General features: G+C 51.7%; 2 protein-coding genes across 2 annotated transcripts; both read right to left on the reverse strand.

Annotated features, from left to right (window-relative positions):
- Positions 1-1594: 1594 nt before the first annotated feature.
- On the reverse strand, positions 1595-20847 carry Avil (advillin). The gene is made up of 20 exons (XM_021658261.2): positions 20572-20847; positions 17969-18053; positions 16594-16668; positions 15586-15782; positions 14590-14698; positions 14397-14507; positions 13980-14182; positions 13475-13553; positions 13255-13353; positions 12466-12619; positions 12270-12370; positions 11711-11848; positions 11465-11623; positions 10730-10909; positions 9129-9274; positions 8547-8691; positions 6864-7052; positions 6363-6431; positions 4840-4965; positions 1595-2122 (listed from the first exon to the last, which is right to left on the reverse strand). The coding sequence occupies exons 2-20, from the start codon at positions 18032-18034 to the stop codon at positions 2009-2011; spliced, it is 2460 nt and encodes an 819-aa protein (XP_021513936.2). The 5' UTR covers positions 18035-18053; positions 20572-20847; the 3' UTR covers positions 1595-2008.
- Positions 20848-21406: 559 nt separating this feature from the next.
- On the reverse strand, positions 21407-42285 carry Ctdsp2 (CTD small phosphatase 2). Its single transcript, XM_021657549.2, has 8 exons — positions 41716-42285; positions 30006-30151; positions 28482-28520; positions 28035-28136; positions 27351-27407; positions 25448-25540; positions 25171-25356; positions 21407-25006 (listed from the first exon to the last, which is right to left on the reverse strand). Exons 1-8 carry the CDS (start codon positions 41777-41779, stop codon positions 24881-24883), a joined length of 813 nt encoding a protein of 270 aa, XP_021513224.1. The 5' UTR covers positions 41780-42285; the 3' UTR covers positions 21407-24880.
- Between the last annotated feature and the right edge of the window lie 27563 nt (positions 42286-69848).

The following is a 69848-nucleotide window of genomic DNA, read 5'->3' on the forward strand; positions in this document are numbered from 1 at the left end:
TTTGGATTTCATATTTGCCGACCTGTGCTAATGTTGTCTAGGGTCACAGTGGTCCTGTTAGCTACAGCTCTCAGTGCCGCCATTTGTTTGTTTGCCTTGATGCTGGTGATTGAACCCAGGACCTCAGGCACACTGCCGAGGAAACTGTTCTTTGTTAGGTTCTGTTTTATTATTTTGAGTCAGGTTTCCTTTTATTATTATTATTATTATTATAATTTATTCACTTTGTATCCCAGCTATAGCCCCCTTCCTCATCCCCTCCCAATCCTACCCTCCCTCCCTCTTCTCCCTTGCCCCTTCCCTAGTCCACTGATAGGAGAGTTCCTCCTCCCCTTCTCTCTGACCCTAGTCTATCAGGTATCATCAAGAGTGGCTGCATTGTCTTCCTCTGTGGCCTGGTAAGGCTGTTCCCCCCTCAGGAGTTCATGTCTGAGACAGCCCCTATTCCCACTAGGGAACCCTGGTGGATACTGAGCTACCATGGGCTACATCTGAGCAGGGGTTCTAGGTTATATCCACGAATGGTCCTTGGTTGTAGTATCAATCTCAGAACAGACCCCTATGCCCAGATTTTTTTGATTCCTTTGCTCTCCTTCTGGAGCTCCTGTCCCCTCCAGGTCTTTCATCTCCCCCTTCTTTCATAAGATTCCCTGCATTCTGCCCAAAGTTTGGCTATGAGAGACAGGGTTTCTTTATGTAGCCCTGGCTGTCCTAGAACCAGCTCTGTAGACCAGGCTGTCCTCAGACTCAGAGATCCACCTGCCTCTGCCACCTGAGTGCTGGGATTAAAGGTGTGCACCAGCCACTACCTGACCATTTTTTTTTCTTATTAAAAAAAATTATGTATTTATTTATTTGGTTTTTTGAGATAGAGTTTTTCTGTGTAGCCTTGTCTGTCCTGGAACTCACTTGTAGGCCATGCTGGCCTCAACCTCACAGAGCTCTGCCTGCCTCTGCCTCCTGAGTGCAGGGATTAAATCATGCTTTACCACTACCTGGCCACTTTTCTTCTTTTCCTCTTCTTCTTCTTCTTTTTCTTTCTTTTCCTCTTCTTTCTTCCTCCTCCTCCTCCTCATTCTTCTTCTTCTTTTTTTTTCCAAGACAGGGTTTCTCTGTTTAGCCTTGGCTGTCCTGGACTCACTTTGTAGACCAGGTTGGCCTTGAACTCACAGAGATGCACCTGCCTCACTTTTCTTTTTTTTAAGATTTTTTTAAAAACGTGTGTGAGTGTTTTCCCTGCATGTATTCACGTGTACCGTGTGCATGCCTGGTATAGAAGAAGACTTTAGATGTCCTGGAACTGGATTTAGAGACGGTTTGTGAGCCACCGTGTAGGGACTGGGAACTGAACCTGGGGCCTCTCAAGAGTGTCATCTGCTATTAGCCCTTGAGCCATCTCTCCTGCCCCACATTGCACTCTAAAAAAGAAAGCCAAGACAGGGTCTTCTCAGTTCCTCAGCTTGGCCTTGAACTCACTGTGTTCCTACCCCAGCTGAGATGGTCACAGGCTTAGCTTCAACAGTGCCTCTTACTTTCTCAGCACTGAAGTAGTAACTACAGTCGCCATAAGAAGGAGCCCTGAACACTGAAGAGCGTCTGTGCTCACGTGGCCTCTTTATTTGAAAGGCTGAACATGCAGTGGCACATGGTAGGCCTTCAGTGAGTGTACAAATAAGTCCAGCGCTCTGGGGCCAACGGCGCAGTCTAAGCAGATGTGGCTCCTGATGCATTAGTGCTTTAAGCTTAGCTTCTGGTTCTCTCTCCGCCTTTCTGCGTTCGTGCTTTCTGCTAAGGCTTTAGCTAAAGGGCCACAAAAGCTAAAAAAGCAGGTGGTCAGCATCTAATGTAGAACAGCCAAGAAAAGCAAGGATGAATGAGAAAGAATGCTGTGGTTGTCAGATCTGTTGTCTAAAGTAGCCAAATGTCGGGTTCAGACGGCAGGGGTCTTCTTTGCTGATGGTGGCACTGTGCTTTGCTGTCCTGCCATCTGATAGACTGAGTCCTTGCTTTAGAAAAAGCCCTTTTCTTTCTTCAGCTGGAGCTGTTTCCAGCCAGGCAGAGCAGTAAATTGCCCTCTGGTGATGCCAAACACAGATACGAAGTCTTGTTCTGAGAGGTAATTCTAAGAGAAAACAGAATTTGTGATAAGAAGGAAAGCAGGGCATTTCCTTACTGCAAACAGGTGAGGTGAGCAGGCAGGAGGGAAGCCCAGGGGGGAGGAGTGACATGGCTGTGTGCTTGCCTAGTATGCAAGGGGTTCTGGCTTAGAGCTCTAGAACCACAAACAGTTGGGCGATAGGTAGGCCCTGAGAGAGGGGTGTCAAATGAGTTTTCAGGAACACTTTAACAGACTTAACCTGCTGATTGGTCATAGAGTCCCATTTGGGCCAGTGGATGAAGCTGACTGGAGTTTTCCACTCAGTCCTGGTTCCTTGCCTGATAGGCAGTGAATGGATTATATATTATGAATGAATTATAAACATTTGATTTTGGAAGGGCGGAGAATTGAATGGAGTGTTTTTCCTTGCCTCATGCCTTTAACTACCATTCTTTTTTTTTTTTCTGATAGTGTCAAAATTTATTTATTTTTTAAAAATAATTTATTTAATTTTATTTTATGTGCATTAATGTGAAAGTTACAGACCGTTGTGAGCTGCCATGTGGGTGCTGGGAATTGAACCCCGGTCCTTTGGAAGAGCAGATGGTGCTCTTAACCACTGAGCCATCTCTCCAGCCCCCTCAAAATTTATTGTTAAATTTAAAAATTCCTTTTATACCAAAAATCTAACATACATTTTATAAACTGTGGAGACAGAAACTACACAATATATTACTAATATAAGGGGAAGATAGTGGTCTGATTTCTTATTTTAATAATGATAATATTATATGTTTATTCAGTTTATATCCAAGTTGTAGCCCTTCTCGCATCTCCTCAATCCCACTCTGCTCCCTCTTCCTTCCCTACCAATTTCCCCTAGTTCACTGATATGGGAAGTCTTCCCCTACTATCTGACCCTAGCCTATCAGGTCCCATCAGGACTGTCTGGATCCTCTTCATCTGTGGGCTGGCTATGGCGCCCACCAAGGAGAAGTTATCAAGGAGCAGGCAACAGAGTTCTTGTCTGAGACTGTTTCTGTTCCCCTTACTAGGGAACCCACATGGAGACTGAGCTGTCCTATGGGCTATATCTGGGCAGGGGGTCTAGACTCTCACTATGCATGGTCTTTGGTTGATGCATCAGTCTTTTCAGTCTGCCCTGGGCCATGCTTTGTTTGGTCCCCTTGTGTGGCTCCTGTTCCCTCCTGTCCTTCTATCTCTACTATCTTAGATAAGACTCCATGTGCCCTGTCCAGAGTATGGTTGTGAGTCTGCATCTGCTTGCATCCCCTGTTGGGTGGAGTCTCTTAGAAAACATCTAGGAAATCATCCTAAGTGAGGTAACCCAGAAGCAGAAAGACACACATGGTATATTCTCACTTATAAGTAGATATTAGCCATATAAGATAAACATAATAAAATCAACAGACCTAAGGAAGTTAAATAACAAGGAGGACTGTTGTATTTAGTAATTAATATTTTTAGCTACCATACTTATTGAGTGCTTGTTTTTTTGCTAGGGAGTGAGCCCAGGACTACTGTCTGAGGAGCCCGAGAATGTGCTGTGCCACCACACTGTACCCAGCGCTCCAGGGTTCTTAAAATGCAAGATTGAGTAGGCCATACCAGCTCGGTGTCCATGCTGAGATCACTATGCTGTGGCCTTTACTGTTATTTTCTGAAGTAGCATCTCACCATAGCCAAGCCTGACCTCACTCTGTAGCCCAGGCTGGCTTGGAGCCTGTGGTGACCCACCTGCCTTGGTCCCTGTCGGGATTAGTCGTGAGCCACCAAGCCCAACTAACCTGTGGCCTCTGCTTCTAAGAACATTGTAGTCTGAGTGCCTGACGCTTGGTTAGGGAAGATGTTACGGAAAATTCAGAGCCCTTTAACCAACTCCCTCAAGGGGAAAATCCTTCCATTCATCTCTCCATTCAACATGAATATATTAACTCATTTAACTAAAACGTAAGACATGACAATGAATGATTCCAAACGGTGGAGGAAGAGAGAGGTCAGGGGGATAGAGTTAGGTAACTGGTAGTCAGGGAACCAGCCAGACCTGAACTCCAAATGGCAAGGAGATCGGAGGTATTTTACTAGTGGAGTACCACACAGCAAAGCCAGCAAGCATAGAGTGTCAGTGGCTAGGGAGAGCATGTCCAAGGGATAGAAAACCGAGAGCTGGCCGAAGGATGATAAGGAGGTATGTAAGGTCCCCAAGGGCAGGGCCAGACTGCAGAGGAAGCCATTTGAGGTGTTTTAAAGTTTTCTGCTGCACTTACTGAGCGTGTGTATGTGTGCAGACATGCATATGGGGGTCAGAGGACAATTTGTGGGAATCAGTTATCTCCTCGCACTGTGTGGGTCCTGGGTGCCGAACTTAGGTCATTACATTTGATGGCAAATGCCTTCAGCCTCTGAGCCACCTTGCCAGCCCACATGATGTTTTAAATAGAGTGGTCTCATTCCTGGATTTTAATTACAATCACGCTAGGGAAGGATTTGGGGAACCGTGGGCGAAATAGTTCACAGCAGTGCGTGGTGGCTGGGCTAGACTAGCAGCAGAGAGGCGAAGGGTAAACAGAGGCTGCCAGATGCATTCCTTTGGGAGTAGGAGGAGCCCTTGAACTGACTGATAGCTGAGATGCCCCTTGAGGTCCTGCTATGTGCACCTGAGCTTGGTGCTTTAACCTATGTGGGCTCCATCCCCAACACTCAGCTCCACAACCACACACCTCCTTTTTGGCAGGGTTCACGTCCTCGGGCAGCTCCTGGCTCTGGCTCTTCAGCAGGACTTCTATGGGGTAATACTTTGGCTCACTTTCATTAGAATTCATGGAGAGGGTGGCATTCTTCATGTCCTAAATAAGAGGAGGTACAGACGCAGGTGAAGGCCAATGCTTGAGGTTGGCCGCAGCGCCCTGTGTGCACAAGGTTTACATTCTGGCTTAGACTGCTCTGCTCTCTGTAGTCATCTTTCAGAATGGCGGTCCCCAAACATGGATGCATGTCAGGACGACTTTGGGAGGCTGAGTCAGCAGGCTAACATGAATCTTTAGAGCCAGACCGCATACATATTGCACTTAAGTATTTCTATATTTATTTATTTATTTATTTATGTAGTGCCTTATGTGTGCTAGGCAGGTACTCTGACACTGAACAGTATACCTCCAGCCAAAAGTCTTTTCTAAATACTATGATTATGTCCCTTCTCTTGGCGTATTTATTTAGGCCCTATGTTTCCAGTTGTTAAATGCCTTTTGGCTGAAGCCACACTTAAGCACTCTTTAGAGACACTAAGTTCACCCTGCTAGCTTTGGGAGCTGATTTTCCCATGCAAATGTTGGAACACCCTTTGCGTCCTATGCTGATGTCCAGGGCTGCTGGCTTGGAGCTGCAAGCTACGCTTCTTTTAGCTGTTAAAATAGGGGCCAGTGGCCTAAGCTGCTGTGGATTTCACTGTCAGAAACTAATAAGGTATCATTTGGGCTTCTCTCCAGGAAGTACTACCGAAAACCCCAATCTTTCCAGAAAAGGCAGAAAAGGTTGAGTAATGAAGTTAGGCTTTGTTCTTATTGTTCTCTCTTATTTGTTGAGGCAGGGTCTCATGGATCCCAGGCTAGCCCTCCACCCAATATGTAGCCATGCATGACCTTAAACTCTTTAATTTATTTTGTAAATTATGTATATGGGGATATGTGTACACACATACAGGTGCTCTTGGAGTCCAGAGGAGCACACACTTCTGGAGCTGTACTTACAGCTGCTTGGGAGCCACCCAGACAGGTGCTTGGTCTCTGGAAGCACTTCACGCATGCGCTCTTACCTGCAGAGCCAGCTCTCTAGCCCCGGCTACCCCTCATGTTCTGGTGCACAGTAAATGAGGCACTTGGCTCTGAGATCTGTTTTCTCCCCAACTTGTTTATTTTGGGGGTTTTATCTTGTTTTGTGGTTTTTTTGAGGCAGAGGTCTTGCTGTGTAGACTAGGCTGGCCTAGAACTCATGATTCTCCTGAATTTGCTTAAGTGCTTGAGACCTGCATTTCTGTTGACTTAAAATAACCTCTAAGAGTGACTGTAATTCAGTGGTAAGGTACTTTACTAGTTTACACCTCAAACAAAACAGAACAAAATAGCCCTTTGCATCCAGGTAGACTAGAGAAGTGCTTGGGACAAGGGAGGGGTTTGCCCCTGCAGCATCTGCTCCTCTCTCTATCCCCTTGGGGTCTGGGGCATCTGTAAGTGTAAGCCCAACTCACAGCGGTGATTCGCAAGATGGCGGCAGCATCTCCCAGCTCTTTCTTTAACTGCTCGTATGATTTTCCTGCCTGGGGAGACAGGGAAAACGGGATGAGGTGTTGATTCACAGGGAAGAGGTGTTGTAGGCCTGGTATGTATTTCAGGATGCTTTTCAGGAAAAGCAAGACGTGGTAGAATCCTAAAGCGCTTCGGTGTGACTGAGGTCCCCGTGGGTCTGCACACGTGGTGTCAGAAGCCCATCCCACTGTGAGTTTGCACTGGTCGCCGGGGTTGGGAACGTGTGTGCAGACAGTGGGCAGGCACTTGCGTAGTTGCCCCCTGCCTCCTGCCGATGGAGCTGTTCGGAACTGTCTAGTGAGACTTCCTGCCGTGGGACAAAGCTGAGGAGGAGGAAAGCAAGGCACGTGTACGGTGGGAGGGAGCCTGGGCTTACTTGGCCCTTGAGTCAGCACCCCACCTCCCTGGCAGTCAGAACAGCACCCCAGTTTCTTTTTTCTTACACTCCAGATGTGAGGGTCCCATGCCAGGAACCAGCCTGTGAAGGTGGGAGGCTCGAAGCCCTGTTTGATGATCAGGATCGGTGTATCAGGATCTCGGCCACTGGGGTGTGTTACCAGGTACTCCTGGGCAGCTGAGAGAGCCCCCTCCTTCTCTGTGGCGTTGGCCTCAGCGCCTATCCACAGGAACACCTGTCGCACCAATTTCACGATGTTAGTGCACCCACGCTGCTCAGCCCCTCGGCCAGGCGGAGCCTCGGAAAGTGCTCTCAGCCTCGAGTGTGCTCCAAAGAGGAAGAGTCCAAAAGCAGCTTGGGGTTGTGATCTTAACTGCCATGTGTATCTTCCAAGTTTTTACCTCTGAACCTTGACTTCCTGAAATAGCCCACAAAACACCCCTCAGGCTGCCTCAGTACATCAGACCTCAGCGTAGCCAAACGTAGCCATTCCTATCTAAGTGCTTATCGGAATGGCTGTCTAGTCCCCGAGGACAGAGCTGAAAGTCAGGTCCATAGCTCCTTATTGAGCCACTGGACTCACCAGCTTGACGAAGGCAGTCGCCCAAGCTGCCACCATCTCTCTCTTCCTGCTTCACAGCTGCTCTTGGCTCCTTCTTGGCTCCTATCCTGCTCTCCCATGCGATAGTCAGGCCCACACAGCCCACAACTACTTCTCAGCTATATCTCTTGGGTATATCTTAGCACTGTCTTACATTTTTGTTTGTTTGTTTATGTGTTTCGTTTTGAGACAGGATCTCATTGTGTGGCCCAGGCTGGAATCAGGAATTTTCCCGCCTTGGCCTCCCAAGTGCTGGGGCTGCAGGCCTGAGCCACTATGCCAGGCTTATTTTATTCTGATAGGATTTCCTGCCTGGCTTTCCAGGTACCTGTCCTTTGCCCAGAGCCCTGCTTGTCCTTTTCCACCGAGCCATCTCCTTTAGGAGGGCTTCCGAGAGGTTCCCAACTGCATTGACCTCCTCTATACCTCATCACAGGGCACTGACATTCTCTTGTCTGGCTCCTCCCACCACACGGTGGCACTCATTGGCCTGAAGGAAGCCTGCTCCGCTGATCTGAAGAAAACAGCACATATAGCATCTCACTCATATGCTGCCCGCTAGTCCTTGGCTTAGGAATCTGTTCTCATCACTCCTCAAGTAAGGGCAGGACATAGGTTACGCCTTATTTTTTCAAGGTGAGAAAATTCCCAGGGAGGTGAGAATCGGAATGCTTTGTTTTTGTCTGGCTTTTTCTATTGTATTTACTTAGTTCACACAGGTGGGAAATATGTGTGTGTGTGACACAGTGCAGGTCAGAGGGCGACTTGTAGGAATCCGTTCTCCGCTCACACTCTTGGAGATGGAACCCTGGTTGTCAGCTTCGGTGGCAAACCTCTACTCACTGGGCCATCTTGCTGGCCCATTTTTTAGCTTTTTGAGAGAGGGGCCCTGGCTGGTCTTAAACTTTGCTTCTTCCTGCCTCTGCCTGCCAGCTTTGGCCTGTCCTGGTGTGCTGGCTGAAGGCTGGGGAATGTTAGACCTCATTCTATGCTGTGGCGTAAGCAGTCTCTGGTTACCACTGAAGCCCTAGAGAGCTGGTCCAGCACCAGCCTACGTTCATCCTGGATGTGGATGCCCAAACTGTGGAGATCTTTGGCAGCTGTCCTAACTGCATGGCTGTGTCGTACCTGGTCCCAGGTGTCCAGGAGCATCACGTCCCCTGGGTTCAGGTCATCCTGGGTGAAGTCCGTGACCTCAGTCACAGAGAACCGGCCAGTCTTATTGGAACATTCAAAGAGCCGGACTTGGATGTCCAGGATTTCTTGCTGTAGCCTGCAGGACAGTCAGGTAGAAAGACAGAGCTGTGTAGGAATCATGTGTATTGCATGGGTGCCTGTGAGTGTTTGCTCATGTGTGTACATATGAGGATAGAGAGTCCACCTTAGTTTTTGAGATGGGGTCTCTCACAGAGAGACAGAGTGTCAATTTAAGTAGATTAGCCAGTCAGCAAGTCTGAAGGATCCTGTTGTCTGCATCTCCCCAGTGCAGGGAGTACAGGCCTGCGTTGCTGTAGCTGGCTTTGTCTGTTTTGTTATATGCCTCGTCAGGATGGAGCTCAGGTCCTTGTGCCCACACAAGGGACTTTGCTGACTGAATGTGTCCCCAGCCTGGAAATCATGTCTAAAAGTGTGAGGGATCTTAGGTTATGTACAGGCCACAAGCCTAGAGGACAGGGGAGCCAAGAAGATGGGGCTGACGTGTTCACGAACCTTTTGTTATTAGCATAGGGTGTTTTTCCTCCCAGAAGGTCCCAGAACTCAGGCGGCTCCTGGCCCTCAGCCACAGTGTCAGCATTGCCATCACAGAGAAGCTCAACCAGCTCCTTAGCCATCGCCCGCTCATCCCCACTAGACCCCTGAGTCGGGAGAGAACACAGGTGTTAGAAACCCAGGGCACAGGGGACAACAGCTCCGACAGGCTTCACCTGAGAACTGGGAGAGGTTTGCGGCAGTGCTGGGGCCAGGGAGGGAGATGGCGTGCAGGTGACCCACAGCGTTCACAGGCAGAAGTCACCCGTGTTTTAGCGCACGGGGTTCCCCCATCAGTGTCAATGCTGGGTATTTAGTCTGGGTCTTCCATTTGCATATGCTTAGCAAATGCTCTGCCTCTAGCAAGCACTCTGTCCTCCAGGCCTAGCAAATAGTCTTCATTCAAAAAGAATGAAAGAGTTTTCATTCAAAAAGTTGTTTTTTTTAGACACGGTTTCTCTGTATAGCCTTGGCTGTCCTGGACTCACTTTGTAGACCAGGCTGGCCTCAAACTCATAGAGATCTGCCTGCCTCTGCTCCCAAGCGCTGGGTTTAAGAGTGTGTGCCACCACGCCCAGATTATTATTATTTTTTTTTAATTGACTCTTGTTGGGCACCACACGGCTTAATCCCAGAACTCTGTCCCAAGGTGCAGTTACCACCCTTCTGGAGTCAAGCCCTGAGTCCTGAACTCTTGACAACTGCTTAGCTGCTCTCCACTAGAATAATCTTGCCATTTCTAGACTGTCTTAAGGGGAAGCATGTAACATTCAGCCTCGGAGACTGGCTGCTTTCATGTAGCATGAACTGGAGACTCTTCCATGTTGGCACATGCATGGCTCTTTCAGTCTTATTGCTGAGCAGTATTCTATCGAATGAATACATCCGTGTTTATCTATTTCCAGATTTCTTCTCATTTGAGGGAATTGTGAGCAAATGTGCTTTACACATGTACAATTCTTCACGTAAGGAGGTTGTTGTTTGTTGGTTTGTTCTTTTTAAGATTTATTTTACCTGTATGAGTAAAATACAAGTGAAATACTTGCATTATTTTTTACTTGTATTTTTATGTACTTGTTTTGTCCATGTATATGTATGTGCCCTGAATGTGTGCCATGCCTGTGGAGGTCAAAGAGGGCGTTGGATCCCCTGGAACGGGAGTTACCGATGGTTGTGAGCTACAGTGTGGGAACAGAACCCAGGTCCTCTGCAAGAGACCTCTCTGCTGAGCCATCCCTCCAGCCCCTTAAGAGGTGTTTGATTGTTTGTATGTTTATGTGTGTATGTATGTGTTTGTACATACATGTGTATGTGTGTACACATGTGTGTGTATGCATATGTGTGTGCACACGTATGAGTGTGTGTGTGTGTGTGTGTGTGTGTGCGCGCACGCACGCCAGTGCTGGGGTTACAGGTAGGAGTTCCCCCTCAGTTGTTGTGTGGCTGGGACTGGAACTTGGTGCAGCAATCTACTCCTTAACCATTGGCCTTGCTGAGGGCTGAGGGTGGCGTAGGGCGCACGTGAGTTCCAAGGGGCTCTGAGGACCCAGCAGTCGCCTCACCTTGCCGTACCACAGGTAGTGCTCTGCCTGCGTCTCCACCAGGAAGACATCATTGGAGTTGAGCGAGGAGGCGAAGGCGGAGACTTCCATTGCTTTGGTATTGGATTTGTGGTTCCCTTGGATCTGGAAGAGTCTCACTGGAGGGGCAGGCTCCACTTTCCCCTTCCTGGAAGTCCCGCCCTAGAGAGAAGGAAAGTGGAGCCCAGACCTACAGAGCACACGTGGGCTGGCTGTCTCGGACCTGAGCTGCCCTGGGCACCGTTTTTACCCTTCACCATCCCCTCACTACCCGGAAGGGTCAGGGTGAGGACTGTGCCAGCGGCGTCCCTCAGCACTCACTGACCTCAGAGTAATCCTGTGAAGCAGATGGTATCCCCCCATGCACCCTGAGGTTGGGAAACCGGCTTACAAGTGGCAAGAGAGGGACTGGGCATCAGTGATAGCTGACACCACAGTGCCTGCCCCGCCCTCCGCCGGGCCCTGTCGGTGGGCTTAGGCACAGCTGGGCAGTGAGTGAGTGGGCTGTGCAGTGCTGGAAGGGAGCTGGCTGTGTAACCGCCCCTCCACACAGCTCACATTGCCACAGGCCTGAGCACCAGCCAGACAGCCGCCGGACGCTAAACTCCTCCTTTGTCCCTCCCACCATACCCCCAGCTCCCCCAACCCCCCAGACCCACCTCACTCCGCAACCTGAGCAACCTTGCGCAGGGTGGAGTTTTCCCGGCAGGCCCTCACCTCGTAGATGACCAGCTTCCCTTTGAAGATGGCCATGAAGTGGCGTGGCTCCTTCCCCATGCTCACCCGGACCTGCACGGGAGCCCCATCAAACTGCTGATCCACCTCCACCGCCAGGTAGGCCGAGGCTGCCAGCTCATCCTGGGAAGCGTGGCGGCCCTGCAGTTGGTGAGAGGAGTGAGAGGCCTCTGCCCAGTGGCCGGGGAGGCACCGGGAGCCAACACGGAGAGCTTGTGCCTGGCCTACCTGCCAGATGTACAAGATGTAATGGGGCTTTCCGTTCACATGGTAGGTGTAAAGAACCAGATAGCAGTCTCCTCCGTAGAAGAAGCCATACCACTGACGCTCCACGGGGACCAACTCCAGGTTCTCAATCCTCCAGACCTGGCCAAGAGGAGACACGGTTCCTCAGAGGGGCACCCTGTTCGCCCTGAAGACGCAAGTGGGGACCAAGTGCTGGCCACCATCTCAAGTACCCCTACCCCGCTGGGTCCTCTCTTGCCTGGAAGGCCCATCACACTGCATGATTGGAATCCTGAGAGGTCACTGGTCACCACGGGGCATGCTGGTCCAGTGCTTCCTATCATGCAACCGAGGCCTTCACAGATGACTTGAATATAACTCCCAGGGCTAGCCCACTGGGGGGATGCGCATCTCTCACTTTCCCGAAGCATTGCAGGGAAACGGCCAACGCCAAGCCTCTCCAAGGACACAGAACGTGGAGTGGGGAAAGAGCAGTGTCCAGAGTGGGCTGCCCTCTGCAGCAGGGCACCCCAGAGGCCCAGTGTTGCCTCACTGGGCTCACCTCAACTTTGCCATTGCCATCATCCACCATCCTTTCCTGAGCAGCCACTTCTGGCTGGGTGTGTAGCAGAGCCACGTCAAACTTGTCCTGGGAAATCTTAGCTGCAGAGAAAGGGATGGGATAAGCCACGTGAGCAAGACACTCATGCCTCTTTCTAGGGCCCTGGTGGAAGAACACACACTTAGGGAAATCTCACCCATTTTACCAGTGCTGAACGGTTTCCCTAGGCCTGCGGTCTGATCCTTCACCGACCATTTCTGGAACAACTGTTTGAACATGGCCGACTCAGCGCCATCATTGACTGTCTCCACGTTGGTGCTGCTGGGATAACCCTTCATCTTGATGAAATCCTGCAGTCCCCACCCACCACACAAAAGCATGTCAGCCAGGGAATGTACTAAGTGCTTGCTTATCTGGGAATTCACCATCTGAGGTCAGGTGGTGGGGATCCCCCTCACCCTTCATGCCCCTGGGAATCATGGTCAGCTTCTACCTCACTTGTGGAGTTCCAAAAGATTCAAACACTTTGTTGTCTCTTCATTAGGCCACCATGCTTATGGCCATTATGGACCGATTTCACAAGACCTACTATGTAACTCTACTGACTGTGTCATAGTTATTTGCTCATTTATTGCTTTTAAGCAATCACACTTCAGTCATATGCTAGGTCTGCATAATTTAGTAAATTCCCCTTGAGGACTGCTTTAACAATAGCACCAAGTTTGGTTCTGAGGACTTCACGGGCGGGTCTGGGAGACAGGGATGGCCCCTGCTAGATACTGGAAAAAGGAGACACAGAGACACTCGGTCTTGTTCGGGACGCTCAGCTGGAAAAGGTGAAGCCTACATGTGCATCCCAGTTGGGATACACTCTGAAGTTCACACATGTTGCTCTTCTGTGCTCAGGTGCCTGGTATGCTTGGGCACATGGCTATAGTGGTACTGGCAGAATATGCAGGAGGTGTAGCACCGATGCAGCTCTTACCAGGGCTTTGGACATGGCCGCCTGTTTCTCCACCTTTGTGGCTCCTTTGCCTTTCCACATGTAGATCTTGGCTCCACTCTGGTCCAGGATGTAACAGTCCTGAGTCAGCCGGGATAAGTGTGGTTACTGACACTGGAGACAGAGGGAGGACTTTGCCCAGGGTCTGCCTTTGAAGTTACTTCTTGCTTCCGCAAGCGAAGCCCCTTCCAGTTCAACTTACATCGTGCTTCAGTAGGTCCTGGACCAGAGGCCTTGTTGCCACCTCTGTGACTGACAGCTGCCCAGCTGCGTCGGAGACGCTGGTGGAGGAGAGAGGTTGGCCCGCGCCTGCTCTCTGCAAAGCACCCTAAAGCTAAAGTCACGCTTTGGCGCAGCGCTTCTGGGCAGAGTTTGACCTCTTGAGATAGACACGGCTTGACCACAGAGAGCGAAACACTCCACTCTCTGGAGGAGACTGTGTCTCTCTCTCAAACTATCCCATCTACATCCCCAGGCATGGATACACCAGAGGACAAGAGAGGTCCCACCCACAGGCTGGGAGACTTTCTAGCAGGAACAGAGGACAGCCACCTCCTCCAGAGAACTGTTCCTGAGCTCCTTGTAGGAGATACAAACAAAAAGCATGAACCAAGAGCAAAGGCAGATACCTCTACCCAAGCTGAGTACCTGGCTTTCTAGAGGACCCCACCCCCAGCCTCCAGCCCACAGGCAGTTTAAACACTCACTGATACAGCATGATATTTGATTTCTGCTGCTGATCCATGGCCTCATCAGGGACCGCAGGCTTGATGATGGAGCGTCGGCCCAGGGTGTCTTGGAGGACTGTCATCAGCTCTGGGCTGGCTGCCTCTTTGTCTCCCTCAATCACCCCGATTTTGGCACGGCCCCCTCGCTCCCTGTCCCGGATGTCCTTTGCGAGAAGCATAGCCTGCCAGAGGAGCCAAAGAGGCAAGCAGCTCAGCCTGCACCCTCAGATTACCCTGGTGCTGAGGAGTGAGGCCTGCCTTGCCAGACAGGGTCTACTCTAAGGCAGGAGTCCCTCTGGGCTCCTGGGGGTCAGCCAGCATAGAAAGGAGAGGGAGAAGGCACCCAAGAGAGCCCAGCTTGACACCAGGCCTGGAGGAGAGGAGAGGGAGCCAGACCTTGAGGCGTTCTCCGCTGTTGCTCTCTGGGCCATTCCACTGGATAATGACCATCCCAAGGTCCAGCAAGAAGACGTCACCTCGGTTAAAACTGTCCCAGCTCACTTCCACCTGAATGTGAGGAGCCAGTGCCGCTTAGGGGGGTGGTTAGGTGCCAGGCAGGAGCACAGGAACAGTCACGTGTGGGGCTTACCTCAGCCGCCCTGATGCTTCTCTTCCCCTTTACATGCAGCAGCCGCTTCACATCATAGGAGTTGGTCTCCACGTGCGTCATGCCAGAGGCCACACCCCCCTTTTTGTAACTGAGGGAACATTGCTCCAGTTATTTGCTGTGTGCCTGCTTCATGCTAGGTTCTGGGGAGACTACTGGAAATTAAATACAGACATCGGTCTCTACCCACATGGGTTATCATAACCCAAATGAGCAAAGAAAGTACAGATACTGCACCTGCTGCCCCTGGGGTAGAGGCCAGCGCAGCCTTTTCTGAGGGGACCACTGAGCCTGAATGTTGTAATGAGAAGTCCCAGTGAGGACTGCTGGCAGCGGGAAGCTTGCCTGCTAGGTTTACAGGCCTGTGCCTCACCCATCCTGTTAAGCGTTTATGCTTCCCTGCACCAGGGTGCGGCCTCCCAAGCCCCTCCCTGTCACAGCGTCCATTCTGGCAGTCCAGTGTTCCCTCTTCAGCCCAGTAAAACGTGTCCTATTGCCTGTGAGCATGACTTTCATACACAGGCGTTGTCTCTGTTGTGTATCTGTCTGTGCCTGTGTCCCGTGCCCTGGGTTTAATCGGCAGTTGCCGCAGAAACGCCTGCTGTCTTTCTGGAACAGACAGCTACCCACATTGCTCACGGCCTCCCCTCACCACTACTGCATCATCATAAACACTGGATCAGCCCGGGGTTTTGAGTTATGAGAAATGGGGTTCACAACAAGCAGTTCCAGTTATGTTCCGGAAGGCGGCGCGGATCCTCACTCCCTCCAGAGATGGGAGGTTCCATTGGTTCCGAGCTGCCCAGCTCTCTGCCCCGCCCACCCGACTGGCATTACCTTGATGGGTACAAGTGACAGCTTTGCTTTGCTTTGCTTTGCATCAGTCCCTTGGGTTGCTTCTCTGAGGGCACCCTGCCCGCTGAGCTCCCTCTCCTGGAAAATGCCGTATCTGTGTCTGCCCTGAGCACGGCTACTCACATGATGCCCTGCTTGAAGTAGCCTCGGAAGGTGTCGGACTCGTGGTACTGGACCTCGCGGTGCTGCACGGGGCTCCCTCCCAGGTAGTCGTCCAGCTGTGTGGTATAGACGGCCGCACAGCTCTGCTCATCCTGGGAGGAGTCCTTCCCGATCCAAAAGTGGATGTCCTGGGAAAGGCGACTGCCCACTCGCCGGGTCTAGGATGTGGCCAGAGAGGCAAGGTCAGGCCCCAGCTCACCCTGCTCTTCTGCTGGCTTCTTAGGTGTGGGAAGGCCCCAGGATGCCAGGCCCTACCGTCACACAGCAGCCCTTCTTTATCTGTACGTGGGTACAAGAGCCGGCATACCCATTTCCAGGCCTGTGGAAGCAAGGTCCTCCCCACAGTGGCGAGTTTAACCCCTCCTTCCTAAATTGGGGAATCCTCCCCGGTTGGATGTCAGGCTCAGGCTGCAGGTCCCTACACTCAGAGCTGTCCAGCTAACACTGTCCATGCAATGTTAATTCCTCCAGTAGAATGAGCACTTTTTGAAAAGTTGTTTTTTTGTTTTTTAAACAGTTAGCCCAAGCTAGCTCTAACTTTCCGAGGTTGGCTCTGAACTCCTGATCTTTCTGGTTTCACCTCCCAAGTGCTGGGATTATAGGTGTGTGCCACTGTGCTCCACAATTTGGGTTTTTGGAGACAGAATGTTTGCCTGTAGCCCAGGCTAGTCAAGAACTCACTGTGTGGCCCAGGCTGAGTAATTTAGTGTGTGGCTTGGACCCTACGAGGGGAAGGTGCTGTGTGTGTGTGTGTGGCTATAGAGGTTCAGGCCGAGGGCCCCATGTCTACTATCTGAAGCACAATCCTAACCCAGTGCCCGATGGTGGCCATTCTTAGTCAACTTGAGGCCAGCCCTGCCCAGTGTGAGGAAGAGTCTAGACAGACCCTGGGAGCCCCACTTCTCCCACCGTAGAGCCTGGGAACTGCCTGCGGAGGAGGGAATGCTGGCTGTGGGGGACATTGCTCACCGAGAGGATGATGTAGCAGTCTCCCTCATAGAAGGTGCCATGAGCACTCAGGGGCAGCAGCGCCAGCTCCATTTTCTAGAAGGATGAGCAGAACACGCAGCAGTGGGCCTCCTCCTGCCCTCCCCACGGCCTCTCTCCCCGGTTGCAGGCCCGGGTGGGAGAGGAGCTGCCTGCCTGCCTACAGGGAAGGTGGGAATGCAGGAGGGCACCACCACCCTGGTTCAGGGAGCTCTGCCAGCCACTCTGTGTCTGAGTGTTCTGGTGTCTTTCCTGTGGCCTCCCCAGGTCCTACTTGGTTTGATCACCAGTACTCTGGGAAGGCCCTGAAGCCCATGGCAGGGGGAAGAGGTGGCTATGACTGTCAGGTAAAAACATAAAAACCCTCCCCTGAGCTCTGTGGACACTGTCCAGTGTCCTGACAATGCATCCCTCTTGCTCCCCACTGACCACCTAGAGCCACCAGGCTGCTCCAAAGGAAGTTTGGGAAACAGCAGGGACAGCCGAAAGAATGCCAGCAGCAGGTGGCACTCCAGGCTGAGGAGCCAACATTCAGAGTCTGGGCTGGGAGACCTGACCTGCTCACCCCAGAAGGGCCAATTCACATAGTCCCAGATGGAAATGACTTTTTGTTTCCAAGTGAGGCAAACCTGGAGCCATATTTGTGTATTCTAGTGTAAAGGATTAGAACATTTTATGACTTCAGGTTAGTGCCCATCCCTTACATGTTTTGCATTTATTTCTTGTATGCCACCCTGTACATGTGAAGCTCAGACTCGAGGGGGTCAGTTGGTTCTCTTCTTCCACCTTGTGGGTCTCAGGCATGCACTCAGGCCTTAGGCGTGGCTGTACATAGCTATATCCACTGAGCATCTGGCCAGCCCTTCCTAGGCATTTTGAAGTATGCGGGGAGCCTTCAACAGTGGCAGTGGACTGGCATTCTCACAAGCCCTGAGGTTTGACAGAAAGCTGTGACTCATGTTTGAAATTGAGGGGTGAAGTGTTACTTGCAGGGTTCAGGCTGCAGCAACTGACTAGGTAGAAGTGGGTATGTCCTGCTATCTGGTAGGTGCACCCAAACCAGAGCTCAGAGCCACCTGGAGGCTAAGCCCAGCTGGTGAATGGATGAGCAGCATGCCCCACCCCAGAGCTAGGAGGAACCGGACATGTTCCGTTTCTCCGACCAGTAAGGGACCCGTCTTTCTGAGCTGTTTACTGGAAGTGTCGACTCACCAAGGACAAGCGTGGTTCTGCCTGGGGACCTGCCCTGAACCTGGGAGGCTCAAGGCTGGGAAGACCTGCTCTCAGATGCTGACCCTCAGTAACCACAGGCTCAGACTCCAGCTGTCATGGCGGGTGTGACTCCCCCTCAGCTCACCTCAATTCTCCAGGTGATGATCCCAGGATCATTGCCCACAGCCCTGAAGGCACTGCTCAGGGACATGACGTCTGTCTTTCTGAAACTGAAATATCACAATGCTGGAGGTGCCACCCCTCACAGTGGACAGGGGACCACCCCTTCTCCGAAGACACGTCCCTGTCTCGCCAGCCATCACACTGCCCTCCTGGCATAGCCCCTCCACACCACTACCATTTCACCATGGTCGTCCCAATTCACAGTCACCTGGCTGGGCTGTCCCTACTCCAAAGGTTTGTTTCCTACCTGCGGCTGTCTTGGTTAAGAGCTCTGGTTAATAGCAATACATGTTCCCTTTAAAAAAAATTATGCTGGGCACGGTGGCCCACACCTGTGATCTCAGCACTCAGGGACGCAGAGGCAGGCCAATCTCTGTGTGTTGAGGCCAGCCTGGTCTACAATGCAAGTCCAGGACAGCCAAGTCTACACAGAGAAACCCTGTCTTGAAAAGCAAAACAAAATTGTGAGTTGCTGTGTTAAATTCCTTGAAGCTGAGTCACCTAAGTGCATGCCGGGAATGAAAGTCAGGTTCTCTGGAAGAGCAGCCTGTGTCATCTGTCCAGTGGGGCAGGGTAACACGTCAAGCCTGTGTTGAGCCATTGTGTTCATGCTTTCATTCTTAGGCGGTGGCCCTGTTTTCGTCCTGTCAACCTCACAGTGCAGGTGAGGCTCAGAGAGGCAGTAAATAACTCACCTATGGGCACACACTGGAACAGGCTCCACATCTGAGCTTTTTTTGGTTTCATTTTGTTTTACTTATTTACTCTCTGAGACTGATTGTCCTGGAACTCAAAGAGATCCACCTGCCTCTGGAGTGCTGGGATTAAAGGCATGCGCCACCACTAGTGGGCACATCTTATTTCATGAACTTAGGGTCTATCCACATAGCCTAGGCTAGTTACAAACTCCTCCTCAGCCTCCTGAGTGCTGAGACTACAGGCTTCTCCAACCAGGCCCAGCTCCATACCTTTTGTTTTCATATCTGACCTTAAGAGCCTGTGTTTTAGCCACCTTTTCATGCTGCTACCTTCCCCAAACTACTTTTAGTGGCTCATAGAGAGAAAGTCCAGTCAGAAAAGGTATTTCCAAATGAAGCCCCATTCTCCTAATTTCTTGAACTCATCTTCCCAGATCCCTGGCAAGGCCTTGTCACCACCCCCCTGCCGTCGGCTTTTATTTTTAATTTTATAAATTGTTTTAGAACAGTAACAACCCTTTATCATGACTAATAAAGGTCTTGCAGAAGAAAATAAAGTAGAATGGCAGGGCCTGGACAAAGGGTTTCAGAGCGCCAACAGGGAAGGTGCCAACAGGGAAGGCGTGGCCTCCTTGCCTGTACCACAAGGACACTAGCTTCTCTGGAAGGACCGTCCAGGCAACTTAAGCGGTTTCCAGCACCGTAGAGCCGAACATGGCTGGGGAGAGGAAAGAAGAGGTGAGAAGAGAGCTCTCATCCTCTCTACAGTCAGGACTTGGCTGGGGTCACTAACAGGCTGGTCCCACCGTGATTGTGTGACCTCACACTCAGGAGACTGAGCTGACAGCAGGCCAAATGAAAGAAACCTAAGACTCAATGCAAGGCTGCAATGGACGCATTTATGAGATAGTAACAAAAGAAATCGCCTGGGGGATCGTGTGGCTGTTGGATATTTGGTGATGTCCGGGCTTGCTGAGGGTGTTTGGTATGGGGTGACTTCAAATGGTCGACTGCCTATCCCCTCCAGCACTGCTCCATCTGAAAACAGTCTGACCTGACCATTCCTTTCTTGAGCCTTAGCGGATAAGCCCAGGTCCCTTTGTCTCTTGCTGCACTGGCAGCAGACTAAAGCCGAGCCTTGATGCGGAACTGCCAGTGTTTGAGTATTTAATTTGATAACTGGTGCTGCCCCACCCTGCGCACCCCGCCCTGGGACGCTCAGAATCAGATCCCTCAGATCCATCTTCTGACTTTTATGTCTAACGAATGACCCTCTCAGGAAAGGGGACCAGAGCCAATGTATTCCTGATTAACGTGGTAAAGCCTAACCTTCCGGCATTAGCACAGTAAGTCTGAGCCCCTAGTGCAGTCCCATGTCCCCCACAACCTCAGAATCCAGGTGTTGACTAGGGAGCCAGAATTCAGGAACTGCCACACCCGGAAAGCCCCATTCTATCCCACCACATCAAAGCCCCGGAAGCTGGGTCTGTCTTCCTAGGTCTGCAGCAACAGCACTTCAGGATCCTGAGGGGCTGCGAAGATCACAAGCACAGGGCATGATTTGGGGGGTTCCAGATTAAAAGCCAGTGGCTTGTAACCAACTGGGGTTTAAATTCTCTCTGGCCCCATGGAGAACAATGAGTGGGGTCGTGTCCCCCAATGCCTGAACCTTGAGAACGTGCCCAGCTCACTGAGTGGGCTGTACAGGTTCTTCTATTTCAGTGTTAAGTTTGCAAAACTGTTTACAAATGCCTGGCTCAATCTTTTAAAAACTTCACCCGGAGGACACAAAGTAAGGTCTTTGTCCCTTCACTTTCTGCCTCATCAGCATCCAACTGACACACACACACACACACAGTCGACCTACCTCTCTCTGCCCTCCGTTTTCTAGCAAAGCAGCAGGTGAAGTAAAGCAGGCGACTTCAGGTCCTTCAGCCTCCGCACAGCAATGGCCGCAGACACCCGGTTCTATTTGCCTGTGTTTGCATCATAACCACATTTTCCTAGCTCTGGCCAATCACGGCCAACCTAGCTCTGGGCTTGACTTATTCAAACCAGAGGGGAAAGCTTTATCTGCTCCTATTCAAAACAGCAAAAACAAGAAGAGCAGACTTTTAAAGGCTTCTTTTAACTACAGCTCCACGCCCTGGCCCTATTGATTTTTTAAAAAGTGCACGGCCCATCAATAATTCACCACGAGGGAGGGAGGATGTGAATCGGCCATACAGTAGATATGAACATATGCTGACGACAGCCCACTCTGTGCCAGCATATTAGCTGGCAGGGCTCCGAGATGAGGCCGGGTGTTTTTCAGGGAACTCTGCAGTGCCAAGAAGGCTGTTTGAGAGTTTTTACTAGTCCTACTAGGTGCCAGGAAACTATGCTGCGCTCTTGAATCTCAGGGCTCCTGGTCCAGCAGCATCAAGAGCAGGCACGGGACCCTCCAATTCCCCCAGGGCTGCTGTCTGCCCAGCAGTCAACAGGACACTAAGCATATGCTTGTTAAGCACCTGGGAGCCATGGAGTTTGTCCCAAGCTGAGCCAGAGAGGAGTTAATGGAGTGTAACCTCAGCAACCTTGACCAGAAACCATGTCTGTGCTGCTGGGTGCTACGGCTTCATAACCAAAGGGTCAGACGAGAAGGCCAGTACCCGCCTAGTGACAGAACGGTGGCAGAGAAGGAAGGCAGTGTCCACTCCTGGTTAGGTTTCAAAAACAGCCTTTATTAGCTATTTGTAATACAAATATTCCAAAAATATAAACAGACTCTTAACAGCATCCTACAGTTCAAGTTTTTGAATACGACAAATGTATCAAATTGTGAAGCCAGGTGGTCAGGGATCCCACAGCCCAGTCACAGTGGGAGCAGACTCCTTCCCTCCAAATGGCCTCTTGAAGGGAGAAATAGGCAAATCTTGGGCAGTTACAGGCAAAGAACATCACCAGCCTAAGGAAAGGGCTGTTCCAGGAGCTGACCCTGCATTAAAGGAGTGGGGCAGCTGGCTAGACTTGGGACCTCTTCTCCCCTGAATATGAATTTACTAATGATGTTTTCTAAGAAGAGAAAGAGGGGAACTAGGGATTGTGACTCGGCTGGACGTGCTTGTCCATCATGAAGAAGCCCTGGGTTGCCCCAGCACCTCATAAACCAACAGCGGTCACACCGGTAACCCCAGCACTCAGGAGGTGGAGGCAGGCCATCAGAAGCTCAAGATCATCCTTGGCTACACAGTGAGTTCACGCCCCTGCCTGGGATTCATGAAACCCTGTCTGGAAGTGGTGGCGAAGGAACTGAGGAGGAGCCATGGCTAAGTAGGAAGCCAGGCTGAAATAGCGGGATGCAGACAGCACAGCAGGCTGCACTGTAGCAGGCCTCTGAACAGGGCAGGGCACGGACCTGCACAGGCCCCCTTCCTGGGAACGGCTGCCTGGAGGCTGCCATGCTTTAGTACAAAGCTGTTCTGAGCACTGTTAACAGAGGGCTAGACATTTACACAAAAAAATCTTTGGGAGGCAGGAGGGAGTGAAACATGTCCCTGGTTAAATGAAGGCAAATTCACTCCACCTCTAACTGGGGACCGGAGGGCCTGCAGTGTCCCCCTACAATGTGCAGAGTGGAACACTTACCTGGCCCTTTATCAAACTGGTCCTGTGTCCAAAGCTCCCCCTATAAGAGGGACACGAACATCAGGCTTTTGATTTAGAAGCCCAATCAGAGAGACACACTGTGTCCCTGAAGAGGCACCTTAAGAGCTGAACCTGGCAGGCAGGCAGAGTCCTGGCATGGCTTGTGAGGGTGCTGACACCCAGCCCGGTGGTGAACTGATTCCTGACTAGTCTGCCCCGCAGAAGGCTGGTGGCAAGCCAGGAGCCAGAACGAGCTTCAGAATGAGCGGGCTCTCTCTCTCCCAGTTATGCCCTTCTCCCAGTGTGGGCCTGTGTCCTCTCGCAGCACCTCTCAAGCACCACATGCCCCAAGACACACAAGGAGCAAGGGGACAGGACAGCAAGGAACAGCCTGTGGCTGGCTCTGGTCCACTAGGACAGGTCCTGTTAAGTTTGGAAAGAGGGGACTTGGGATGGCCTCTCTGAGGCAGAGTGCAGGTGGCAACAAGTATTCTGGTGGCAGACAGGCCTAGAGAGCTGGGGTTCACATAGAAGCAGCAGCAGCTCCCAGGGAGCCACACTGGGTTTTGGTCATGGGTCAAACTCCAGTCCTTGCATCTGCCTAATGGCAAGGGATGAGCACAGGCTCTTCCTCCACAAGGTAAAGCATGAAGACCCAAAAGAGGCGAAAGGGACCTAAAATCCACCTAACTCTCAAGCTTATTGCTTGGCAAGGACTAGCCCTCAGAGTTGCCTTGTGAGAGGGTAGCAGTGAGACCAGGAGCTGGAGCCACAGCCAAGCTCCCGCACTCCTGGCTAGCACCTGGAGCCCTCTCCCAAGACCCTGGCAGGACCCATAGGCACCAGCAAATGATGCTGAGGGAAATGGTAGGACTTGAGGACTCTGTTCCGCTCTGTCACCAAAGTGGAAGACAAGGCCCCACAGCCTTGGCCTAAGGAAGAAGACTGCACAATACCAGAAGGACGACAGTCAGCCAGCTTCCACTCAGAACACTGAGCTCCATCACCAGGCTTTCTCGAAACTGGTTAGTTCCTGAGATAGGACCCAGTATATGGAAACTAGAAAACATTCTATGACTCCTGAGTGGGTTGTGACCACACCAAACAATTCATAAATGCTACACCTACCTCGGGGAAAGCAGAGCTGGAACTCCACCACCTCAGTGAGGGAGGAGGGAGGAGAACCTACCCAGCCCTGTGAGAGGACTCAGCTAAGGCAGTGATACTGAGCTGGGGGCTTCTCAGGGTCCGTGTGTGCCCAACAGGAGCAGCACTTCCCTTGCTGTCCAACCTGGGGAAACTGTGTTGACTTATTTGAAAGCATTCAAGATTGAGAACTTAGAGATGCAGAGCCTGTGAGAACCACACCCAGCCCTACCACCAGGAACAGGAGGCATTTGCCCATTTGGCAAACTAAGTAACAACAAGACCTACAAACCCCTCAGTCCTGGAAAAGTAGTTCTCCCAAGGCCTTGGGGGAAGACAAACAGCCAGGACGGCACACTAAGGAGACACGTGGGAAGAGCCCTGGCTGAGCAACGGGAGGCCACAACAGCCTAGCAGCCCTCCCCGGCCTCTGCAGCCAAAGTCCGTGCAGCAGCTAGCACAGAATCCCGGAAGAGCAAATTCTGGGATCTCTAAGCAAGGAGACACATTCTGCTTTGGATCCTTGTGTTTCCCCTGTACCCAGCACCACCCACACACATCTCAGGCCTAGGACTGCAGTTCAGCCAGATACACACCACCCCACATTTAGGAAGAGAATTTTAAAAGTTAAAAGAACAGGAGTCAGCTATCTGTCCTCTTCCAGGGCAGGGAGAAGACCTCCTTCCCCATGGGAGAAAGACTATGGCTCGGAGTGAGAAGGCTGCCTGCTGGTGGCGCCTGGCAGACACGGAAGTGCCCATGGCAGACACAGAAGGGCCCATGGCAGGCACGGAAGTGCCCATGGCAGACACGGAAGTGCCCATGGCAGGCGTGCTGTGTGAGCCAGGAGCAGCCGTAGGCCACAAGACCTGGTGGTTCCGAGTGCTGTGAACACACTCCCGCCCTCCCAGACATGTCTGCAGCTGCTGGCGAGGCTTTTGCTTTCAGAAAGGCGAGTGCCTGCGGCATCCAGAAGCTGCCTCTGGCCTCTCCTTTCTCCTTGGCACAGGCCTTGTGATGCTGAGGAAAGGCCAGGGTTTGGCAAGGGAGCCTGCAATAGTTTTCATTGCTGTGACGCTCAGTAGCTCACAGGAGAGCAGAAGGGGGGCAAGTGACCCCCTACTGAAACCCTGGACACCCTGGATGGGCACACGCAAGTGCACACACATGCACACAGATACCTGGGAACCAAACACAGGGTGCAGACAGCTCTGGACATCGGTCTGATTTGCCTGCTCTGTACCTAACCTGCCCTAAAGCTCTCATCAACCACTTCCTGGCTGCTTCTCGACCCTTTGGCAAGGTGCTCCAGCGTCTGCGCGGCTGGGTCAGTCAGGCTGATCAGAAAGGCACAGTGTAGCAAAGTCCCCTATTGGGATGGCTGTTTCTTGGAAGCAGGAAGGCTAAGGGGCCCGCAGCTGCCCAAGGCTGGTGTAGACGTCATCTGCTCCACTCAGCTCCTCAAAGATTGGAATCAGGTTCAGCAACTCTGTGTCTGCCATGTCATCAAACCAGGACTGCACAGGCACCTTGGGGCAGGAAAGGTGACGTTAATCTGATTTCTCCTTCCCCTGCCAGTGCCCTGGAGGCTGCTAGGACACACGGGGCAGCGCACAGCTCTGGCGAAGCCCCCAGCCCTGGCCTGCAACCCCTCCCAGTCCCTGATGCCTTGGGGCTTATCTGGGCCACTCACTGCATTTTCTGGGTGGAAGATGTAAGACGCGGGTGAGTTGTCCAGGATAAGGGTTTTCCTCAGGTCCCTTCCCAGGCGGCTCAGGTCCTTGACGTAGCAGCCCTGGTGGAACACACAAGACTCCCGGAACAGGCGGGCCCGGAACACCCCACACCGGTCCAGAAGGTCTGTCACAGGGTCTGCATACTGGAAGATGAAGAGAGGCCTTAGCTGAGATGCCGTGCTGGGTCCCCTGTGACTGCTACATCATCTCCCATTCTTTCCTCCCCTCCCGTACCTTGGCCAAGCTGGCAGTGAAGAGAACACATTCAAAAAGCTCCCCCATTCGCCTCAGGAACTCGTCAACATAAGGCCTCTTGAGCACATAGACCTGGAGAAGCAGAACGGACTGTTGGAGGTACCTTGTGAGGCCAAAGGAGGCAGCACTGCCCCCTTCCCACTGACACAGAAATGCAACCAGGCCTAGATGCCCAAGCCAAGAAGCTGGGACTTCTACCCCACCAGGTCACCAACAGGCCCAATCCTGGCATGAAGGTGAGCATTCTATGTCCCAGGAGTGTCTTCATTCCGGGGTGACCATTAGCTGCCTCCAGAAACAAGTAATCAAGAATAGGCCTCACAGATGGAAACAGCCTATCCTGGATTACTTGAATCCAGCCACAGCCTCCATAGCTTTCTGAGTGGATTCCAGGAGGACCACCTGTGCAGGTCCCCACCTGGCAAGGGCCCTGGTACATCCTGGAACACATGCCCTCACAGGGTTCTGAACACCACCCCTTCTGAGGGCCTTGCATGTTCTTAAACAATTCTTCAGCTATGCCTCACTCAGTCAGTTTACAACCTGCTGCCTCCCACCTTCAGCCTATGAGTGTGCTCCTTAGGTCCATTTCCTGAAAGCTCCTTTTGTAGTATCATGCCCTGGCACAGGGTAAGCCTGCCACAATTCCTTCTCGCCCTAATTAGCCACCAATTCAGCAGACCCCTCCCCACGTAGCAGGCGATAACCCCCTGCAGCCACAAGCTGCTCTATCAGCCTGCTAGCCCTTCAACATCACAAACAAGCCCCTTCCCCAACAGCTACTCATCAAGCATGGCCTCTCTCCCCACTGTCTTCTCAGATCAACACAGCAGGCAGCCCTCCTCCACTTTAACGCATTACTACTTAATTCACGCCTCTCTTTATTAAACTGCAGTTCCCTGCACATATTTGCCTATGTGAAGCCACGTCCCATGGATTCTGTACATTCCCATTTCCTCCCATCATTCCTGCAATGGATGACGGGCCTAGCAGAGATCCACGACTTTGTGGCTGTGGGGCAGAAAGCCTGTAAAGGGAAGTGGGACTACAATGACAAAACCATGTAAGCCTCAGGCTACGCTTCCCCTGTCAACAACCACCTGACCAGTCCATAAAGACAAGTCCCAGGCCTACTGGTGCATCTGCACCAACCGTCCCCGACCCTCAGGCCAACCAGCAGGCCTTCTGAGCAAGCACTCTGAGCATGTGGTCTCTCACCAACGCCACCCCAGACAGCAGGGTACACATGGCTAGAACCTGGACTCTTAGACGAAGTAAGTCAGAAGGTGTCACAGGAGCCTGGGTCGGGGGAAAAAAAAATCACAGGGAGGGCCCCCAGGCAGACACCATTACCAAGGAAAAGAAAGCGGAGTGTGGTATAAAAACTCCTGTCTACTTGGCAGGAATTGGTGATTAAGAATTGGTGACTATAAGGGCTGGAGAGACGGCTCAGCAGTGAGGAGCACTGGCTGCTCTTCCAGAGGACCTGGGTTCAGTTCCCAACACCCACACAGCAGCTCACAACTGCCTGAAACTCCAGTTTCAGGGGATCCAACACACTTACACAGGCAAACTACCAGGCAAAACAGGCAGGCAAAAGCCTGCACATATATATATTAAAAAAAAAAAAAAAAAAAAAAAAAAAAAAAAAAAAAAAAGAGGTAGGTGAGTCTCTGTGAGTTCAAGGACAGCCAGGACTAAATAAAGAGATATTAACTCAAGAAGAAGAAAACAACAATGCAAACAGTGTGACTGCACAGAAAAAAGGGAACGGAGGCTGGAGGAGGGTGGACGTGAGACTCAAGCCACTAACAAAAAGAAGATCCTAGGTCACAAAAGCCACTTCCTGTTTGCGCCTGGGCATGGGTGGCACACAGCTCACCTGGTGCGTGGTCCCCTCGATCTCCACAGGCACTATGAAGTCAGCATTGTTGATTGGCTGGAAGGCAGAGTTGATGGGTCAGCGCACAGGAAGCCCCCACTGACCCTGGAGATGAGCCCCTACGCCATTCTTACCCAGCACTGTCTCTTCAGGCTTCCCTTCTCCCTCATCCCCCTCATCTATCCTACTTGCCAAATTCTACCTGAGGTAAGATTTAGGGTTGTATTTTATTTGGAGATGGGGTCTTGCTACACAATCCAGGCTGGCCTCTAATTCACGTTCCATGAGCAATGGCCTTACAGCCAAGCACCACCAAATGCCTAGCCTTTTCAACTTGTGTTATCCTAGAGCTTGTGATTTCCTTGCCTCAGTTTCCCAAGCGCTGGGATGGATGCCTCCACATCCAATTTAAGGCTTTCTTGCATTAATAAACCTATCAGTCAAAGCAATGTGCTGAAGCCAATTTAACTATTTTCTCCATGCTAAGTGGAGACAGATACAGCATATAGGTCACTATTTGTGGTGTGTGTGTGTGTGTGTGTGTGTGTGCGCAAGTTCGTAACACTCTTCAGCATGGCCTCTGATTCCAGGGCCTGGCCCCTTCCCTCTATCATTTACGATTCATCTGTAGATTACCTCATGGCATCTGTTGCAACCCTCATGGAGGGACTGTGTGTGACTTACCTTAAAGGAACTGTGCACAAGGGTCTCATCCAGGTCAATGACCACACAGATCCTTCCTTGGTCTTGCTCTGTCGCCTCTGGGAGCAGGCAGGTCCCAGGGATCTAAAACCAGAGCCAGGCTGAGATGTGCCTACCAAATAGCAAGCCCAATCGTTCCCCTCAGCAGAGCGCTAGGCAGAGCCAGGCTGTCTGGAGAGAGCCATCAACCCAGGAAGGCCCTGCCTAAGGGTAGAGAACAGAGGCGGCAGGGTCTAAGGAGAAGTTAGGCAGCAGCGGGGGATCTGGCTTCACTTGGGGCTGGCGTGGAATACACAGCCGAGAAGGGCTGCCCCACAGCTGTACAGGGGCCCTTGGCAAACACTTAGCACAAAGGGTAGGGAGGTGGGCAGGACAGGAAAGTGCCTGCCAGGCTAGCCAGGGCTTCCAGGGTCAGCCAGATTGACATACCTGATAAAACTGGTACTGGAGACACTGGAGGAGGTCCGACTGTGGGAGAGGAAGGAGGTACTGAGTGCCAATTCCTCATCTGTACCTTCCCTAAGCACATACTTCTGCCTCCCCAAGACCCAGCACCGAGCAGCTCCCCACATAACAAAAATGGCTCTCCTTGGGAGCGGGCAGGAGAGGGGACGCCTCTTCTCCACCAAATAAAGCACAGAAGCTCAGGCACTCAGAGCTGAACTCTCCTGTGAGGTTCACCTCTTGCTTAGTCCTAAAGCCCAGCTCCTTGCTGATGGTGTGTTTCCTCTGCCTCCTTGGGGCATACAACACGTGGGTGCGCAAGGAAACAGTAAGCACACCAGCATAGAGCACTGGTTGGATTGTCTGTGAATATGAAGGGAGATGGGACACACACAAGCTGCAAAGAGAAAACACTGAAAATGTTATAAAAAGCACTAAGTGTCCCTAATGTAAATCTTGGGGGTAAGGGGAATTAAATTCTTTCAACCACGGGATAGCATTTCCCCACCGTAATATATGATCTTAAATTCTGCCTTTGATTTAACGGTGCAGGTAACGTTACAAAGAATGCACCATTAAAAACTAACTGCTTACGTTGGGCATGGTGACACACTTTTATTCCCAGCACTCAGGAGGCAGAAACAGGTGGATCTCTGTAAGTTTGAGGCTAGCCTGGTCTACAAAGTGAGTCCAGGACAGCCAGGGCTACAGAGAAACTGTCTCAAAAAACAAACAAACAAACAAACACAGCCTAACTGCTTGTAATCCTGCCAGGCTGTGATACAGATGGATATGCAGGCTGGTTTTGTGAGGACAGCTAAGGTTGTTTAGGGTGTTAAGAATCCTATCTTGTTTGTTGGGGCTGGAACAACGGCCTTCTAATCATGTAAGAATAAAAAACACATTTCCAAGTGGTTCACAGGGGCATAGCTGCGAACTGCTAGTAGGCTCTTTTTATCTGTTGCTGTTTCTTTTGTAACAGGGTCTCATACTAGCTCTGGGTGGCCTGACACTTGCTCTGTAGGTCAGGTGGCCTTGCTATAAGATCGGCATGGAAACCCTACTGAGGCTGTCTCTCCAGTGCTAGGATGCTAAGAGGTTAGTAAGAGCAGAGCAGAATTTTTGTTTTGTTCTTTTAAGACAGGGCTTCTCTGTGTTGCTCTGGATGTTCTAGAACTTACTCTGTAGAGCAGACTGGCCTTGAACTCACAGAGATCCCCCTGCCTCTGACTCAAAAGCACTGGGATTAAAGGCATGTCCCCCCATGCCCAGGTGGAGACAGTTCTGAGTATGAGACAATAATAAGCACAGACTTCAGAGACAGAAATTTCAGTTCCGATTCCCCCATTACCGATGATTAACCTGGGGTACATTTTCCATAGTTGCATGGCTCTTCAGTGTCTGGACAGCCTATGTCACAGATGAGGAGACTCAGAAGAGAGTAAGGGCCTTTTGGGCCAGGAATCACCATGACACCCCCAGGCCAGAATAGCCACCCCATTCTGTTACCTTAGCAATGACGCTGGTCTCCTCCTTGTATGTGAGCTCAGTGGAAGAGCTTGACTGGCCAACATGCTGGGTGTGAAAACAGCAGAAAAGTGCCTTCAAGATGTTCCGGCCACGAGGCTTCTTAGGCGAGGACTTGGAGACTAGGCCTGGAGAAGGAACGACAGACAGAGCATTAGGGACAGGTGCATCGGTCTGCCAGCACTCCCACCTGCCCTCACCCTCACGCCCAGGCTCTGCTGGGATACAGTGCCCAGCTGCTGAACAGGGCACACAGTGACAATGAAGCGGACATCTTCCAGCACACTCCCTTTAGGGAGGAGAGCGAGCTGCACAGGGTCACTCCTCAGACTATGGCGGCTCACAAGATGGGCTGAGTATTCGATGACCCAGCAGCAGCAACACTCCCGTCAAAATGCACTGGTGAGGCCCTCAGTGACCGGGCAGTAGTTCCGGCAGGAGAGCAACCCAGTCCCTTGTAGTTGGTGGAGCTGCATTCAGCTCAGTGTCCCTAGACTCAGGATCAGTGGCAACAAACAGTGCAAGCTGCCTAAAATCTCAGAGATTCCCCCCAAAAACAGATGGAGATGGCTGTGGGTAAAGGCTGTGCCACCGACCCTGATGACCTGAATCCCATCACACATGCTGGGCAGAACCAACTTGTGCAAATAGTCCTCACGTGTGCACGTGGGTGGGTACACCCCTCCACCCCCACCCCACTAAACTAATCCACCTCAGACCTCAGGAAGAAGGCTAGTTGTCTGTGCTCATTCTTAATACTGGCCATGTAACCCCACTCTGCAAAACCCACCCCAGGGAGAGGGTTGGAAAAGAGATGGAGTAAGAGCCTTGGTCAGTCACAGAATGCAGCTTCAGTCCTAGGCAGAGGCTGCCACTTCCACACTGCAGCTGCTCTGCCCTCCCCTCATCATCTGGGCTTTGGAAACACAAAGCCATCTTAACAGCTGGCAGCTCAGCAACTGATACAGAGCAAAGGGAACACAGTACCAATGGCTTCAGATCACTGCAAAGGGCATCGTGGCCAGGAGGTGGCGCTGTACAACCAGTTACGGAATGGTACCCATCGACAAGTCTCTCCTGGGGTCTGAGTGTCCCAGAGCCTGAGAAAAGCTGGCCCACTTCAAAGCACAGGACAAACTACTGTGCAGGCACGGAAGTGCCACCCACAGTCAACTCCTGCTCCCTCAGCTACTGTGAGAGGCCCCTTATTAGAGTAGCCATACCCATCTGACTAGGCTGTCCGAGATCCTGGGGAAGAGGAGAGAAAAACAACAGTGTCCAGATCAAGGTGGAGAAGGGGCCATTTTACAAGCCACAGGGGACCTCTCTGAAATTAAGTGAGCCTTTCTAGGAAATTGCCTGAAAATCTGGACATCACTTTTAAAAAGTGTGAAGTTAAAGGACAATTTTTAGTGTGAATTCTCTCCTATTTCTATGTGGATTCCAATGATCAGGTTATCAGGATTTCAGAACAGCAAGCACTTTAACCCCCTGAACCACCTCACCAACCCCCCTGGAACCATCTTGCCAGACCCTATGGGATCACTTCCACCCTCTTGGCTACATATGAAGAACCAAGATTTCTTTGGGCATTTTGCAGTGAAGTTTTGCTGAGAAAATCTGCCAAAGCCTTCTTCAAGACCAAATTCAAATCAGGGCCCAGAACTTGGCGATGGTGGGGTACGCAGACTACTCCTTGGAAAGGGTCTCCCCTTCAGACACTCCTAATCATCTCTGCAGAAACCAGAGGAAGGGGCTGATCCCCTAACCCCATCCCTCACTGGCCCACTAAATTCTCCATGCAGGGGCTCAGGACAGATGCAGACACAAAGCCTCACAACCAAAGCCGAGCCTTTTCCTTTTTTTTTTTTTTTTTTATGGTTTCTTCATGTACAAACCACAATTGGAAGCTTAACCCAAGCAGAGTATTTCTTAAAAGGCCACACAACCCAGGCCTTTCCTGAAGAGAAGCCACATCAGGAGCGTGTTCAACATCTTAGTGACAGGCACTGTGAGGCTGAGTGATCCTGAGAGGCAGCTGGCTGGGGCCACAGAAAGGCCTTGCCTTGTGCCCACTGCAGGAACCTTGACCTCTGCAGGGGTGAGGGGCTTCTTCAATGCAGTGTGACCAACAGCCCTGCATCTCAGCAGATCAAACACAGTGACCTTGAGGGCAGGCTCCTGCAGCCAACAACCCACACCCAGAAGTGTGAGGCCACCTCCCCGGCCCTGCCCTGCCCCAGGCCCCACTTCACAGCATCCTTCATGCCGGCTGCTCTGCTTACTTTTACAGACACTCCTGAAGGTCATCAGGGCTGGATTCAGCTTCCCCCAACATGGCTGTTCCCCACAGGGCCAACAATGGTCTCACCTGACACACTCCACAGCCTCTAGCCTCTGTATAGCAGATGCTTAATAATTTCACCAACTCACTGAGTAACTGCAGGGCCTCTTGGGCCTGCCACTCCTCCAGGTCCTGGAGAAGCCTCCCTTCTTCTGTAGCCCAGACAGCTAGTAACAGAAAAGCCTCCTTGGGAGGGAAAGAAGGTGGTACTGAAGGAGCAGAGTGACTGAAGGGAGCACTGAAGCTTTCTGGGCCACAGCCATTAAAACGCACAAGAAACAAACGCCAGGCCTGTTCTGGACACCTTCATCACCACCTCACTAAACCCTTGGTAGGATTCACTTGTAGGTCCGGTCTCCAATCTGCAGGAGGGAAACTGAAGCAGACAGGTTAATCAGCCTGCTGGGGTCATGCAGTGGTATGGTAGCTGAGGAAGACTTTGAACCCAGAGCCAGGGCTCCCAGGAGTTCTCTGCAGTCTCTTGACAGTTCAGGCTGGTATCTTCTTGGGAGACTTCTGCTCTATTCCACTTGAGGATGAGCTGGTGAAAGAACTTGGAGCCGTACCGCTCCCCCTTCCGTGCTCTTGGGCAGGTGAGCGAAGTGCAGAAGGCGAAAACTCAAGGCAGAGACTCAATTCTCCTTCCCCCACAAAGCCTGTCCATGGCTCCTGTTAGCCACCGCTCTGCACTATGTCCCTGGCAGCTGAGGGGAAGAACCCTGGGCTGAGGGTTTTCAACACTGCTTTTCTGGGAAGGGAGGTAGGATCCCCATGGAGAGCTTACTCTGCAGCTGCCTCCTCCCCTCCGCCTCATGGAAACCCCATGGATAGCGGGTTTCCCACTCCTGTCTGCCCTTCTTGCCCCAAACCTTTCAATGTCCAAATAGGCCGGCAAAGGCAGAATGGGTAAGCCTGCACCCCACCACCACCCTCAACTCAAGACTGCTAGGCTTCCTATTGAGGCCGCCATGGACAGAAGCAGCCATGAGGTCCCTCTACTTGGGACTGTCTGGGCTGTAGTTCAGGCTCTGCCAGCTACTGATTCCATAATGCAGCCTTAGTTTCCTGATCCATAAATTGGGATAAAAGCAAGACCTCACTCAGGATAAACAAAATGTATGAGTAAGGTCCTGGCTAGCCTGGAAAAGCTACACTAACTGGCAACTGCTGAGCCCCATTTGTAGGCCTCAACATGGGGATAGCATGGGTCTCATTCCAGGACACCAACAACAGGGGATCAGGGGCCCGCCCACCCTCATCATGTGGTTGAAGTTCAAGGTCAGATTCATTCCCACTCTCAGCTCCCCTAAGTGGTCCTGTGACTATGACAAACATCACCTGGTGTAAGCCCTGCCCTCTTCCCTGTGTACTCCACAGCCTCAGTAAACAGCCTATGGGAACTCCCCCTTGTAAAAGCGTGTGCTACATGTACAGATGGAGCCTGGCCTTCTCAGGACGACGTTATTTTTAACCTTCTGAAGGTCAGGTCCAGACATTACAGTTGCCAACAACACAGCTTTGTACCCCAGTAAAGAAACACCTCACAGGAAATCCGTGCCGTGCTGGACAGAGGGCAGAAGGCGACTCCTTGAGCTGTGGGATTTTAACAAGACCATTCACACACAGGATGCCTTCTTGGTTTGTTCCCAGCAACATCCACCAACAGCAAAGGGCAGGACTGGCTCTCACTATAAAATGGCCTCTGAGAGGCCTCCCTCCCCTTTGCTAATGGAGGAAGGAGAGTATTTGGAGCATTTCCGGCCCTTCTTGGCTAGCTGCCTGGGCCCTGTAGCCAAGACACATCTGATTGGGGCTCCCTGTGGAGGAGTCCTCCAGGTTGTCTGCAAGAGGCATCTGTGTCTTGGCTAAGGACAGGAGCTGAAGTGCCAGGTATGGGTAGAAGGACAGTGGGCAAGGAGACAAGGAGGGTAGGAGACGACCACCCTCCAACCCCCTGGCAGACAGAGGAAGGAGGACCTCTCCATCCACTGATGCAGGGCAAAAGTGGATGTGTGAGGATGAACGCTTTTTTTTTTTTAGCAGTTTGCGTCACAGGATTTGGCTCACACTGGCTACATGGGGCTCCAGCAGCCCCACACCCAGCAGCGCCTCTGTTCCCCTTCCCAGGGCAGGAGGGCTCCTCTTTCTTCAGTGTGTATGCACTTCAGGCAGCCATCTCCATGTGGCTCAAGCCAGCTTCAAATTTATGCTACTGTGCCCCTGCCTTAAGCCCTCTCAGGGCCTCGGAGCTCAATTTTAGGGACCTTCCCTCAAAAATCTTGGTTTTGAAAACAAGGATTTGCAGGAAACTTGGTTTTAGAGGACACTTGTTGTATTACTGGCAAAAAATATCAGCAGCTTCAATACTTAAAAAGAACAATAAAAATGTAAAGGGGTGCTGTGGTGGGGTCTCCAAGAGCAGCAGGTTCTGGAGCCTGAGACAGGGACAAACTGAGACGCCCTTCAAACACGTGAAGGGCTGGATTCCACCTTGCTGCACACGGTGCCAGCCAGAGAGGGGTGGCATACTGTCGGCTACTGGATACCAGCCACACCAGCTCTCCCTCCTCCTGAGGAGGGGCTGAGCAAGCTCACAGAGACCTGGCCAGCAGGACACAAGCAGGGCGCCATCTTGATGGCCATTCAGTGCTGGTCATGATCTCTGCCCCAACCTCTGAAATGCTTATGCTTCATGGAAAGCCAAGAAGAATCCAGGTCTCACAAAGAGGCACAGGATGGAGGAGAAAAGTGGGTACCCAGGTGCCACCCGCTCCAAGGACGGGGTGAAGCTCAACGTGTAAGGCTTTGGGTTGGATCTCTTCTAACAAAATGAAGTAAAAATTAAAGTAAGTAAGCAATCCTGGCTTTGGCACAAGAACTAAATGTGGCAGAACTTCAGTTTTTCTATCTGTAAAATGGATAGAGAGTGAGTATCTCAGCGTTGAGTATTTTCAAGGGCTTTAGAGTGTCATGGCCTAATGAAAGCTCCATCAGCTGCTGGGCATTAAGAGCAGGAAACTGTCACACTTGTGCCTCAGTATCAATCTCAGAATGTTCACACCGCTGAGATTTGTCGTATTTCTAGAAGTCACATAGCAGGACCCACAGTGGGTCAGGCCAGGCCTGGGAACAGCCTTTTCTGGGACTGCACAAACAAGCGAATCAGTTGATGTGTCTGCCACCCTGAGTCTTCCTCAGGTTCCGGCCTCCGCACTCCCGCTCCTCCTACTAGGCCCTGCTCCCCTACTAGACCCAGCCGACAAGAACACACCCCTGTGGCCCTGAGCAGCCCTGGTTCTTGCACAGGCCAAGGGGGAAGATCCCCCTGCAGGGTGCTGAATGGCTTCTGAGCCCTTGGCCATGAGCTCAGGCCTGGGTCCACCTCGGGCTTCACACTCAGCAGATGTCTCCTCATGTGGCAAGTGGGAATAGTTTTTCTCTCCTACGGCTGCTGAGACATAAAACTCCAGTCCCAGCACCCTGCGATGGTGAGTGTTCTGTAAATATTGCCTGTGACTAGTACTGAGTAAGCAAGGACAATTACTCTATCCATTAACTCAGAAAACTCTAGGCTCCTGCAGAACCACAGGCAGGCTTTCCTAAGGAAAGTGAGTCTGGACCCTGAGGGGAATCTTCTGCTCAGGCCTGAATAGGCAGTTGGCATCTCCGTCATGCTCCCTGGCTCTTCTCCCAGGACACCTGTCAGAATCACGGGGAGCATTTGGAACACACATGCCTGGCCCACCTGCCGTGCTCTGCGTCTGTGGGTCCCAGGTGTGTAGGTGGGGGGGAAGGGGGCTTTATTTTTAGTAAGTGTCACAAGAGATTCTGATGTGTTCTTGGCTAAGAACCAGAGAATTCTAACCAACCCTTTCCAGGACTAGATGGTGATTCAGCCAAAGCCCCAGAAGCCCCTCACTCAGGGGAGCAGTTGGGCTCAGGGTCTGGTTTTTGCCTCTCTATGGCCACTTGTTTTACTCCAAAAAACAAAACAAAACAGAAACCCGAGCCAAGAGTTCTGAGCTTGCTGTCTCTCACCTCTCAGTTACTTTGAAGAAGGGGCCTCCTCCCTCCACTGTGGAAACTTCCTATAGATCTGTGTTACACACAGCCCGTTTCTCACTGGAGCTGGAGCCATGTCTGCTCCCTGGGAACAGCACAGGAGGGTGGAGCAAAGGCAACAGGATGGGAGAGTCTGTCAGGATCCTAAGAGGCTGGACAAGGCAGCCCTCCAGTGATCCCAGCACTGAGCAGGAGGCAGGAAGCAAGGCTCAGAGCTACACCACCACAAGGGTGACAGGGAACAAGAGTGTTCATGTTCACGTTCATTACGAGAAACGTCCACCCAACTCAGACCGGGCTCAAGGCTGTCGGTAGAAAAGCTAACCAGTAAGAAGAGGGCACACATACTCCTGCCCGGTCTGCAAGAGCCATGCTGGGGGTGGTCTTGGTGAAGGCTCCCTCTGACCTGACAGGCTGGACACTGTACTCACACAGACCTTGCTCCACTTGGGCTCTGATCCCAAGTCTTCCATTTCAGAAAGAGGAAAGTCTGCTTTCCTCTTTGGATCCCTAACGGCTTCTTCATACGATCTGCATGTAACATGTTCATCTACATCCCAGCTGGGCCCTAGACTTCTGTTCTGAACATGTGCGAGAACCACAATGAGAGCCACATCCAAACCCTTCCTCTTAGACGGCTGTGTCCAGCTTGAGCGACCATGGAAAACAGCTCGATGTTCTCAATGTGTTCCACACACAGACCAAAGACATAAAGACAGTTAAGAATACGTACTCCTCTGCAAAACCTCCCTTCTCCTGGTTGAGAGTTCCTAAGAGAGCCGCTAGGCACGCTGGCACATGCCTGTAATCCCAGCACTTGGGGAGGCAGAGGCAGGCTGATCGCTGTGAGTTTGAGGCCAGCCTGATCTACAGAGTGAGTCTAGGACAGCCAATGTTACAAGGAGAAACCCTGTTTAAAAAAACCAAAAAAAGAGTTCCTAAAAGAAAGCAGAATGTGTTTGAGAGCAGTGACACTGGGAGCAAATTAAGACAGTGACAGTCACCGCCTTGTACATAACCGCTGTTCCATCTCTAACCTACCAGATTGCTTCCAAGGTTCAAGCGGGACTTGAGAGGCTCTCACACGAGGTTCAGGGTTTCAGGGCCTCCATCCCACAACACTCATGCACAAGCAGAAGCCTACAGGAAGGCTCAGGTGCTGACCTTTCCCAGAGACCCAAGCACCTTCTATATCAACGGCCCCCTGACAGGGGGCACCTGTCTTTAGCAGTAAAACCCATGTGACTGGGCACTGTTTATACAGTGCGTGTCCTTGGGGGAATGGAAGAGGGAGGCCGGAACAGCAGCATGTAGGAATGACATCAGCATTCATCAACCATCCACTAAGTCTGCATTACAGGTACAGAGAGCATTACTGTCATTTCACAGGTGAACTGCTCAAATTGCAGGTACAGGGATCTGAATGTGAGTCTGAAGCAACCGATTCTGCTCCTAGAACAACAATGGGCACTGTAACTTCTCTACACAACTGCTGGTCCCAAGTCTTCACCAACCCAAGAACTAAATACCCCAAGATGGATCTAAGACAAGACCCCAAACTTCCTCAAGGCTAGGTGGAAGAAAGCTGAGGGGGACACTGTGCCAGACCACACATGTGAGCAAATGCATGTCCAGTCCCACACAATCCTATGTTTACACGTCATCTCTTTCCATACTTAAACATTTCTCTTAGTTCTCTGCAGAAAGGCTGGGAGCATCAAGTCCTGTTGCTAGAAATGCCTTTATCGCCCCACCCCCTTCGTGATAACATTCACTGAAGGACGGCCTGGGACGGCCTTAGAGGTGCCACCTTGTTTAGCTTTCCCACCTCCTCAACTGGGAGGGAGGACACGCGCCCATCCATGCCTCTGCCCCCGCCAGGGCCTTTTCCCCTCACTCTGAAGTCCCGCTTTGTAAATGGGCCCCCAGGTCAGGCTCTGCACTTTACCCTGTGGTGGACGGGGCCCTCACCATGGGCTCTTACAGTGGAACAAACACTGGCTTAAATGGCCTCACTGGCACACTCAACCTAATCCCAGGATGGGGGATAAATCCAAAAACTGAGGGTGTAGGAGCAAGACTGAGGCTGGCTGAGGAGAACCCTACCACAGAGGCACCAACAAAACTCCTTTCAAGGCTTTTCCTATTAAAGGCTTAGCTGCAGCTACAGGGAGAGGTGTTTGTTCGGACTCCCAAAGGAAAACAGCACAACTTCACTCTTCTCCAGAGAGCAAGAAGAAAACTTGTCATGCAGGGGCTGGAGAGTTAGATGGCTCAGAGGTTTAGAGCACTGGTTGCTCTTTCATAGGACCTGGCTTCAATTCCCAGCAACCACATGGTGACTCAGAACCACCTAATTCCAGTCCCAGGGGCTCAGATGCCCCTCTCCTGAGCTCTGCAGTCACCCACGTGGTGTGGTACACAGAGTACATAGAAGAAATTTGACAAAATTAGAGGTAGCAGGTCTTCAGGAAGAATCCTTAGTAAACTTAGTTCCATCCCACCCCACCCAGCTCCAGTTGGGAGGCAAGTCACCTAAAGCAGTCATTCTTCCAAGAGCGAACGAATCATTTCTGACTCCCCCCACGTCCTGAGCTGCAGGAGGCCCCACCCACCTCACCTCGGGCTTTTACAGGGAACAGCCTCATTTCCTTTGCTTTCTTCCATCTAAGCCCAAACCTGGGCACAACCTCCCGGGAACTGGGGTGACCCTCTCACACCAGGCTGCCTAGGTGCCCATTCTTGCCAGTCTCGTGCTTTCATTTTTGCTGTCTGAAGCAACCCCTTCTTGCTGCAGCAGGGAGCCAGTTCTCCCATCTGCCTGTGAAGATGATCCAGTTTTGGTGCTTTATCACCACTGATTTCAGCAACTTTGTTCTACCTCCCTGACTGTAATTACTTTTGAATCATCAACATACTAGGCAGCCTTAAACCTCAGAGAACAGGATGACGAAAAAAATGAAATTAGAAAGTCAAAATAAATCTGCACTGGTAAACAACCTCACTAAGAAACCACTGGAGCTGGAGGCAGCAACTTGCTTATTTCCAGAAATAAACTGTTTTACACTCCTCTTCACTCTTCCAAAGGTAGACAGGGGTGGGGGTGGGAGATGGTGGGTGAGGGCCAACAACGCTCCCCTCCCTGTGCTTTAAGATGCAGGTTCTGTTTGTAAAGGATGTGCAACGCAGCTAGGTAGGTTTGGTTGCTGGGAGCCCAAGCAGCTCAGAAGAGAGCACGCCTTCTCTTGGAATGCAATCAAATTACAAGGGGAGGGGGAGATAGACACCAAGAGGCTGCTTGCTGGCTTGAGAATTCAGATTCCTCCGGGGAGAAGTTTGAAGGACAAACCACTTGCAAAAAAAGAAAACAAAAATGTAACTCCAAGAAAATGCAGCGACACCAGCAACCTGACACTGTCAGGAGCCAGCTGCTTTGCTCTTGGCTGCCTGTCACTCATTCTGCTGGATCAAACTTCAGCTCCGATTTGCTCTGGGCGGCCAGGCACAGTCCAGATTCTTTTATCCCGCTGTGGGCCCCACCATCCTCAGGACACCCCAGGGAGACCCTACATGAGAGGCACTGCGGTTCTGGTTTCTTATCACCAACTCCTCCTCTCACATGCTTCACCTCTGCCTGAAGCCTGGGTCCTTTTCTTGGCGTGAGGCTGCAAAGGGAGCTGGAAGGCTGGCAGTAAATTACAAACACAGGCGAGCTTCCCTCGGCTGTGCTCAGCACAGCTGAGAGGCCAGCAGAGGCGGTAAAGTTGCTGCCTGGATCACGCGGGTGGGTCGGCGATGCAGTGCGAACAGGGACCCTGGCGAGGAGGAGGGGCAGGCAGGGTTTCATCTCGGCTCGGCGCAGGCTGCTTCGCAGGGCCGAGAAACACGCACTGCTCCCCTTCCCCCACCCCACTCAGGAATTCCGGAGAGCCGGGGACACCACCCCAGCTGCTCTGCCCCTAGGCTAGTCAAGTTGGGCAGACTCCTTGGGAAGTGAACCCCCCAAAAAAGTGAGCTGCTGGTTAATATTCATCAATAGAGGGATGGGGACGTGCACGCAGGCCCACAGCTGGCCGCCTTCCAGGCTCTAGGCCTCAGTCTACTCAATTGTGGCACTGGCCTTTTATGCCCCGTTGGAGGAGAGAGAGAGGGCTGCAACGGTTGGGATTTGATCCCAAAAGCGTGCTCTCCACTCAGTCTCAGTGCCAAGTGGCCACAGTCCTGGGAGTTCTCTAGAAAAAAAAAATAATAATAATAAAAAAAGAGGGTGTGGGGGATCAACGGCGGAAATTTCTACTAGCTATTTTGGACGCATTGCTCAAGCCCAGGTGAACACAGGGAAGAGGAATGAGTTTTGGGGGGCCCCTACAGTGACCAAACAGGGCGATTCCATCTTCCCGGCCCCATCCATCCTCCTTGCCGCCCCCGCGGCAGGCCCAGGCCTCCGCTCCAGTCCCCAGCAACACCCCACAGAGGGCTCGCGACAGCCCTGTTTTCTCCAACCCGACTCCCCCCCCCCCATTAGGCGGCGGCGGCGGGGGAGGGGAGTCCGCGATCCTTTCCCCACAGACAACTGGCACTTTTTCTTTCGCTGTGCGATTCAGAAACACGCCAGGTCTGATGCCATCCGGCGAATTATGTAACCAGGGACACCGCTCCCGGGCTAAACAAACGCGGCTGTGTGTGTGCAGCGGCGGCCCCGGGGGAGCGCACCGGGCAGGGAGGGGCTCCGGCCGGGCCGGGAGGGTCGGGCTCGTGGGCTCCGCGCAATCGCGAGAGTCCCGTGCCCAGCCGGTGACCGCGGCCCTCCCCCTCCCCCACCGCGGGCCCGTGAACTTCGTCCCGCGCCCCCGCGCCGCCGCCACGGCCGACCGCCCGGGCATCCCGGGGTCGCGGTCCTGCGTGCGAACTCCGCTCCCGGCGGCGTTCCAGCTCGGGACCCCGCGCGCCCTCCCCGCGGCGCCGGGAGCGGGCGCGCGGCTGTGCGGTGTGTGGCGGGGGGAAGGGGGGCGAGGCGGCCGCTCCAGCGCCGCGGTCCGGGCGGGGGCGGCCCGGGGGGCCCGGCGCCACGCGCACCCCGGGGTCGCGGCCCCCGCGGGGGAGGGGCGGCCCGACTGTGACAGCTGCGCGGATGACACCCTCCCGCGGGGCGCGGGCGGCCCGGGCCTCGCTCGGCGCCCGCTGGGGTCGGCGCGCCCGGACCCGCAGACCCCGGGTCTCGCCGGGCTCTCCCGGGCCCTCCCCGCCAGGGGGGCGACGCAAAGTTTTGGGAAGTTGCGCCCCTACCTTGCTTGGTGAGCACCAGGGCGTCTTCCCTCCGCGCCTGGGTGATGATGGAGCCGTGTTCCATCTAACAATCCCGCGGGCCCGGGCTGGCTGGGCGGGAGGACGCGCGGGCGCGCGGCTGAGCTGGGGGGCCTGGGCGGGGGCCCGTCGGGCTCCGGCTCCCGAGACTCCGGCTCCCGCGGCTGTTCACATCCCCCCTCGCGTTTCCTCCCCGCGCCGGGAAGGGAGGCGGCCTGCACAGAGGGCGGGCGGCCGAGGCAGCGGCTCCCCCAGTGGCCCCAGCCCCGATCCCTCGGTGGCAGCTCCGGGCTCCTCAGTTTGGGTCCAACATGGAGAATCCGGAGCGAAAACAAGAGGAGGAAATGGGACACGGGGCGGTTTCCAGGCTCCCCCCTCCCCTCCGTACTCCAGATAAACAACCCGCGGCCGCAGCGCCCACCCCCGCGCTCCTCCCCGCTCTCGAACGGGCCTCTCCGCCGCCTCCCGGCGCGCCCCGCTCGGGGCTAGCGTCCTAGGCCGCGGGACGGTCCACCGGCGAGCGGCTGGGGCTGCGGACCCTGCAGAGGTTTGCGATTTTCTTACGGAAAAAGCGACTCCCCGAGGGGGGTGGGGAGGCGGGCGGGCGGGTTGGCGGGGGAGACTTGAAACCGCTCCGGCACTCCGATTGGCCCTCCCGCAGAAAGGGGGCGTGGTCCCTCCTTACTATGCGGTGCAAGGACCCAACAACATTCCAGGCGCTGCGGCCACGCCCCCAGGCCACTCCCCGCTGGCTGGGCTGCGGCCTCCTAGTCCTCTCGGCCACACCCCCTTCCCAACTACTTAAAAGGCCACTCCAAAGCTCCGCTTTCCGTGCTTGGTTGCGGGCGTGTTTGTGTTTCCGTGCGTTTCCCGAAGAAGGCTCAAGGGTTCCGCCCTAGGAAACCTGGGAAAAATAGAGAAGCCAAACCCGGGTTCGAGTCGGTTACGGTATTTCTTATTTGAACCCAGGGCCTTACATAAGAATACCCCTGACGAATCTGGACACAAGTCTGTAGGGGACGGAGCCAGGAGCATAGAGAAATGGAATTGACCTCGGGACTGGGTAACCTCCACCCTTGGGCTACACTTGTGGTACCTTAGGTGCCAGCCACTCCGACTCAGGCATCCCATCCTGCTACTCCGGCTCGTCGTAGTTCCATCCTCAGTTTGAGGAGGACAGATGTGCCGTCCCTCACTCTTTAGGCCCCAGGCCCAGGTTTGAACTCTCAAACTGCTCAAGGTTTCACGGGAAGGGCTTCCACTTGTCTGCTAGGGGCAGCAGCTCCAAAGGAGCGCTTTCAACTCTCCGTTGGGCCGTTTTAAAATTGTTTGTTGTGTATGCGTCCCACTGCGCTGGAGGAGTTCTGGGGACCAAACTCAGGTCATTGAGGCTTTCATGGGGAACGCTTCTACCCGCTGAGTAGGACTGCCTCCTCGTTGCCCATTTCCAGTGCTGTGCCTTTCGAGAAAGGGATCTGTCCAGGTCAGGACTGATAAAGCAGCCCCATTGCAAGGTATGACTTAGTGTGATTCAAGGGAACTGGCCTGCTTAGGAAGCCCAAGACCTTAGTCCCTGGGGAGTGGGGACCGCTGGTGGCCTTCCCACTCTAGTTCTCATAGTCTGACATTTTCCTCTCTTAATCTTGCTCAAGTAGATCAAAACCTACAAGGTACTATCATCATGATAGGTATACGCCCTGTGTTCCTTCAAAGTGCGCTTGCTTGCTGCTTCCTACACACAACACACACACAAATGCTTTTTTACATAACACCGTTTTAATGAAAATGCTGTTTTTCTAAAATGGAAGTGACTGTTATAGAGGATCTGAATGATGCTTATGTAACTTTAAACACTGAGTTTGGGTAAGATTCTAATTCATTAACGGAAAGAAAGGCAGAGGAGTTCTGACATGCTTGCCTCCCACCATTAAACAATAGGAGTGGTGAGGTGAGTGAGTTGCTAAGGGACCTTGTTAGTCGTTGACCCCGTTCTCTTGCAAGGCAGCTGGGTGGCGGTGGGAACAGCAGTGGCAGGACTTGGTCCTGAGGGAGACCTGCTCTGTCTGCTGGATGAAGCTTCTCCCGCATGCAGTCCCCCATCCACAGACACAGTCTCTCTTCCAATATTTACAGAGTACTTCCACATGTATGTTTTGACTCACTTGATTTTTATTTCAGGTTAGCAGAGTAGATCTGTTTATCTTGGAGGGGGAGAGACATGGTTTCAAAGGTTGATTGATTCCTCTGAGCTTGTGAAGAGGCAGCAGTAGTTGGGGTGAGGGGTGGCATACACCAGTCTTGCCAGCACTGGGGAAACTGAGGCAGACCTGTCATGAGTTCCAGTCCTTCTGCACTCCTTATCTAGGAACTGCCTGTGATTTAAAAGGCCCCTCGAGTCTGGTAACTGTCCTGTTCGCTGTTGGATCTCTTGCGTCTTGGGTATTACCTGCAAACAAGCAGCCCTTGTGTGCTTGCGCCATGGGTGTTGACTGTTCTTTTGTGCAGGGTGCAGTGGCTCAAAGGCAACAATAAACACTTCATGAGACACTCTCCTTGGCATGTGCATACAGTCTGACATGTTCCATTGCGTGTGTCGCCACCTGCTCTGGCTTTTGGGTTTTAGTAGGGTGTTGCCACATAGCTGAGGTTGTCCTTGAACCTACAGTGATTCTCATTATCATGAGTCCTGGCGTCACAGGTATGTCTCCGTGGCTTCCATTTCCTTTCTAAAGGTGCTTATGAACGATGTCCTGATTTATCACACATCACATGTATGCCACGAGTAGAGCTCTAGACATCTCTGAAAGCTGTAAAGGAAGAAGCTTGTTCTGAAGTCAAGGAAAATTTGTGTGTAGCTAGTGGTGGTGGGGAGAGACAGACAGGGTGTGAACACAACAGGGATGAGTAGGGAGTGGGGAGAGAGAGAGGAGGAGGCAGATGAGGGAAGGTCTGCCCAGTAGGACTCTTCTGCCCGTAGAGTCTGGACAGATACGGGCAGCCTCCCTGGAGACCCTTAGCCTAGACAGAGGAAGTTTGGGCTCCTCCTGTTCGTGTGTATCTCCACTCCAGAAAGCTCTCCAGGCTTTCAATAATGGGCCTCTCTTTTAGGGCAGGATGCTGAGGGAGGTGAGAGGCAGGGCCTCTCTGACTTTTCTCTAACGGATTTACAAATACTCTTCTCCCTAAACTCTAGACCAGATGCCCAGGGGGTAGCTTTAATTTACAGGACTGACAGGTGTGATAGGTGGGGGCGGATCAATACCTCAGCAGCTAAGAGCATTTGTTCTTGCAGAGGACCAGGGTTTGATTCCCAACACACCTATGTGGGCTTATGACTATCCGTAACTCCAGTTCCAGGGTCCAGTGGGCCCCTCTGATCTCCAGGGCACTACTGCATGTGCACAGGCATACATGGAGGCAGAATACCCACCCCCCACACCCAAAAGTGACAAGTGAAGCCGACTCTCCAGGCCCAAATGCTCTCTCAAGAAGGAACCTGTTGACTCCAGGTCACCTGCCCGTGCCACTCATTGTAGCTGGCATGTTGAGAGGCAGCCTGGAGGATGAGCAGCAGGTCCCCCGGTACTGCTCAGCGGGACAGGGAGCACTTCCATGGCGTGGCTGCCTTGTCTTCGTGGGGACCGAGGTCCTGTGGGTGCTCCAGAGCCAAGACTGCAGAGCTGGGAGGGCTGGAAGAGCTTCCTCTGCCCCGCATGCTTACCATGCCCTTCTACAAAAGCAAGCACAGGGAAGGCCAAGAGACATTCGCGGTCCTCTCTGAAGTCGGCGAAATGGCTTTTATTTATTTATTGTAAAGATTTCCTTATGTATGTGTACAAGCTCTTTGTCTGCATGCCTGAACACTCAGAGCACTGAGCCGCCATGTAGTTGCTAGGAACTGAATTCAGGACCTCTGGAAGAGCAGCCAAGTGTTCTTAACCGTCACATCATCTCTCCAGCCCAGAAATGTATTTTAAAAATAATTTTTTTTTGAGGCAGGGTCACACGTTGTCCAGAAACAACGGTAGCCCAAGATGACTTTGAACGCCATGTATATGTGTTTGTATCTTTTAGTGTGTACACATTGTATGTGAGCACGGGGCAGCCAGGTCTTTCTCAATCCCTCAGTTACCTTGTTTTCTGAGACAGGGTCTTGTATTGAATTTGGATCAAATCAGTTCGGCTAGGCTGGTGGCCAGTGAGCTCAAGATGAGAATCTCTGCTCCCCCTCTCCCTGCCAGCACACCACTTCATTTAACTTTTATCTGAGCACTGGACATAAGCCATCTTCCTCGCCATGGATGACCTTGATCCTTCTGCCTCCATCTCCCAAGTTCTGGGAGACACATCCAGTTTCTGTGGGGCTAGGGAGTACACACATTCACTCTACCAACTGGCCTAGATCTTAGCCCCATTTTTGTTATGTGTTATTTATTGATTGGTTGGCGGGTTTAAGGTTTTTGTTTGTTTTTGTTTTCTGAGACAAGGTCTCACTAGGCAGCCCTGGCTGACCTCAAACTTACAAAGATCCACTTGCTTCTCGTGTGTCAGCAGGGCTGGCCATTGTCCACAGTCTGGAGTTTTGTTGTTGTTGATTTGTCGTCTTCTGGTTGTTCCTAAATCTCCAGTCTGAATTGTTGGTGAGTTCACAACACCAGGTTTGCACAGCGTGGTGTCCTCCTGTCATAAGGTTTGTGCCTGCCGAGGTGGCAAGAGGAGGGAGAGCAGTGGCTGCGACTGAGGTTCAGCGCAGCAGACACCGGGTAGGAGGGAGGAGCTGCTGGAGGGAGCACAGCTTCTCTGTAGGGCTGACTGGGAAACTGCCCATGGCCTTCTGATTGTGGATGATGCACTCTGCAAGATGCTGGAGACCCAGCCCCTGGTCAAATTGGGGGAGGGGGTGGTCTGAATCACGGACCAGAGAGCCCCGGCCTCTCACATAGAGACCTGAAGTCACAGCGAGTCCTCCTGTCACCAACAGTGCACTAGTCCTGAACATGAGTGAGGGGGTTCTCCCTTTCCATTCCGTTCACACTGCTGTCCTGTCACCAGGCTGGCTGCAGCAGCTTTGGAATGCTGCCGCAGCTCTCCCAAGGCCTTCAGGATGAAGCTCAAAGGCCTGACTGGGTATACAAGAGCCTCACATCTTTTCCCCCTCCCATCCCGCCATTGCCTACTTTTACCACTGTGAGGAAGGCCTTGGATCTGGGGTTGCGCTCCCTGTGCCTGTTAACACCCCTGTGCCTCCACACTGTAGCGCGGGAATTCGTGTCTGGATGCCCTCTTGGTGGTACTGCCTCACTTTAGATAAGGTTCCTCTAATCCTCCCAGGTCCCCGTGTGACTTCGGTGACCAGCCCACAGCCGCCTACACTCAGGGTTCTCTTTTCTGAGCTCCCTCTCATCGTGCTTCCCCTGAGCACTGAATCACGGCGCCTGCTTTCCCACCCAGGACCAGAAAACGCCAGAGCCCCGGAACTGAGCGTGCCACCACCCTGCCTGCAACCTGGGCGGTGCCAGCAGCGCCAGAATCAGATCTACATCGCACTTTTCTATCTAGACTCAAGCCAACTGACGGCCTTGCCCAAGCATTCAGAAAGGGCACGTAGGCTGGGGAAGGCCGGGGCAGGGCAGGCATGCCGTCCCAGCAGGGGCCGGCGGGAATAGCGTGCGCTAAATGGCGGACCCAATGAGGGGCCGCTGAACGCAACTCCCCTCCGCTGACCTGCACCCTTCAGGAGCAAAGGCTCCTCCTCCCTCTCCTAGGTTCCGGGAGGCCACGTGAGCTGGGCCCCTAGCAAGGGGGACCTAGCCTGATCCTAAATAAGGAAGCCACTGAGGCAGATCAAGTTTCCCAGAGTCCAGTATTTACAGGTTCCCTGGACCAAATCAAACTTCCCTCTCCCCAGCTGCTCTTGGCTTGGGAGTCGGGAAAGGGATAGCAGGGGCCTCTTCTGCGCCCCACTCCACCCCCTCCCAACCAGGCGCGCCTCCCCCACCCTCCCTGCTGCTCGCTGGCCTCTCTGGGAACACTGCTCAGGTCGCTGCATTCCAAAGCCAGGGCGGCTCTTTGAGGTCACGTGGTGCAATGGGGGTGGGAAGGCAGGACGCCCCTGACCTAGCAGGCGGCCTTGGCGCCCACGGTGATGCAGATTCTGGCCCCTCTCCCCCGACCTCCCAGGGGCTAGCTTTGGCTTAGCCTCTGGCGCGCCGAGGGAGGCAAATTGATTCTTTACCCTCCTTGAGGGCGCTAAACACCTGTAAACCTCTGCACCCCAGCAGTGGTCTGCTCGCCTACGGAAGGTCTGAAATCCAGGCCCCTGGCCTGCAAAGTGGGCAGGGAAGTGAGAAGTGTTTAAAGCCAGATGCTCAGCGAAGTTGGCCAAGATCTATCCTTGTCAAGCGAAGTCTAAATCTCTGTGAAGCCTGGTCGGAGGCCTCCAAAAGCAGGGGACCAGGAAACTGGGAGGGTCGATCCGTTTCCTTCCAAAGGGGCAGACGGATACTCCCAAGCAACTATCGCTAGTTTAAACACAGAAACAACAACAACAACAAAACAAGACAAGAAAAACCCTGCCCTAGAGTTGACCCTGGTCACAGGAAGGGGCCCTGGTTTCCATCCAGGGTTGAGGCTAGACAGGAATGGCTTGGGAGCTGAGCGTAGCCTACGGCCAGCTTGCCTCGGAGGGACATTGATCCCCGGAAGGAGGGAGGTCTACGGTGGAATGCAGAGGAGCTACCAGAACTCTCCAACTCCGTGATGGGGGCGGTGATTTCTTCCAGAATCATTGATTCACTCACTCGAATGTGAAATGACAACACTCATTCATCCAGGACTCCACCTTGCACCAGGCCTCGAAGAGATCTTGCCCTTTGACACCTAGAGTTCAGTGGCAGATGTAAATTGAGGGTAATTACTAGCCTGCGTGCTAAGGCTGCAGCTGCCGGCGGGAAAGGGAGAAGAGGCTAGAGAAAAAGCGATGGCTGGGAAGGAAATACTGCTCGAGGCAAGAAAGAGAAACCAGAGTCCTCAGCTGGGTCTTGGGGCTGCAGGCAGGGGGAATGGCGAAGATGGAGAAGCTCAGAGGTGTGGGAGCTCAAATTCAGCAGCCAGCCGAGCGCGGCCGCTGAACAGGAGGACTGAGAAACTGCACTGAGAAAGGGGGATAAGCCCACCCTGGAGGATCATGGGGACACCCCTGCCCTCCCAGCTCCGCCGAGTTCTGCAGGCATGTGGCAGGGAGGCTGTGACGTCAGCAGTGGAACTGCTTTACAAAGTTAATGTTTATCTTATCAAAATAGCATGCTCACAGCTTTAAAAGTCAAATCGTGCCAAAAGGCTTCCGACAGGATCAGAGATCCTCCTGGCTTTCCTCCCAACCCTGATTCTAGTCGCTGGGGACCACCCCTTTCATTTCTTAGCTGCTGCTTCTGCTGTTTCCTTCCCTGTTTCTGAATAATATATGTACTGCCGTTCTGGATTCGTCTCTTCAGTCTGTTCCCTTCTTGTTTTGGTAGAGGGGGCTTTGGATCTCTGCTGGCTTCTTTCTCTCTGTCGTCCCCTGTGTGACTTCATCATAACTGCATGTCAACTTTGTAAATATTGTTGGCTCTTGAGGCAAGTTCTGGGTACATTTCCTTTCTGATGTGACTTCTTGTTTGCTCTGTTTACGTCTCATTTCTATTACAACTGTTTTAATTTTAATTTTTTTTTGGTCCAATATCTCATTTTGCATTTGCTTGGCTTCTTTGACTCTCTGGCTCTGTCTTCCCAATCCTTCAACAGCTCTGCAAAACGCCCTCGGTACAACCTCGTATGTGGCCAAAGCTGTCAGAATTATATCATGTTTTCCCCCCTCACAGACATTGTCCTGGGATACTCCATCCTAACCTTTTTTTTTTTTTTCCTGGATGTGCTTAGTAGGTCTGAGGTGCTTTGTAGAGGTCTCATTGCCAGCTGTGAAGGATTCCGTGTTCTCCTTCCCTCCTGCCATGGAGGAAAGGCCTCAGTGTCAGGCAAAGTCTCTCTGTACTGAGCTACCTCCTCTCTCCTGGACTCAGTATTGTTTTTTTTCTTGCTTGTTTTAACCAAGCAGATCCTCCTGTAGCTCCCAAAGAAAGACTGCCTAAGAGGTAACATTTTTTATATAAGATTTTTGCATATTTTAAATATTAAAATATTATTTTTGCATATTTAAAATTTCAGTCTTGTACTTGATTGATAGTTTTGGCTGGGTAAGGAATTTTAAGTTGAAAATTACTTTCCTTCAGAATTTTGAGGATATTGCACCTTTATTTTTCAGCTTCTAGCAGTTGAGAAGTACTTAATATTTCCTTATTTTTGAGACTTTGAATTCATCAATTCACCTCCTTTTAGTCCCCCTTTTTCTTTCTTCCTTCCTTTTTTTTTTTATCTCTGTCTTGTCCTGGAACTTGCTCTGTAGACCAGGCCAGCCTCAAATTCACAGATCTTTTTGCCTCTGGGATTACAGGCCTGGGCCACTGTGCCTGGCTTAGTCCCCTTTTCTTTTAAGTTTTTTTTCCCCCCTGTGAGCTATTTTATTGGTCCTCTGTTTCTTCTTTTGTTTTTCAAAACAGGGTCTCAGGTTGGAGGATTTAGCACACATCTTTAATCCCAGCACTCTGGAGGCAGAGGCAGGCAGAACTTTGCAAACTCCAGGACAGCCAGGGCTACATGCAGAGACCCTGTCTGTAAAAAAAAAAAAAAGAAAGAAAGAAAAAGAAAAGAAAGAAAAGAAAAGAAAAAAGAGAAAGAAAGAAAGGGCACCTTGTGAGCTCTCCAGTCAAAGGTGACATCAGGCTCCACCCCTTCCAGAGCCCACTCTTCAGTGCTGGAAGTATAGGAATAGACCACCATTCCCTGCCCTCTAACACGTTATTTGGATCCTGGATTCTTTAGATGGATCCTCTAATTTTCTTTCTCTCTTTTGCTTACTGTGTCTTTGTTCTGTTTCCTGGGACACAGTTTCTGTGTAATACCTTAATCTATTGACTCAATATATTGTTATAACCTTTCTTCTTTTCTTTTAAATTTTATTGAGTGTTTTTATACTCTCTGGCTATATTTTTCTTTCTCTTTAAAAATGGTTTCATGTTCTTTGAATACATGAATTTTTTTCTCTCTCTCTAAGGCTATGACTTTGAATTTTTTTCCTTTGGTCATTGTCCCTGTTCCCTTTGATTTCACGTTTTCTGTTTCCCATTTCTAGCATGTAGAAGACTCTCCTAAGCAGTCTGGCATTTCCTTGCTGCCCATTAATCTCTGAGGGGGAGACCTAGAGCCAGGTGGAAGCTATCCATGCAGGTTCATGGCCCAGCAGCTCAGCGCTGGGGACTCTCCTGGAAAGCCCCGTTAGCAGTGGCAGGAGACATTTTTCTCTGGCTCTGTTTGCTTTTCTCAGAAGACCCAACATGCTCAAGGTCCTGGGTTTCATCCTGAGACACAAAGCATGCACACACGTATACATACAAACATGTACACACACATATGTGCACACACACATACGTGCACACACATGCATATGTGTTCATTCGCTTGCAAACCTTCCCCCACTCCCATCTACACACATACACTTGCCAGAGTCCTAGGGCTGGGATGTGAGCAACAGGCTGTGTGCGTATTGGTGTGTATTGGTGTGTATTGGTGTGTATTGGGGACTGGTGATCTGGTTCAAGATGCTAGCCTTCAGTTTTTGGTCCCACACCCCTTTCTCTGGCTTTACAGCTCCTGTATGAATATTGCCTGGGATTAGGGACACAGGAAGTCCCCTGATTATGCTGGGTATCACTGGATTTCCTGACACTCTAACTAATCTTTAAACAGCTCTTCAGGAAGTCCCCATGTTTGAGTCTCACTGCATCTGGAAGAGAACAGTCCGCAAATGCTAGAGTGAAGGGGACTAACCCGGGGAAGAAGGTGTTACTCAGTAAGCAAACACTGCTATGCAGACACGGGGGTGGGGGTGGGGGAGGCTAGGATACAGTCACACTCAGTGATGAAAGAGGCCACTATACAGTGATACAGAACACTGAGGAACATTCAATGGTGAGCATGAACGTGAAATAAACAGGGTAATAGGATGGGAGGTAAATTTAGAAGGTAGCCTATTTATTTGTTTAATAATTCCTCTCCTTTCTTTCCTTCCTTTTTCATTCTATTTCATTTCAGACAGGATTTTGCTATGTAGCTCGGGCTGGCCTTGAACACTTGATCTTCCTGACACAATTTCCCATGTTAATTTGCTAGCTTGGTTTTGAAACAGGAGGCTGGCTCCAAACTTGCTATGAAGTTGGGTATGATTTAGCCCCTGCCTCCTGGGCGCTGAAATTACAGGCACAGGACACCACCTCCAGTTTTATTCCACGCTTGGGATCAAACCCAGGGCTTTGTGAATGCAAAGTGCTCCACCAACTGAGGCAGAGCCCCAGCCCTGGGTGATTAATTTTGATAGGTGGTTGTGAGAAAATCCCTCTAAGGAGACACAGAGGATGGAAGTGGCTAGCCCACGAGGAACCACACAGAGACTGCAGAAGACATTTCAGGAAGCAGCTGGCTCTGTCCTACCTAGGGCAGCTGGAGTCCAGTAGCCCTTCAAGGAAGGGGAAAAGATGCAGAGGGGTCTGCCACAGAGGCTCCAGGCAGGCCAAGAGTGGTAGCAACAGGAGAGGCTGGGCCCCAGGCCTTGTGAAACATCACCTCCCCGTGGTAGATCAAGCTGGGATCCTAGGTATCAGGAACTTTCTAGAGGCTGCAACGCCTGAAGTTTGAGTAGGGGAGGAGGAGCCTGCGTGAAAAAGGGAAGGTACTTGCAGTCAACAGGGACCTGCCTCTGGGCCCCAAGCACCAGCTGCTGCTCTCTACTTCCCATCCACAGCACTTCTGAGGGCTTTCCTGGGCTGGTGTTTGCATGGTGTAAGCACCGTGACAGAAAGGAAGGAGCTGGCTTCGAGAAGTTTCTCGGGCTGATGAACCGGCTCAGCTCAGGGCAACAGTGAGCTCTGCCAAGCCAGATAGATGGAGTTCCAGCTCCAAAGCCCACACGGCAGAGAGGGCTGACCCCTGCAAGTCATCCTGTGACTCTGAGATGCTATCACACGCACGCACGCACACACACCACACACCACACACACATGCACCACACACAGACATATATACACACACATCATACACACACCACATAGACATACACACAGCACACAGACACACTACACATACCACATACACACACATCACACACACATCACACACACACACACACACACACACACACACACTGAGTCTTCTAGTTAAGATCCCATGACACTACACTAGGAACAGATGACACTTTGTCCCTCGTGTGTGGTGGAAACCACTCGTAACCCCAGCACTTAAGAGGTGGAGGCAGGGGCTCAGCAGTTCAGCGTTATCCTGGGTCATACCTGTCCCAGGGTACAGATTTCTGAGCTGTGAGCCGCGGTGGCCCACGTGCTGCCTGTGTGCTGCTCTCCACTGTGTCGGTACAACCCGCCGGCCAGCCAACAGCACCCTTCCCGCCCCACCCACAACTCCCTTCTGCCAGGTCCCTCTGGTGGCATGAAAGCCTGCGTGTGGTTCCTGCTCATCCTGGGTGTCTTTCCTCCATTCTCCTAGGGATGTGGGGACCAGTCAGCTGCCCAGTTAGGCAGGACCTTTGTCCTCAAAGCAGTGTCTCAGTGGGCATCATCAGTGTCAGACAGTTTGGATCTTCCCAATGCAAGGCCCAGATTCTGGGTTTCCTGCAGGTGAACGGGAACACGTTGACGGACTTTCTTGTGCCCTCCACTGAAGGTGTAGACTGCCAACACTTGTATGATCTCATTCAATTCGAATAACACTTTTCTGTGGTGGGATCCCACCCCAGACAGGGTTTGTCTGTGTATCTCTGGCTGTCCTAGAACTTACTCTGTAGACCAGGTTGGCCTTCAACTCACAGAGACCTATTGGGGGTTGGTCTGGTGCTATGTATTCTGATGTTAAGTATTAGCCCCCAAGATCTGGTTGCTGCCTAAGTGGGCAGACATTCACACACCTCAAAATGAAGATTATAACTGTTCCCGATTGGCTGATTAAAGGGACAAAACCTTGGTAAGGCAGACTGGGCTGGGTGTGGGCAAGGTTCAAGGGCTTTGAGGACAAGAGGGTCATGGGAGAGAGAAACAGAAAGAGGAGGAGGGATGCAGGAGAGAGCCACCCTGGGTTAGATGGAGAGTAGCACATGACCGATTGGTGGGTGGAGGAACTGTCTTAGATGAAGAATAAGCAAGGATTTATGGAATTATGCATGGGAGGTTGCCTGGGTGGGGCTGGGAGGTAAAGGTAGTTTAGATGGTTAATACCTGTCTTGCCCCAGGTAAGATGAGGCTATTCTAAAATCCGTCAGGTGGCTGTGTCTTCCCTTGATTGTGATAGTAGGTTAAATATACCACCATAATAATTGTAGGGCTAGGGCTGGAGAGATGGCTCAGTGGTTAAGAGCACTGTCTACTCTTCCAGAGGTCCTGAGTTCAATTCTCAGCAACCACATGGTGGCTCATGACCATCTATACTGGGGTCTGATGTCTCTTCTGGTGTGCAGGTGTACATGCAGATAGAGCACTCATACGCTAGATAAATAAATCTTTAAAAAAATTGTAGGGCTGATAATAAACATTACTAGACCGATACCTTTTATTTTCTGCAACAGAAACCCTCCTGCCTCTGCCTCCTGAATGCTGAGATTAAAGGTGCATGCCACCGCACCTAGCCCTGGGATGGGATTTTTAATTGTTCCAGTTTACAGTGGAGGTGCTAGGGACTGTGGTGGTTGGCGAAGGATAGAGCCCATAGGTTCACATGTTTGAATGTTTGGTTCCCAATTAGTAGACTATGTTTAGGAAGGATTAGGAGGCATGGCCTTGTTGGAGAAGCAGCAGCTCTGGGCTTTGAGGTTTCAAAAGCTCACACCAGGCCCAGTCATGTTCTCTCTACCCGATGTCAGGATGTAAGCTCTTAGCTGCCGCTCCAGTGTCATGCCTGCCTGTCCCCATGCTCTCTGTCATGACAGTCACAGACGAACCCGGTGTGACTGTAAACAAGCCAAACAGCTGTGCGCAGCACCCTTCTGTGCCTCCGCATTGGCTCTGGCTTCCAGGTTTCCACCCTGACTTTTTTCAGTGATGAAGTGGTGTGGAATTGTAAGCAAAATAGACTCTTTCCTTCCCGACATGCTTTAGGTCGGTCGTGCTGTTTCATCCCAGCAACAGCAACCCTAAGTAAGACAGAGGTAAAACTCTCTCCTCCTACTCAGATAACCCATAGGGGCTAGAGCCAGGATCTAATGGAACCAGAACAGACTGCTGCATCTTTCATCCACCCGCCGCATGCACTGCCAAATTACTTGTTCTAGGAATTTCCCTTCTCGGTGCTACAACAAATTAATAACTGAGCTAGGGGCCATTCTGAGCAAAGACCAAGCCCTGCTCCCCGCCATGAGAGGGAGGAATTCCAGAAGACACACTTGCATGCTGGCTGCTTTTCTTGACTGCTCCCCAGACAGAGAGCTCCAGCCTTTAGTTTGCCAAGTGTCTGTTGAGGCAATGAGCACCAGAGCCAGCGTTAGCCAGAATCCTGCTTGCTCAGAGCTCTCTGACAGAGGACAGGGCTCGGGTGGAGCTCCCTGGGATGATGAAGGTCCCTGGGCCTCACCCATAAAAAGCTCCAGTATGACCACCCACCCACCCTTTTTCTGGTGAACGCTAGAGAAGCAGAGTTGCAGAAAGAGGAAGAACCAAGCTAAAACAGATCATCCTTGCCTCTCTGGATTTTCTTCCAAAATGCTGTCAGCACTGCCAGTTGGAAAATAGTCTTCTCCCTCCTTTGTCTTCTTTCTTATTAAAAAAAAAAAAAAAAAAAAAAAAATCCATCTGGTGTGAAATTCACTGCTGGCACATCATAAAGAGTAGCACTAAAAATGTCCCTGAGAAAGTAAAAGCAACACCACAGCCTCACAACATGGATTTAATTGCAGCGCCCCATAATTTCAGAGTTCCTAGGCGCCCAGAGATCAAACCCTTCCCATACACAGGAAGAAACTGAGGCCCTTGAGAACCATTAGGTCACTCAAAGTGGTTTATTGTGCACCTACTATGTTTAAAACACTCTAGGTGCAAGAGATAAATGGTTAGCTGGAAGCCACAGCAATCGGCTGCCGTGGAGCTGAGGTTCCTGCCTGGGTCCAGAGTCCTCGAGCAGGGGCGCCTCAAGCTGTGGCTCAGCACGCCTGCGGCCTATGGTCCTCCTCCGGGAGCTGGGAGCTGCCATTAACTGAGGAGGGCTGCAGTCCCCAGCCAGGCCCCTCGAGGCTGCGTTGTCATGTCCCGAGCTTTTTCCTCTGGTCTCAGCTTTGACTCTGCATTCCTCACTGTTGAGCAACTTTTCCTCCCAAGGCTGAGGCCAGGCTAGACTTGTACTGGGCTCCTCTCAGGATACTGCTTTGGTTTTTGGTGCTGGGGTGTCAGTGCGGTCCGAAAAGTGCAGCCACCAAGCTCTCCTGAGCCACAGCCTGCTTGTATGCCAGGACACAGAGTTTGTGTGCTTTTGGGGACTGTGGGTAGGGGGTGGGGAGGACGATGAGGTTCTCCCTTTCCTGTGCCTTTGGCAGGATGGCTGCCCAGGCAAGTTGGTATGTGGGTCTGACCCTGACCTTGACCTTGGGGTTGCTCTCAATTGACTGTCAGGCCAAAGCTAGCCCTTGCTGGGGTGCTGGGTGAGCCCCAAATGTTTGTTTGTCTCAATTTTCTACTCCAGTTCTCTTTGACAACCAACAGAGGGTGGCTCACAGTCATGCCAGAAGGGGGCTGCCAGTCCATGCTTTGGTTTTGATTCCAGTCACATGACCGCAACCCTGTCACCCTTTGAGCATGCCCTCATGACCATGGGAACTTCGGCCTATCTCTTGAAGAGCATTGGTTTCTAGTTGCTTGGCTTTCTTTACAAATGAGCCCCTCTCACCCACAGATCCCTGGAAACTCAGCAACTATTCAAGCTCTGGAGCCGCCTCTTACCGTTGGTTCCAGGAGCTGGGCTATGTATGGTATGGTGTCGTCGGGTTGGGCTGGCTTAGATGAACTGCTACAATCAAGACCCACCACGCCTAAGCTCCAGAAAGGCAGGGATTTGGCTGGGACAGTGCTGTTTTGGAGGCCCTGAGAACAGCGCTTGGTACCTAACGCTGAGCGGACGAACATGCACTGATCTTTACACTCCCAAGAATTCCATTCACGGCCTGGAGAGATGCCCTGAGTTTTACTGTGCTTGCTGCTCTTACAGAGGACCTGGGCTTGGTTCTTAGTGTCCACACGGTGGGTTACCTTTGCTAACTCCAGTCCCTGGGATCTAACACCCGCTCTGGGCCTCGGCACCAGGCATGCATGTGGCACAGTACACACTCAGGCAAACACACATGCATATACAATTTTTTTTTTTTTTTGCCTCCCAGAGTGCTGGGATTACAGATGTGCACTGCTGCACCTGCCTTTTAAAAACAAATATTTTAAAAAGAAAAGAATTAGATCATACTCTCCTTCTTGCTTTTGACCTATTTATTTACTTAGGCTTCTCAAGACTGGTTTTCTCTGTATATCCCTGGCTGTCCTTGAACCCCTTCTGGAGCCCAGGCTGGCCTCAAACTCAGAAGCTGCCTCCTGAGTGCTGGGATTAAGTGTGTGTGCCACCGCTGCCCTCTGACCTGCACCTCCAGTCTGTGCCAGGATGACGGGCCGCATTACCACACTGGGTTTTCTGTGTGCTGGGAACAAACCCGGGGCTCCACATGCACTAAGCAAGCACCTACCAACAGAACTATATCCAAACCTTTCATTTTGGTGAGTGAAGTTTAGATTTTGCAGCAAAAATAGTATACAGAGTTTATGCAAGCTTTTAAGCTACTTTCCCCAGGGGTAACATCCCACCCGGGACACGGTCCGTTTGTCAGAACACAGGAACTGGCATTGCTACAACACTCCTAACCAAAATGCAGGTGTCATTTGGAGTTCCTATTTGCTCCTCCATGTCCCCGTGTTTCAGGATCCACTCGGAGATACCACTGTGCTTTAGGGCTTTAAGCCTGTTCGCTGTGTAACCCACTCTCCTTGTGTGGAGCGTTATCCCTGGGGATGAGGCAGGAAACAGCAGCATCCTTGGCACTGACTGAGCTCCCTGTTCTGAGGCCTAGGAAGCACCTTGAATCCAGGATTTTCTACCAGTGCTATAGAGGGATGCTAGCTGTGAGAGCACCTGGTGCACATCCAGCTTCCCAAGGCCTACACCAAGTCCTGCCTGCTCATCCCCTCCCTCCAAATACACACACATCTGAGAGAGAATGGAGATACTGTTCTGGCTGATCAGCACTTCTGCTTAACTTGACTCATCTGGGCTCCTTTTTTGGGACCCCCATTCCTTGATCTTCATGAGTGAACCCCACCCCACCCCTCTCAGCTTCATTCCTCCTTTTCTAGATCCTAGAATCATCTTTTGTCCCCCAAGTCCTCAGGGGGACAGTTTCTGTGTGATCACGGCTCCCAAAGGAGTTAGCCTTGAAACTGGAAAGGAATGAAAGGCAGTTCAGCTCATAGCAGAGATGTGCAATTAGGGTCCCTGCTCTCTGGAGTGTGCGTTCTAGAGAGAGCGACAGGTGAAGAGAACGCGTGAGTGTGTGCCGTGTGGGATGTGCCCTATTGGAGCAGACAGAACACGTGTGAGGCGGGCAGCTCAAAGACAGCGCCTGCTGCAGGACACTGAGGGCCATGAGGAAAGCGTCCCAGATGAGGTCATGCTGAGACAGGACTTGAAGGGTGCGGATTGGAAAGATAATGGAGAAAGGCTCTCCTGGCAGAATCAATAGCAGGCGCAAGGTGCAAGGGCCTTTGCGAGCACCGTGGGAGAAGCAGGGCTGAGGGGAGCAGTGCCACAGTGAGGAAGAGAAGAGTGGCCAGGGGCAGCCGGAAGCCGCTGACAGCCAACAGAATTCTTAGTCTGGCCCTTTGGGCAGTCCTGTGGGTGTGGACTGGAGACTGGTGGCAGTTGGCGGGCATTTGGATACAAATCTAGGTAAGGAACCGTGGGACCTGGGCCAGAGCAGTGGGGCTGGGTGTGGGGCAGACTTCAGGGAGTGTAGGGGGAAGGCTGAAGGGAGTTTAGTGATTTCAAAGTTTTGTTTGCCTGGAGAAGAAAAGAGACCAAAGGGGAAGTGGAAATGGTGGTGTTGTCTTCCTCCACCACCCAAAAGAGCGTCTTGAGTGGGTATGGGAATTAGTGGAGCAGCTGGGCTGTCGGCCCTGACTTCACCTCCAAAGGGGGTCGGTCCCGGGTAGTGAGGGAGAAGTATAGCCTGGAAACTGCTGGCTTTGTGATTCCTTTGGTCTTGGTGGGGGTGGGAAGTGGGCATGGGTAGAAGAGGCATCTGGGAATGACTAGGGCTGAAAATAGAGGAGGAGGCACAGGCCTGTCCTAGGGAATCAAGAGAAGGCACTGGATCAATGCGGCTGCGGAAGCCAGAGCAGAAGCCAGTACCCTCTAACCTGTACAGAGACAGGGAAAGGCATGGGATTCGGCTGGGAGCCCTGGGAGCTTAGGAGACGAGCCGGCTCATGATGCCATCCGAAGGCATTTCAAGCCCAGCTAGAGCTCTGGATGCAGAAACAGTTACCTGGAGGCCCTATCCTCTGTCTGATAGGGGAGGGGTCCAAAGGCCACAGACACCTGTGTGGGCAGCTCGGCAGCTAGGAAGAGATCTGGAACAAAAGCCTAAGGAGCCCATGCAGAAAGGCCAGCTCTTAGCTTAATGCCAGTAGAGCCTCCTGGGAGAGATGAAGGACTGGTTCCTGCTTAGCTGCAGCGGCAGAAGCAGGAGCAGGCGTCAGCACCAAGTCCCCACCGGGTTTTGCCGAAGGACCATGGGAGGTGTGGGCACAGAAGGACTGCACTTCAGGAGGGGATAGCCAACAAGGGAACCTCAAACTTTTGCGATGGGCAGGGGCTCATTTCACAGCAGGGCATTGTGTCTACCCTCCTTGTCCTGTCAAGAAAATGATCATCTGGAACAAGAGACCCTCGGACAGTGTGGGGCAATGGAAGAGAACCAGGAGAACTGCCTCCTCTCCCCAGACACCATATGGTCGGAGAAAACCAACATCACATTTTCCTACCCTTCTTGCAGCTCTCAGTCTCTGTCTGTCTGTCTCTGTCTCTGTCTCTCTTTGTCTCAACAGAATTTCTCTGTGTGGCCCTGGCTGTCCTGGATTCACCTGCCTCTGCCTGTGCTGGGATCACAGGCGGGCGCCACCATGGACCTGCCTAAGCTGCTGTCTCTTAAGCGTTGGGGGAATCTCAATGGCAGGTAGCAGCTTGGGCATGTTTGTCCCATCTCCTTTGTTTTGTTGATGTCTAGAGTGTGGATATGACGTTGGAGCTTGAGCGGCCATGTTGGGCCAAGAGTGATATTCCAGGGGCTAAGGTTTCTGATGGTGCAGAAGTGACAAAGTACTAGCTGTGTACTGGTGATCTTGGGTTTCTTTTTGTGACAGAAAGAGAAACTTCCAGCTTGTCTTAACATTTAAAATTTATGTGCACCAGAACTTAATCCAGCTGATTGCAGAGCTAGAGCAGAGCCAGGGAGGTCTGAGGAAGGGTTAAAGCCACCAGCAGAGAGAAAGAGCTGGATGGCTCCCTCCCCCCACCCCCACCTCAGCTCCAGCTTGACAGGGGAAGGGAAGAGCCACCTCTGGCTTGCTCACCACCCACGAGTGATAAACATTCACGAAGGAGCCTGACTGGCCACACGACCAGTAACATCCATTTGAAAGTGGCAAGCAACAAGCTGGCCCCATTCACAAACCCTGTCCTCCTTTGAAAACCAATCAGCACGCGAAGCGTGACTGGGTGGTGGCCAGCATTGGTCCATCTGTCACGCCCTTTCATAGAGCCAGGCAGCAGTGGCAGGCCTGCCATGAGCCAGCCCCGTTTCCTTTGTCCCACAGGGAGATCACAGTACCTACTGAATTATTCAGAACTGCCCCAGTGTCCGTTTATTATAAACATGCAGATTGCTTCAGGTTCTAAACTTTCCAAACCTGGAGCAGGCATCTCCCTCCAAGACTCTACCCTGGGCCTGAGATTTCCTGGGGCCCTGAAGCCTAATTTGCCTTTGATTGAATCCTACTTTGTGCTAGGCACCAGGCCCTGGGCCTCATTTGTCCTGTAGCCGCTGTCCTGTCCAGGCGGCCACCCCAGCAGTGCTGTGTGTCTTCAGCCCTCTGTCAGAGACGTCAGCCTCTTCTAAGGTGGCCTCAGCCTAAACTGCCGTCTGCTAGCTGGGCCTCCTCTGCTAGCCCCTACTCAACACCCTGCCCTTCTCCACAAGCCGCAGCTCCTGACTGCTTCCCTGGGTGGGTCTGGAGAGCTCCCCCCACCCCCAGCTGGTAATGAAGGCATGACGGTAATGCACAGTTAAGAGTAATGGAATGCGGTGATATTTCGGGCCTGACGGACCTATTTCTGGCAGCCTTAGAATTAAAGTGTGAAGCTTTGTGCTGCAGCTGCTACTAGGAGCCTTCAGAATTCTTCTGAAGCTATGAATAAAGCTTGCGGGGCTTCAGCTCGGATCACTGTGGCTATTTATCCTGCTGCTGCTTTCATTGTATCTTTTTTATTTGAAATTCTAGAGCTTTTAGATGAAGGAAATGCAGCAACCAGCATAGAGCACACAAGATACCCCAGTGGGGGGAATGTCCCCGTTTTTTTCTCTCTAATTGTCTCTGCAGCTTCAGGGCGGAGCCCTTGCTCATGGGGAGTACTGCCTATGTCCCCCTTTGAGTGGGCTCCTGGGTCCTTGTTACAGGAGCTACAGGACAAGGGGCCCATGAGAGAACGTGCCACCCCCGCGACTGCTCTCTGTGTGCATTCCTGTGTGGGTGTGGGTGCTCGTGTGTGCGCATGTGTGTGATACCAGTTGAGCTTGGTTGGGCCATATGGCAGAAGAGGGTAGGCCGCCCTGGGCCTGTTAAAAGCTCTCTCCTGTACGCCAGCGAGGAGAGCGGGCTTGCTGGTTCTCCTTTCCCTGCTCCACGTATGGGTGCCGGCAGGCTAGTGCCATTCGTGAGGAAAGGCCCTATAGCACAGTGGGCTGAGGCACGGGCTCCACTGTCAGGGTCCCCTGGGTGTGAGGCTAGTACTTCTTACGCACTGCAGGGCCCAGGACAAGCTTTGCTTCCCCTTTCTGGACCTTGTCGTTGTCTCCTGAAAGTGGACGCGACAGCACCTCCATTGTTTAGGTCACCGTGGTGGGGGCAGCTGGCCAGAAAATCACAACGTCTATTACTAAAGCTGACGTTATGCGGGCGGGACTCAGGAGGCTAGGCTCCTGTTCTGTGCTGCTTGTCCTGGGCCGGAGTTTAGAGCCTGAGACTCAGACGGGGTTCCAACTCAGCACTGTCCTTTCTTGGTTCTGTGAGACTGGCAGCTTTTGTCACACCACCAAGACTCAGTTTCTTCATGTGTAATAAATACTGCCTTTGAAGGGTCGTGGGGAGGACCAGATTAATGTTATAACAACCCACACAGGTCTCAAGGGAGAGCTCCTGGGGGAAGGATGAAGATCTGTGTTCAGCTCTGCGACACCTATGCAAAAAGCTGGGTGCCCTGGTGGGTACCTGTACTCCTGCTGCTGAGAGGCAGGCACCAGGGGACCCCGGGACTGGTTAGCCGTATCAGCGAGTTGTAGGGTCAGTGGAAAGACACTGAGGACCGGAGCATCGGCTCAGCAGTTAAGAGCACTGGATGCTCTTCCAGAGGGCCTGGGTTTGGTTCCCAGCACCCACATAGCGGCTCACAGCTGTCTGTAGCTCCAGTGCTAGGGGATCCTGTGCCTAGTTCTGGATTCGGGGGGCACCAGACATGCACACCCACGCCCTCTTCTGGCCTCTGGAAACAGCAGGCATGCATAGGAGGCGTGAGGCACAGACATACATTCAGGCAAAACATCCATACATATAAAAAGTTAAAAAGGTAGAAGGGTGGAGCCAAATCCACACTCCGGCCTCTGCACCCGCAATGAGGGCGCCTGCCTTCCCCATATCATGCACACATAGGCCCAGGAATAATGAGTGATTTTTTTTTTTTAAAAAATTAAGATTTATAAAAAAATTGTTCCTGAGCGGCTGGAGAGATGGCTTTACTGGGAAGCTTGAGAACCTGAGTTCAGTCTCTCTCTCTCTCTCTCTTTCTCTCTCTCTCTCTGTGTGTGTATGTGTGTGTGTGCACTTATCCCAGAGGTGAGAGGCAGACACAGGTGCGTCCCTGGGAGGCACTGGCCGGCCATTCCAGGCTGCTTTCTAAGTTCCAGGCCGGTGAGAGACTTGGAGTCAAGGAGGAAAGCGAATGCCACTTGAGAAACAATAACCGAGCGTGCTTCCTACCTTCCTACCTTCCACACAGCAGGCAGAAATGCAGAAAAAAATGTAAATGTAGAAAAGAAATGTAGAAAAAAGGTAAAGAAGGAACTTTTAGGTCCAGTCACCAGTTTACAAGAAATATAGAAAGAAGGGGAACACGCTAACGAGTAAAATGTAAAGCCTTTATTTGCATGCTAATATGACAAACCGAATGTGACCATTAAAAAGACCACAGGGAATCTTTTATTCCCTGAGCGGTTTTTGATAACCCTGGCTGTCCTCGAACTCTCTGAGGGCTGCCTTGGTCTCCTGAGCTCTGTGACCAGAGGCATGTGCCTGGCTTAGTGTTACTTTTCATGTGAGATAATAGAGAGTGTATGTTTTAGGACACATACTAAAGAAATTATAGTTTGAGGTAACCGAGATTTTCTTTGAGAGGATTTGGTGTGGATGTGTAGACGAGTTGATGTCGGCCTTACTTGCGCAGCTCCACATTAGTGTTTGCTAAACCCTGTCTCTACCCTTGTTCATGTCTTAATATTTCCACAACAGTGAAAATGTGTGCGTGGAAGAGGAGTCCTTTTCAGGTGGGAAGGGCCCTCTGTCTGTCTCCCCTGAGGCCTTTCTCAGCCTCCTCTTCCTCACTGCTTATCTCTCCTCATCTCTCAGTCCCTGGTCTCTCTTCTTTCAGCCTTCCCACTGTGCTGCCAAAATTATCTCCCTAAAAAACAAATCAGATTATATTATTTTTCTGTTTCTTAAAGCTCGTCCGGTGACTTCCTGTTGCCAAGAATCTATTAGAGTATAAAATGTTTTCTATATACTTCAGAGTCATACCCAGTCTAAGCTCAGCTCTCTTCTCTGATCTCCAGATGAGCCCCCCTCTCCTGTGGAGCAACGTTAGTCAGCTTTGACAGGTTCCATGACGTGCTGATGACTTCTCTAACACGGTCCTGTCTGCTACGTTCTCCTTCAGCCTTAACCTTACCTATTGAAGACTGAACTGAGACCTCCTTGACGGTCTCAGAAGGTTTTGCTGTGTTAACCAAATATCCCCGCTTCCTTGCTTTCTGACATATGGTAGGATCTGTCTTTCTGGCCCTCAGTCATTGGCTAGAGCCATCTGGCCAGTTTTAACCAGTGGGTTGTGAGTAGAAGGCATACATTCCACTTCTGGGCCAAAAATCCAATTGCTAATTCAAAAATGCTTCCGAGTTCTCTTTTCCTCTGACTCAGCGATGGGCAATGTGCAGATACAGGCTGCTCTGCCAGGCTGGGTTCTGGAGTGAGCATGATGCCGGTAGGAGCTCCTGGCATCTGTGCAGGTTGCATGGGGGGACCAATCCTGGCCCTTGTTTGTTTCTCCATCATTATCTAGTCTGTGTTCACTAAGTCATCCTTGGAGCTGGAACAGGGCAGGCAAGCCTCAGCTCTTTGACATGGGCGTGAAGTGTGTCTAGGTGAAGGTCCTTCGGGTTACAGTGGCTGCACTGTGTCCTTTCTTTCTGAGTCTGGGCTCTTGCTCCTATTCTAGTACCAGGTAGAATAGAAGTACAGACTGTATGTGCCCATAGCTGTGGTTGGTGCTTAAATGTGCAGGGGTTGAAATGTGCTTTTTTTTTAATGATTTTTAATTATGTGTAGATGTGTTGATATGTATGTGTGAGTGCAGCCCCTGCAGAGACCGGGAGAAGGAGTCGAGTCCCCTAACTGGAGTTACAGATGGCGGGGAGCTACTGTGTGGGTGCTGGGTCCTCCCAAGAGCAAAAGCGCTCCTGTGAGCAGCTCCCACACTCAGTGGTCCTGGTGATGGCCGGCCCAGCCCCAGCCCCAGCCCCAGGGGTGAAGCCTGATTCTAAGCCACGTAATCCCTTTCCTTATGACTGTAATCAAAATAGACCTGGGCATACCAGCCAATTCTGGACAATGGGGTATAAGGACAAGCTTTTCTTACAAAAATGCCCCCTCCTTCTTCCTACCCTGAGTACAAAAGATTAACAGAAGAGAAATAGCTAGCCTTTTTTTGTCTTTTAAATTAAAAAATGACTTATTTATTTATTATTTATACAAAATTCTGCCTGCCTGTGATCGAGCAGGCTAGCAGAGGGCATCAGATCTCATTATAGATGGTCATGAGCCACCATGTAGTTGCTGGGAATTGAACTCAGGACCTTGGAAGAACAGTCAGTGTTCTTGAACCTTGGAGTCATCTCTCCAGCCCTTTCTTTTAAATTTAACTTTCTTCCCCATACAATATATTTTGATCATGTTTCAGTTTCCTGGCAGTTGAGTCTGAGAAAGGAGCCATGCTCACCTTTTGTGTGGGATGGAAGCCAGGAAGCAGGGAAAACAGAGGAGGAGAAGCAGATAATAAGAATGAGGGAGAAGAGAGGAAAAACCAAGGCTGAGTGGACTTTGGATCTTATTTCCTTTTAGACATCTCAGTTGTCCCTTCAAATGGCAGAAGGTGGCACGTTTATCTCGTGGCGTTCACCGGTTGCCTGCACACTTCAGCTTGCTGGGACTGGATTTTCAGTGGTGAGTTCTTAGTGACAGGAGCCCACTGGGTGTTGCTCTGTCCTTGCTAGGCCCATGCCTGGCTCCCTGTCTTCCACACTCTCATCTCTCCTGGTTTCTCTGCCACTTCTCCCTCCCCTCCTTGTCCTGCCTTCAGGCTACTCCTTCCAGGTCTTCTTCAGCATCCTCTTCTTCCCCCTACTTTAGATGGTGACCTCTACTTTAAATGGTGACCTCTTGGGTTCTATTCTAGTCTTCCTCCCCTCCACCCACTCTTCCTGGGCAGAGCATTCCATGAGATTACTCCTATTACTCAACCCACAGCCCCAGCTCTCTCCTGAGCCTTAAATGCTTTCATCCATCCATCTATCTATCTATCTATCTATCTATCTATCTATCTATCTATCTATCCATCTATCATCTATCTACCATCTATCATCAATCTATCTACCTACCTATTTATCTGCCAACCTACCTATTGATTTCTCTCTCCATCCAACATATCTGGATTGAAGAATACCAGGATTGGGGACACAGAAGACAGGAGTTTTCCTTCTGTGAGTGCTAGCCAATCTGGAGCTAGTGGACAAGATCCAAAGAAACAAATCAGATATTTTTACATAGTGATAAGTATGTGAAGCCAAAAAGCAGGTCAGTGTGGTCAGATGTGTGTGCATATGTAGGAGTTATTGGAATTACTGTTTGAGGGGTGACATCTGAACAGAATTCAAGTAGTAGCACGTGTCAATTACTATGCAAGAGCAGAAGTCACAGAAGCTTTTTTTCTTTTTTGACAGGGTTTCTCTGTGTAGCCTTGGCTGTCCTGAGACTCACTTTGTAGACCAGCCTGGCCTTGAACTCACAGAGATCTGCCTGCCTCTGCCCCCCGGGTGCTGGGAGTATGCACCAGCTGCATAAGAACTTTCTAACGAGTTTGGATAAAGAAGGAAAAGAAGGCCAGTGTGGTTGGGACAATGTGAGACCGAAGGAGTGTGGTTGGAAATAGTCAGAGAACTAGCAGGGACCCAGCCAAGCAGGGCGGGGAGTGTCCGTTTAGTACACTTTCCAGGCTATGCTTACATAAACCTCTGCACATTTGAGAGCTACTCGGTAGATGGGGAAGAGAACAGCAACTCTGCGCAAAAGCTATTCTTAACAAACTATTTTGGAAAGTCTAAAACGCACAGCCCGATGGAGCAGAGCTCCAGTCTCCTGTGCACCCATCACCCAGCTTCAGCACCACCCACTGGATTTTACAAAGGAAACTGGAAATAGTAGCCAGGATGTGGGAGGAAACCCAGGGGGTATTGTGTCAACGCGGCCTTCTAAGGGAGAAGGGTTACCGGGGCAAGTAAAGGCCAGAGGTTCTGTGGTTTGAGCTGCACGTCCGCCAGTGCCCCGTCACTGCAGTGGCTCTTACAGGGAAGGTGGGCACTCCCTCTCCGCCCGCTTCTGTGTCTTCCTTTGTCAGATATATTATGTGTTTCTTGCGGGGGATGAAAGCAGAGCCCGAGACTTGAGTTCAGACAGTTCGTTTGGGAGGGGGGTCTGGAGAAGCAGGAAAGAGGGTGCCAGAAGAAAGATCAGGCATGGAGGAACAGCTCGAGGGGTGGGGTGTTGAGGGGGTGCTGGGCAGTTGGGGCTGAGCTGGCTGGACTGTGAGGAGGAGTTAGGGGAAGCATCTCAGACAATGCTGAAGAGCAGGAACTCAGCCCACTAGGCTGGGCATGATGTGGCTAGGCTGTCTCGCATGCAGGCTCAGTGAGCTTCCCAGGCTCCACGCAAGGTTGTGATCAGACGTGTGGCATCCACTAAAGAGGGCTGCTGACAGCGTGGTGGCGGTGCTGGGGACTGTCTACGGCTGCATGTGACTCTAAGGTGGGTGAAGACATGGATGCAGGACTCTTAGAATGCTTTGTTTTGAGTCAGGAGCTCTCCCTACGGGGTCGCTGCCTGGAACTCACTATGTAGACCAGGCTAGCTTCAAACTTGCAATAGTTGCCCTGCCTCTGTCCTTCAAGTGCTGGACTGCAGATATGCTCAACCATGGCCAACACGGCTTGTTGTGTGTGTACTAGAATCTAAGCTCCTGACTGTGTGATCCTGGGGGCCGTCTCCTGGCCAGGCCAGGAACATGTAAGGCATTCTGAGTGCTTCCCCTTGTCTGTCTCTGCTTAGGTGGGCCTACCTGGAAGACACCTGAGATAGCCTCCTTGTCTAATGCTTTGTTTGTTCTTTGAGACAGGGTTTCTCTGTGTAGCATGGCTGTCCTGGAATTCACTCTGTGGACCAGGCTGTCCTCAAGTTCAGAGATCCACCTGCCTATGGCTCTCGAATGGTGGGATTAAAGGTGTGTGCCACCACTGCCCAGCTTTCCTTATCTAGTGATAAGCACTAAAAGCTTTGACCCACTATGTGTCACCAAGCCATGTTCACGGTACTGAAGAGTCCAAAAGGGGTCCCCCAATTCTACATTGAGGTTTAGGGAAAGCATCCAGGAAGAAGTGACATGCACACAGGTCTGTGAGGACAGGGTAGCTAGCCAGGCAGAGGGGTGCAAAGGCAGAGAGGTTCAGTCAGAGGGGAAGCATTTGTGAAAGCAGGGAAGAAGGGCATGACAAGTGCGGGGAGTGCCTGTAGTCCCAGCACTCAGGGAGGCAGAGGCAGACAGATCTCTGTGAGTTTGAGGCCAGCCTGGTCTACAAAGCCAGGATAGCCAAGGCTACACAGAGAAACCCTATGTCAAGAAAAAAAAAAAAAAAAAAGAAAAGAAAAAGAAAGGAAGAAAAGAAAAGAGCATGACAACTTTTGGGTATCATAGAAGGCCAGGCTACCTGAAGCGTGAGAGGAAGGAAAGGAGGACAGAGGTTAGCAGCAACGCCATTGTGTGAGGCTTGTTAGCAAACACTGCCTTCATTCTGACGGGAATGACAGGGATTGAATCAAGGCAGTGATGGCCTGGGATCTGAGCTGGGGTAAGATCAATTTGGATAAGGCATGAGAAAAAAATTAGTGTAGGTCACCGACTCTTATGTTAGGCTGTGCCTACTCAGTGTCTGTTCCCTCGGTACATGCTTTCTTCACAGCCCCAGCCGTGCAGCTTAGGTTGGATGGAACCTTATCCCACCTATGCCTCCGCTCGTCAGTGCAGTTACGGGGTCAGGGACCTATGCTTGACCTTGAGTCAAGTCATCGAGGGACTGTGACCCGCAGGGTTGTTTTTTGGCCACTCATTTGAGGTTGTGGCTGGTCGTGTAGGAAGTGGAGCTGTTGAAAGGTGATGTCTTAGTCAGTGCTCTGTTGCTGTGAAGAGACACCATGACCCCGGCCACTTTTATGAAAGAAAGCCTTCAGCTAGGGCTGGCTCACAGCGTCAGAGGGTGAGTCCTTTATCATCATGGTAGAGAGCATGGTGGCACACAGGCAGACACGGTGCTGGAGAAGTAGCTGAGAGTTCTACATCCAGACCTTCAGGCAGCAGGAAGAGAGACACACTGGGCCTGGCTTGAGCTTTTGAAAGCACAAAGCCCACCTCCAGTGACACAGTTCCTGCAACAAGGCCACACCTCCTAAGCCCTCTCAAGCAGCGCCGCTCCCTTGTGACTAAGCGTTCAAGAATGTGCGCCTATGGGGACCATTTTTACTGAAATCGCCACACATATGGAGAAAGAAACATAGAGCGGGAGGGAGGAGGAGACCTGAGTCTTTGTGACTCTTGATAAATTCTTGGATGAAGCGTGAAGCCAGCTCTTCTTCTGTACTCCGCACAGTAATGTGAGGTGAAAATTGCTTAAGCCAGTTGAGTTGGAGTTTTGTTTATTCTGGCCTAAATATTCTTAGTGTATACAGAAGCTAGTTCAATAGAGCTAGGCCCTGAAAGTGAACTGGCTCAGCTAAGAGTCAGGACTGAGGGCATCTGGAGCTGAGAGACCAGCGGGTCATTCAGGCTCCCAGGCTCCCCCAGGGCTTCTGGGAATGCGGTCCTGTGCCTGCTAGATATAGAAATAGCAACACTGAGACCATTGGGCCGGATTGGCTACTTCTTGTTACTGTTAGCAAACTGCTATAAACAGGTAACTCTATCATCAAACTATCCTGCTTAAAAAGGTAGAGTGGAAATACAGCATTGATAAG

Source organism: Meriones unguiculatus, chromosome 17 (assembly GCF_030254825.1).
Source record: "Meriones unguiculatus strain TT.TT164.6M chromosome 17, Bangor_MerUng_6.1, whole genome shotgun sequence".
NCBI classification, from domain to species: Eukaryota; Metazoa; Chordata; class Mammalia; order Rodentia; family Muridae; genus Meriones; species Meriones unguiculatus.

Coding starts and splice junctions, on each gene's coding strand:
- Ctdsp2 (XM_021657549.2), bottom strand. CDS start 41,779: ATGGAACACGGCTCCATCATCACCCAGGCGCGGAGGGAAGACGCCCTG. Junction 28,137..28,481: donor TCCAGTACCAGTTTTATCAG/GTATGTCAATCT, acceptor CTCTGGTTTTAG/ATCCCTGGGACCTGCCTGCT. Junction 25,357..25,447: donor TCACTGCCAGCTTGGCCAAG/GTACGGGAGGGG, acceptor TTCATCTTCCAG/TATGCAGACCCTGTGACAGA.
- Avil (XM_021658261.2), bottom strand. CDS start 18,034: ATGTCCCTGAGCAGTGCCTTCAGGGCTGTGGGCAATGATCCTGGGATC. Junction 15,783..16,593: donor ACTGCTACATCATCCTCTCG/GTGAGCAATGTC, acceptor GCCACATCCTAG/ACCCGGCGAGTGGGCAGTCG. Junction 10,910..11,464: donor GGAAGCTGGTCATCTACGAG/GTGAGGGCCTGC, acceptor CCTTCTCTCTAG/GGCGGGACTTCCAGGAAGGG.